General features: G+C 39.5%; 2 protein-coding genes across 2 annotated transcripts; both read left to right on the top strand.

Annotated features, from left to right (window-relative positions):
• Positions 1–69,983: 69,983 nt before the first annotated feature.
• Positions 69,984–70,739, top strand: LOC112639865. The gene is made up of 3 exons (XM_025415032.1): positions 69,984–70,091; positions 70,144–70,270; positions 70,321–70,739. Exons 1-3 carry the CDS (start codon positions 69,984–69,986, stop codon positions 70,737–70,739), a joined length of 654 nt encoding a protein of 217 aa, XP_025270817.1.
• Positions 70,740–70,847: 108 nt separating this feature from the next.
• Positions 70,848–71,333, top strand: LOC112639861. Its single transcript, XM_025415028.1, has one exon. The coding sequence runs from the start codon at positions 70,848–70,850 to the stop codon at positions 71,331–71,333; it is 486 nt and encodes a 161-aa protein (XP_025270813.1).
• The last annotated feature ends 756 nt before the right edge of the window (positions 71,334–72,089 follow it).

Genomic DNA, 72,089 nt, shown 5'->3' with positions numbered 1-72,089 from the left:
TTGCGTTTCGGCGAGGGGCAATCTCAAAATTGCTATACGCAATTCACAAACCGAAAACAGAAATTCGGGGAGGATTTTGCTATTTTCGGTTCAGAGTTAGAGAGGCTTGCCCGTTTGGCCTACCCCGAATGCTCATACGCGGTGCGAGATAAAATTGCTTGCGCACAATTTGTTTCGTCGCTTCTCGACGGATTCGTGAGGAGGACTCTCCAGTTGGAAGGCATAACTTCCCTGAAACTGGCCGTAGAAAGGGCGAAGGCCATAAAAATAATTCAGGGAGAGAATTTCGAGAGGAAAAGGGATTTCGAAAGGCGCTTTGAGAAAAGGAAGGGGGACGCGCGAACTTTTGAGAAGAAAAGTGAAAAAAACGGAAAGAAAAAGGGGAACGAGAGGAGGAACTGGAAAAAGTCTAACACGAAGGAATGTTGGCTTTGCGGGAAAACTGGACATTTCCGTGCAGAATGTCCTGAAAACGTGGGAAACACGGTTTAGTTGCTCTCGGCGGGGGGAGAACAACTGGGAGGAGCGAAACCCCGCTGTACATAAATCGTATAGGGTTAAATTCGGACTGTTTCAATTATAAAGGGAAATTAGATGATAACGAGAGTAATTTTAAGATAGATACGGGCTCCGATATTTCTATTCTTAATAGAAGGTTAGTTAGGAAAGGTAAGCAGAGATTTCCTGTAAAAAAGGGTACAATTAATTATCCTTCTGGGGAGGAGGTTCTCATCGATTTTAAAGTAAGAGCGACAGTAGCTCTGGGAAAATTCTCCAAAGAAATTTCTCTGTATGTGCTGGAGATGAAAGAGGACTGCTTACTAGGCGTAGATTTTCTGAAGGAGGCTGGTTTGGAAAATGTTTTTGGGGAAGCCTTCGGTTTTTCGGAGTTTGTGGAAAAGCAGAATCTAAATTGCTCACGGATCCTAAACATTTCCGAAAAAGTCCCTTTCATTTTGAAGGAACTTTACGTAAAGGATTCTGCAGACTTGGAAAAGTCTCAGAAAGACGTTTTCGCGAGACTTATTCGAATATGAAGACATATTTTTCGAAAAGATTGTTGCTGGAAATTGCGATATTTTGTCTCATGTTATTAACCTAAAAGATTCTTCTCCTATAAAGTAAGTTCCTCGTCGTATTCCCATACAGATGCGGAGTAAAGTCGATAAAATAATTGAGGAAATGAAGGATCAGGGAGTCATTGAGGAGTCACAAAGCCCTTGGACTTCTCCCGTTGTTTTGGTCAAAAAGAAAGATGGAACGATAAGATTTTGTGTGGATTTTCGGAAATTAAACGAAGTAACGAAAAAAGACTCCTATCCCTTGCCTAAAATAGACGAAGTGCTCGACCAACTTTCAGGTAACTCTTGGTTTTCCACTTTAGATCTTAAGAGCGGCTATTGGCAACTAAAAATTCATCCCGCGGACAGGGAAAAGACTGCTTTTTCTATCGGGCGCGGATTGTGGCAATTCACCGTAATGCCTTTCGGACTGTGCAACGCCCCCGCTACTTTCGAACGTTTAATGGAAAAAGTTTTGCAAGAGTTACTGTTTAAAATTTGTCTGGTCTATTTGGATGATATAATTATTTTCGGAAAGGACTTTCTTGAGATGACGGAAAATCTTAGACAAGTTTTTGCTCGGTTACGTTTCGTCAATTTGAAAGTAAACCCGAAGAAGTGTATTCTTTTCGCGAAGAAAGTAAAATACTTAGGGCACGTAGTTTCATCGGGAGGCGTTACCACAGATCCCGAAAAGATTTCCGCCGTGAGGGACTGGCTAATTCCACATACTAAGAAACAACTCCGAAGCTTTTTGGGGTTCTGTTTTTATTATCGAAAATTTGTCAAAGGATTTTCTTCTTTGGCTAAACCTTTGTATACCCTGACGGAGAATCAGGCTAAGTTTTCTTGGGATGAGCAGTGTCAGAATGATTTTTTTGGAATTAAAACGAAACTTATCTTCTTCCCCTACATTAGCTTTTCCAAAGGGAGAGGGAGAATTTATTTTGGATACCGATGCTTCAAATATTGGAATTGGTGCAGTCCTATCACAGAATCAGGAAGGGAAGGAAAGAATAATCACGTATTTTAGCCGCGTATTAAGTAAGACCGAAAGGAACTATTGTGTTACGCGCCGAGAACTTTTGGCGATAGTTGATTCTATTAAATTTTTCCGACATTACCTTCTAGGACGAAAATTTTTGATCCGAACACGTTTCTTTGAAATGGTTTCTGTCCTTCAGAGATTTAGAAGGGCAGTTAGTACGTTGATTGGAGAGACTCCAGCAATACGAATTCGAAATTATTTATCGGAAAGGCCGGATCCATAAAAACGCCGATGGACTTTCCAGACGGCATTGTGAATCTTCTGGCTGTGTGTATTGTTCCAAGGTCGAAAAGAAAAATTCGAGGGAGCTTCAAACATCCGTCGCTCGGATCCTTCTTACAGGAAACACTCTGCAGGATTGGGAAAGAGAGCAATCCGAAGACCCGAGCCTCTCTCTGATTTACCATGGAAAGGAAACAGGCATACGCCCACTCCGTTCGGAGATTCCCGAAGGAGATATTTCCGCCCGAGTTTATTGGTCCTATTGGGACGCAATAAGTTTGGAGAATGGAGTTCTCTATAAGAAATGGGAAGCGCCAAATCTCAGATCAAGCATCTTTCAGCTTATTGTTCCTCGTAAGCAGGTTGATCGAATTTTAGAAGCGACGCACGATTCTTCTTCTGGAGGACACTTCGGGGTCAATAAGACTTTGGATAAGATTCGCAAGCGGTTTTATTGGGCCACCTGTAAGCAGGATGTACAGGAATGGTGTAGAACCTGCAAAGTATGTGTGTCCAAGAAGGGCCCTTTAGGAAAAGGAAAGTCCCCGTTACAAATATATAACGTGGGAGCCCCTTTTGACGGACCGGACGGCGTTCACGGCAAGATCTGGGTCCTGGCCTTTAACGTGATGGCCGAAGACATGCGGCGCGTCTTCGAGGAATGCCTCAAGCGAGGTAGTTTCCCCCCGGAATGGAGGAGGGCAAAGCTTGTCCTCCTCCCGAAGGAGGGTAAGCCGGGGGACTCACCGTCGTCCTACCGACCCATCTGCCTGCTGGACGAGGCGGGTAAAATACTCGAAAGAATTGTCGCCAATCGCCTCGTCCGGCATTTGTCCCGGAGGGGTCCCGATTTAAGTGCGGATCAGTATGGCTTCCGAGGCGGTCGCTCGACTATAGACGCAATCTTGCGCGTGAGATCCGTCTCGGAGGCCACAATCGAGGATGGTGGGATGTTGTTGGCAGTCTCATTAGACATTAAGAACGCCTTCAACACCCTACCGTGGAAATGGATAGCGGCGGCCCTAGAACATCATGGGGTCCCGCGATATCCGTCCGCGGTGATAAGGGACTACTTCCGAGACAGGGTCCTGGAGTATGTGGACCGAGATGGGTCGGTGCAGGAGAGAGGCGTTAGTTGCGGGGTTCCACAGGGCTCAGTGTTGGGCCCGCTTCTGTGGAACCTCGCATATGACCACGTCCTCCGGTGTGCCCTCCCCCCCGGCAGCACCGTAGTCTGCTACGCAGACGATACGTTGGTGCTGGCCGGGGGAAAGAGCTGGGGGGAAGCCAACGCCACGGCGAATTTGGCTGTGGCATGCGTGATGCGCTCCATTTGCGCCCTGGGGCTGGAGGTGGCGGCCCAGAAGATCGAAGCGGTCTTTTTTCACGACGGATCGCACGGTCCGCCGCCTCCAGCTTTCATCCGAGTAGGTGAGGCTCGTGTCCAGCTGAGCGAAAGTATTAAATACTTAGGTCTACAGCTGGATGCGACCTGGTCCTTCGGCGACCACTTCCGCCGTCTGGCCCCGAGAGTGGAGAGGGTCTCAATGGCCCTCTGTCGACTCCTCCCAAACCTCGGGGGACCGGGCGGAAGGGTTCGCCGCGCATATGCCGCGGTGGTTAGTTCGATGGGCCTATATGGTGCCCCAGTTTGGGCGGAAGATGTTGCCGTTACCCGCCGCCTGCGCGATCTCCTGCGCAGAATGCAGAGGCGGGTGGCAATACGAGCGGCGAGGGGCTACCGAACGGTTAGCCACGCGGCGGCGACGGTCCTGTCCGGCATGCCCCCGTTCGACCTCGCGGCCCAAATGTACAATCAAATGTACAGGAGGGTACGCGAGGTCCGTGAGATGGGGGTGCCAATAACCGGCAGGGTCCGTCACATAATTAAGGACCAGGCTCGACGGTCGCTTCTCCAGCGGTGGCAGCAGTCACTGCTGGACCCGCAAACTGCGGGAAAACGAACCGTCGAGGCCATAGGACGAGGCCCCGTCTACCAGTTTGGGTGGACGGGGTTCGACGAGAGGGTATATCCTACCGGATGACACAGGTGCTCACCGGACATGGCTGTTTCGGTGAGTACCTGTGCAGGATAGGGAAGGAGCGCACCGAAAGGTGCCACCACTGCGCCTGTCCGCGCGATTCGGCGCAGCACACGCTGGAGATCTGTCCAGCGTGGGCGGCCGAGCGCGCGGACCTGATAGCCGAGGTCGGCCAGGACCTCACCCTCTCGGCCGTAATAACGGCCATGACCGAGAGGGTTGAGGCATGGAGGGCCGTGTCCTCCTGTGGCAAGGTTATGGCCCGGAAGGAGGACGCGGAAAGAGTCCAGCGAGGCGAGGGTGGCCGCCATAGAGCCACCCAACACCCGCCGCGAGACGGAGGAGCTATGCCTCCGCCCACGGGGGCTGCTCCCCCACGTAGGGGGAGGCGTCACAGCCCCCACCCTCCCATCCCACGTACTGGAGTGGGATGACCTCGCCTGGGGCGGGGGGTTGACACCACTGGTTGACCCCCTGCCCATTCGCCGAGGAGAGACGAGGGTGCCGCCAAAGGGAGCCGTTATTCAGCTCCCAAAGGCGGCACCCGCCACACCGGCGAGAGGCTCCCCTCAGAAGGTGTTACCACCAAAGGTACACCTTCGAGGGGACACATAGATGAACTCCGGACAAAACCCGTCCGGGGTTCGGGGGGCCAGGGTCCGAGCGGAAGACTCCGACCCTGGTCCCGCCCCCCGAGCACCACGAGGGGGCGCGGTTCCGAGGAGGTGCCCCTTGGAACCGCACATGGAAAAAGGCCGCCATCCAAAAGCGGCGCGTGCGGCACTCCCCACCTCTAGGGGGGCGACGGTCGGGTGGTAGGGGGAGGATGTCCGGACGAATGCCTACGGCAATTCCCGGTCCACCCCCATATACCCGAGAGACACCCGGTGGGGTTTTAGTGGGTATACCCGTTAAATAGGGGAGTCCCACATAACCCGCGGTTCCTTCCCCGAGGGCCGCGGGTATGCATTAAGCATTTCCCCACCGATATCAAAAAAAAAAAAAAAAAAAAGCCCCTTTTGAAAGACTTCAAATGGATGTGCTAGGTCCTCTTCCTACTACCACCCGAGGAAACAGATATCTTCTTGTCATCGTAGACTTTCACCAAATGGAGGCTTTCCTTCTGAAGAATATCAAGGCGCGGACAGTGGCGGAAGTCTTCGTCAACCAGATAGTTCCAGACATGGGATCCCTCGGGAAGTCCATACGGATTAAGGAAAGAACTTCGAATCTAAGTTGTTCGCGGAGTTGATGACTCTTCTTGGGATTAAAAAGACGAGGACGACTGCTTTACATCCTCAATCAGATGGACAGGTCGAGCGTCAACATTTAATCATCGTTAATTATTTGTCTAAATTTATTTCAGAAAACCAAAGAGACTGGGATAGTTGGATTCCCATGTTTTTATTAGCATATAGATCTTCTAAACATGAAACCACTGGTTTTACTCCTGCCGAGCTGTATTTGGGTCACGATCTTAGATTGCCCTTAGATCTACTTCTGGGAGGTCCACTTAGGGAGGGATCTCAATCCGAAGCTAACTTCGCTTCGAGCCTTAGAGGAAAATTAGATAGAATCCATTCCGAAGTTAGAGGGCGAATGGACATAAAATCTTCCCGAATGAAGAGCTGGTATGACCGCAATGCCAGACAAATTCTTTTTCAAGAGGGAGAGAAGGTGTGGTTCTTTAATCCTCGAAGAATTAAGGGAAGAGCTCCCAAACTTCAATCTAATTGGGAAGGCCCTTTTGTAGTAGTGAAGAAGTTAAGCGATGTGGTGTTCTGCATACAAAAATCCGTTAGGCATAAGAAGAAGATCGTCCATGCGGATAGATTACCTCCTTTTTCTGAGAGACGATAGGGTAGATTAGATAAGGAATAGCTTGGAGTCCGTAATAGAAATTAAGATAGGAATTAAGTTTCTTTTTTTCAGTTATTGCGTTTTCTTGTTGTTTTATTTAACAAGTGAAGTGTTTCCTGAATGGAAAAGGAAAAGAAAAGCTGACACAAGTCGTAAAATGGAGATTTAACAACGTGAACTCCCAAAGAGAAAACTGCCTCGCCCACGGTTTTTGAGCCGTGGTTTTCCCGTGGGCCGGAGGGCGAATGCCGAGGCAGGGACTTGGGGAGTCCTTTTGGGACGACGGGTCCACGGTAGATACCCCCCTTTTGTCCGAAGAAAGTCACAGGAGGAGAAGGATCGAAAAGGACTCGCGCTGGAAACAGGAAGATGGCTGAATGGGTGGCTGCCCTGGAGTCGGTTCTTGAGAGCCTGGCCAGCTCTCTGGAAGGAATCGGTTGGGAGCCTGCCCGGTGAATTGGGGCCTGATCGGAACGATGCTCGTCGTTGCTGAAGAGCAGGAAATCGTTCGGGGTTCCTGGAAGTCCACGATGGTCGTCGAGCCCCCCTTGCTGATTGTCGGGACGACAATCTTGAAGAAGAGGGGCAGTGTTACGTGCGCGCACGAGTCGTCACGGCCCTGCCGTTGTCCGGATCCCGTCGGCAAGAAGATTGTTTATAAACAACGACTGTCAGCTGAGTTCGGTTTCAGCTGTCCGGCTGCGCGGACGCGAATTTGTATCGAGCCGCTAATTTTGTATTAAACCGTTCTGTATTACCGTTTGTGTTGCCCTGTGTTGAGTATTAAAGCTCTTAGTTACTTTTAAAAGTGTCTATTTATTTCGCGCGACTCGCGAGCGGCCGATCTTTTCGTGCGCGGCTTCGATATTTATCGAAGTTCTCGCCGCGGGCGTAACAATATATACATATATTACAAATTATATACACATGTACATATATTGTACAAGACCGAACACGATCACCGGCAGAGAGACCACGCGTTTCACTTATCTATTGTAAGATTAGGTTAGATTAAGGTTCGTTTCATATGACGATCGCAACGCGAGCACCATTTGTCTTTGTTTAACTTTGAGTGTGTAATAAAAATTAAATTATTCCACAAATGTTGCAATTGCCAAATGAAACGTAATCTAAGTTAATTTAGGAAAAGGAAAATAATTGAATCGATAAAACACAGAACACTAAATTGGCAAGAGCTTTTTAATAGGTCAGTTTTCAATATAAGATCAATTACAATTTTCACGTTTCATATTGATATTTCTTATCAATTTTGCAAATATAAACACAATTAACGAATAATTAGATATATTAGGAAATAATGCAACCGTTGAATGATAATTACCCAGGTAGCAAGATGATGTCTAAAGACGTCTTAAAGATGTCTTAAAGACGTTTTTAGATGTCATCTTGCTACTTGGGTACCTATGGTTCAATTTAGTATAATAATTATTTAAAATATTTAAATCTCAATATTTTTAAATATTAATTATGCCAATTGTTATTTTTATCAACATTTTGAGTACAATTTTCAAAAGAAATGTCTAAATTTATTTATTTTATAAAATGTTTAAAAAAAATACTAAATTTATAGATTATTATTCTGGAAATTATATCAAAAATTTAAAAAATGTTGACAGCAATACCCGTATTTTTAAAGATTTTGAATAGAAAGTCATATAAACTATATAAGTATCATAAAATATTTGTTATTTTCTTTATCTAAATACATTAATTTTAATATTGACGTATTAATTAACAACATTAATAAATTGATAAGTAAATAACCTTAAAAAGACGATTAAATGACGTTATTTCTATGACGATAATATGTCATTAAAAATATCACGTCTGTATTACGTCATTATTTAGTCGACTGACGTTATATGACGAGAAATGACCTTAAAATGATGTCATAATGACGTCACGTTGCTACCTGGGACAAGATCAATTAACCAAATATTCAGTAGCAGTACCGCTAATCCAAGCAAATTCTGAAAAAATCGCAAAAGCATTTACCCAACGATTCATATGTCAATTTGGAAGTCCTAAAGCAATTCTAATAGACCAAGGAACAAATTTCATTAGTAATGTAATGAAAATATTTGCAAAATATTTTAAAATAAAACAATATCGTACAACGGCTTTCCATCCTCAATCTAATGATTCTTTAGAAAGAAGTCATCATGTATTAACTGAATATTTAAAACATTATATTACAAACGAATGCGACTGGGACAATTGGCTCGAACATGCCATGTTTTCATATAATACTAGCGTACACGAAGGAACAAAATTTACTCCTTTCGAACTAGTATATGGTAGAATAGCTCGTTTATCTTCGAATTAGAATCAAATGATTCTTTAGAAACATACAACGATTATGTAACCGAACTCGTTGACAAACTAACAGAATTAAGAAAACTAACCGTTTCAAATCTTACAAACGCGAAAAATCGATATAAACATTATTACGATAAGAAATTAAAAATACAAAATTACAAAATCGGCAACTTTGTATATTTATTAAAAATGACTAAGAAACATAAGTTTGACGACGAGTATACTGGACCATACAAAATCATAGAATTATTAGACAACAATAATATAAAAATTTTAATTGCGTAAAATAAGATGAAAATAACACACATAAATCGAACAAAACCTGCTCAAATTACAGACCTGGGATGACCAAGAACGAATACACTATAACGCTATTAACAGATAATCCTGGAATATTCTACGAAACCATTGGTGAATTACGCACGACTGAAATCTATTGGAAAATGATTACTTATATAGACATAACCGATATTTTTGGCATCTTAGAAAAAATTCAGAAGAAAATAGAATTAGCTATACAACAATGTGATATATTTCAGAAATATGCATAGCACAAAAACAACTCGTCCTACTACTTGCGAAATTACATAAAATCGTTCAATATCAAAACCACATTCGCGAACTTATCGGAGACCATCGAATAAAAAGAGCACCTTTTGAATTTATTGGACAAGTAAGTAAAATATTATTCGGGACAATGACAACCGAAGACACTTATCATATCAATTCTGCCATACAGCATGTAGAAAATAAAACTAATGATCTTGCTTCATTGATGATTAATCAAACATCTGCAACGCGAATTCATTTCGGAGAACTATACGAAGCTACTTCGAAGATACAAATGAGATTATCTAATCTTAGTCAGCATGTAAGGGACAATATCAGTAATATAAAAGAACAACTCATTCAAAACAATATCCACTGGCGATTTGAAGAAATAATCGAAAGTATTGATCATGCTTTAATAGAACACGAAATAAAGGAGGGGTGTCAATAAGGCCGTTTTTTGATCCACGTCAGAATCACTCCAAAGTGTGATATTTTCTTCCTGCCGATGTAGCTCACAACCTCCTAGAACCGTTTGCTGTCCGAGCAATTAGAGGCTGAGAATGGGCAACTTGAAATCTCAAAAATCAATGGGGTTTACAATATTCTCTGAATTCACAATGAGAAAGTGAACAGTCAATGATTCAGGAATTGGGAGTAGGCGCCGGAAAATCTTCAATTAGAAGATTATTCGTCATTAGATTGATGGCCATCTTCACCTGACTCATTGTCAGACCAGTCTGAAATGTTCTCAGCTGCATCTTGGATGTATTGTGCGTAGGATTGTGATGGTCGTTTTTGAAGTCTTTCAGAGTGTCTTAAATATCCCAAATACCAAAGGACGGATGCGACATGTGCACAACAACCAACGGTTCTAGCACCGACCTTGCATTGGCAGTACCAGGAAATGATGGGATTGATTCCTTGACTATATTCAATCCACAAGTTATACACCTTCGATGATGTGTGGCGCGATTGTATCTGGAGACGTAAGATATTTCTCTCTTGCCTATGGACGAACAGTTGATACATCCCATCTCCAGCTGTGTGCTCCTCTGCATAAGATTGCGCTTGTTTCAATTGATATGAGCCAATGATCAGATGAATCAACTCGTGTAAGGTCAATTGAGGGAAATCAGGGATTGAATCCGCAACTACGGGTTGCCACATCACCCTTTTCCTGGACCAACCTTCTCTTTCAACTCTTTCCTGGAGGAGGTTCGGCATTTGCGATAGACGCAACATACGCTCAGCAATGATTGTATCATTTGGATCGTCACTGATCCTCGGTGGTCTGAAAGCATTGCAAAGAGCGGATACAATGCGCACGTAATCTCCCACATACGGTATCTGAGAATTTGGGAATACATGATCTAATGCTTTCCACTTCTTAAGGAGACCGTTAACCGCCTCTATCACCCAGCGTATTTTAGTCACGAGGCGTGATTCATTGGCCTCAGATGTAGTATGTTGCGAACCTTCTCGGAGGAAATGGGGCATTTTAGTTATGAGACCTAGATCTCCCAACATCTCGAGGCAATCTCTGAAACCACGATCCACCACGAAAACATCGTTAGGTTGCAACCAAGATCGGAGCCTGCTCGCGTCAGATCGCATTATGCTGGTCAAAATGCTTGCATCATTATTTTTACCATCCGCGAAGTAAGGTCCAAAAACTTCTAAGATGTATCCTGTTGAACTTACAAGAATCATGGGTTTTACTAGTGAACGTCCTTTGTGGAGTGAAAAAGTTCGTCTCTGGAACTTGTAATTAGAACTTTTCTCTATATACATATACGTACCATCGGTTACAAGGATACAGACATCTTCTCCACCTGCGAAGAGCGTTTTAGCCATGGTTCTCGTATGCTTTGTGATAAAATCTTCTCGAGAGATATGATTTGTTCCCAAAAAATACGGGACAAACATTGAAAGGAAAGCAGTACGAGCTGCAGCTATCGCCCTACCTACTCTCCTCTTTTGAAGAGCGATTAAGGTAGACAAAACTGAAAGGGAAAGACCAGTACGTAGTTTCATTAAAAGCAAGGCAAGACAAGTCCGAGGAGAACGTCCAGATGTAGATCTAATATAACCAGAGATTGAAGCAAGAACGGAGTCGAATTGATCTTTCTTCAACCCGGTCAGATTATAATAATCGTCATCAGTAAGAGCAGGTGGATAATCAAAATTAAGTCCTTTCCGAGAAGCAACTGAACGTAAGTTTTGTAACAACCCACAAAGAGTTTTATCGTCTAGAATCGAATAGTTGACTTTACTTCGATATCATCTGTTGCTGTTTTACTGAGAAAATCATTTTCCAAGTGTCTCATACAACATCGAGCATTTGGCGGAATGAGTATACCTCTGTCTATGAATATTTGTGTTCTCGCCATAGGAGATATACGAGTCAGTTTCTTAGCCTTCTTACATACGATGCATCTCCCGGATGCTGTGCAGCCCTGGATGCTGACTCTTATCTTCACAGAGGAAGGAATGTTGCTTGATTCTGAGATGTTGGAGCGCTGAGGAGTATCATTTGTAGCAACAGATTCAGTACTGATAGTACGTGAAATGCTACTTGTACGATTGCTCATAATGCAATCGGATAATGGATATTAACGTAATAGTGACAAAAAAATAAGCAATGAAAAGTAATGAAAACGAGAAACTAAGCTACTGAAGATTAGCGCACACAGTTTATGCTCTGAAAGTGCGCTGATCCTTGATAAAGACGATTCATTTAAGCATAAGTGCGATGAAAATAATGCGGTGACACATACAATGCTTCCAGTTCAAAAACGCACTAAAAACAACTGTGTATCCAAGTCGATTGTTGAATGTGTTGAGAGGAACAAATGCCGGGAAGGAGACAGAACAACTAAGCTACTGGTCAGATGAAGAGTGCACAATACTATTTGTGCTCTAGGATTGTTTTTATCGTTGATTGAATGAGGTGAAGAACTAATGCGTTGGGTCCTGATTTCGTGAAGACAAACGAATGACGGGAAGAAAAACAAGAGAACAAAGCTACTGAAAATGTGGATAGTGCATAGTACTATTCTCGTTTTGGAAATACTTGAATTGTTAATTACAATGGAACAATTGATTATTTGTCGTACATACTATGCAGCAGAACACAATAATCTGAATAAAGATACCAATCTTAATAAATGCTTCGCGAAGCTGAGCATTGCATTCCATGAAAAAGAAGTCCGTTCCGGAAAATATTCTTTACATCTCCTCACTGAGGTTTGGAATTCAAATATTTTTTCGTAATATGTGATTTCGAATATACATTGCATTCGCAAAATAATCTAATCCCTTAAAATCAAGTTTGGGCTTACAGTAGTATCGTCTGATTCATCGCAAGGGATGCTATTGTATGATTGTTGAGTAATATGGCAATCTGTTCAAAATATCAGGCTTAATTTTATCTTGAATGCATGAAGGTCAGATGAGCTTTCTTTCGTATTTAAAGCAGCGCATACTCTAGTAGTTTTTGAGAAAATATAGTGATGAAAGCTCAACAATAGCATATTGAAATGAGACCGGCACTACAACCATGTGAAAGACTCCATTGATTTTTGAGATTTCAAGTTGCCCATTCTCAGTCTCTAATTGCTCGGACAGCAAACGGTTCTAGGAGGTTGTGAGCTACATCGGCAGGAAGAAAATACCACACTTTGGAGTGATTCTGACGTGGGCCAAAAAACGGCCTTATTGACCCCTCCTTTTTAAATATTTTAATAGATGGCATACTTTTTGGAAAATAAGAATTAATACATCTAAGAATGATATCCCCACAACAATTAATTCAAAATCTCAAACTCATAAGGGAATACCATATGTAAAATTTCCTATTTCAATCGACGAAAGAGAAATAGATAAATTAATAAAAATATCACATTTACAAGTCGCCTATGCTCTTCAGCAACGATTTCATGCTAATCGTTTAATTTATATTTTACACATACCATTGCTCACATCAGAAAAATATACTTTATACAAACCGATACCATTACCTGTAAAACAAGAATTTGATGCGACAAAATTTGCCATCATTGAACCTAACGTAGAATATATCGGGCTGAGCGAAAACGCTGATAATTTTTATCTATTTCAAAGAAAAGAGCTAGAAGAATGCATCGCACATGACGCAATATTTATCTGTCCAACAACCTTCCCTTTAAATAAATTACGAGAAACGCCTAATTGAAACGCCTAATAGAACTTCTTTTAAATCACCGAATAAAGCCGAATTATTGTAAAATAATGAAAGAATTAAAAAGTATTTATTGGAAAACTCTTACAATCACCGGATCCTGGATTTATTCGATTCCGACGGAAGAAACTATATCAATAAAATGTTCGAATTATGCAAAACAAGTTATGATCAGTAATTCTGGAATCATTACACTACAATGTGGCTGTAGAATTAATACGAGGACCATTGCTATAACATATCCATCTATACAAGAAACAAAAGTCTTGCAATATTATACACGTATCAGCAATTTCAGCATATTAAAATTATATCAATCTACATATGAAAAATATAATATCGAATTGAAAGAAGCTGCACATGAATTATGGCAATTTAATCATAGCCAAATAAAAGTTACGTTCGACGACATCATTAAGAAAGCTGAACAAATAAAAATTAGAAAAACGCAATGTTGGAGAACTACTGTTCATTATACTTTATTTTATGCTACTGGACTTCTTAGTACTTTCTTTATTATCGCTTATTTCTTCCTAGTAAGTCCTTGGTGCACGCGTATCATAGAACAATTGTGCAAAAGACAAGGGAATAGCTCACCCATGAGGAATCTACGACAAAGAGATATGCACTCTATAAATAATAGCGAAAAACTGCTCCACGTTCAGTCAAATACGGCCAGCGTCTATGAAAGTAGTTCCATAAACAACAGTAAGAATTTAAAGTAATTCATATGGATGAATTTCAATCACGGCAGAGACTTCTACGATTCATACAAGCCTCAATGGATGTGGCAGAAGGTATTTATGATGGAATATCTTTAATATACCTATATATTACCTATAATATACCTATAATATACCTATATATACCCTATATATTAAGATATCCCCCTATATTAAGATATCCCACATAAATTCAGATTTAGACACCACCGAGCCGACGGATCCCGAAGTCTACAATAGATCCGAGCAATCATCCAGGTAAAGAGAGCCTATCTACGATTATCCAAGGCCAACTCCTCGTCCCGTGCCTGCGTCGGACGATATCAGAGAAATATTAGATGATCTCGTGGCATACGAGCAACAGAGACTACACGATAACAATGCACGGATCACATCACCCTACGATATACTTGGCACGCCAACAACAATAACGACAACGAATATAACGGGTATTCCACTAACAACGACCACAGCAAGTGAATCAACTCGCACAGCCGCTTCACAATTTCCATCACTGCCAGCAGCATCAACCTCATTAATAACATCCGCGCCCGAATCACAAATTCCGAGGACACACCAGCATAGTACCGTAGGAATAGCAGCACCAATTCCCCAAAGTTCACCCCCTGTAACGCCCTTACAAAGTGTGCGACCTCTTCCATATTATCAAGATTTAAAGTCAGATGTGGCACAAGCGTATCATTTTATTTGTCAATCCGCGTGGTATATCCAAGTGCAACCACAATCTATTGTGATAGTTGTGCTAGCCGAACATATCTTTTGCGAACGACAAGTATCACCAGTGTGGCGACACTTACATATAATTTCTCGACACTTTCAAAATACGACATTACACTGCGGGCGATGTTACAATTTATTACTCCGTACTCGTAGAGCCATCGATTGTTTCCATTGCAGACAACGTATCATGGATAATATCCATCGTGTAAATCATTTAATAACACAAATTTTGTACGATGTAACAATTTTCCCATAACTACACACATAATACAGGGTGTTTCATTTTAATCCGACCACCTAAATTTCTCGGAACCTAAGCAAGATAGAGAAAAATGTTTTAGACAAAAGTTGTATGGTGTCAAGGGGGACATAAGATGGTGTCATTAGTTTGATCTTGAAGAGCCACCTGAAAGACACGCGAAGGTCAGCTCCAACTTTTTAAATGGGACACCCTATATGCTTTTGCATATTCTTGTAGCTCATCTCAAGAGCTTTCCAAAACACTATAATTAAGTTAGTTTTCATTAAGTACTTTCCAAGTTATGAGGCTTGAAATCATTTTTTAATTTTACATAAACCGTAAAATATCTTGTAAAATATTCATTTTTCGATTATTTTACCTTAATACTTTTATGTACAAAATAATGAGAAGAATCAATTGGTGTAAAGAAAACACATAGTTATTTTTAAGAAAAAATATGTAATTTGCAATTAACAATTACATATTTTTTCTTTGAAACAACTATGTGTTTTTTTTACACCAATTGATTTCTCTCATTATTTTGTACATAAAAGTATTAAAGCAAGATAATCGAAAAAAGAATATTTTACTAGATATTTTACGGTTTATACAAAATTAAGAAATGATTTCAAGCCTCATAACTCGAAAAGTACTCAATGAAGAAATACTTTATTATAGTGTTTTGGAAAGCTCTCGAGATAAGCTACACGAATATGTAATAAAAAATAGGGAGTTCCATTTAAGAAATTGAAGGTTACCTTTACATCATCTTCAAATGACTCTCCAAGGTCAAATCATTGCCACTATCTGATGACCCCTTTCAAGCCATATAACTTTTATCTGAAACATTTTTTTGATTTTTCATTATTTTCCGAAATATTTGAATGGATCACTTAAAATGGCCCACCCTGTATATATATATACAGGGTGTATCAGAGCAACCGTATCAGGCTGGTATTTCGAAAAATACGCATTTACTTGAAAAATGTTCCGAACAAAAGTTGTAGGACTTTAAGGGGCGCATTACATAGCATGGTTAGTGTGACCTAGGATAGTGTTGTTAAGGACACGGAAAAATCAATTAAAAGTTTTTAAATGGAAATCCCTATTTTTGATTGTATATTCTTATAGCTGATCTCGAGAGCTTTCCAAAACACTATAATAAAGTATTTCTTCATTGAGTACTTTTCGAGTTATGAGGCTTGAAATCATTTCTTAATTTTACATGAACCGTAAAATATCTTGTGAAATATTCATTTTTCGATTATCTTACCTTAATAATTTTATGTACACAATAATGAGAGAAATCAATTGATGTAAAGAAAAAACATAGTTCTTTTTAAGAAAAAAATATGTAATTTGCAATTAACAATTACATTTTTTTTTTAAACAGCTATGTGTTTTTTACACCAATTGATTCCTCTCATTATTTTGTACATAAAATTATTAAGGTAAGATAATCGAAAAATGAATATTTCACAAGATATTTTACGGTTTATGTAAAATTAAGAAATGATTTTAAGCCTCATAACTCGAAAAGTACTCAATGAAGAAATACTTTATTATAGTGTTTTGGAAAGCTCTCGAGGTCAGCTATAAGAATATATAATCAAAAATAGGGGTTTCCATTTAAAAACTTTTAATTGATTTTTCCGTGTCCTTAACAACACTATCCAAGATCACACTAACCATGCTATGTAATGCGCCCCTTAAAGTCCTACAACTTTTGTTCGGAACATTTTTCAAGTAAATGCGTATTTTTCGAAATACCAGCCTGATACGGTCGCTCTGATACACCCTGGATATACAGGGTGGGCCATTTTAAGTGATCCACCCCAATAACTTTTTTATATTTGAATGTACAACAAAATGTTTCAAATAAAAGTTGCTTGACTTCGAGGGGGACAGAAGATGGGTGGCAAAAATTTGACCTTGGATAGTCATTTAAAGGTCACATAAAGATTACCTTCAATTTCTTAAATGGAACCCCCTATTTTTCATTGCATATTCTTGTAGCTTATCTCGAGAGCTTACCAAAACACTATAATTAAGTACCTTTTTATTAAGTACTTTTTGAGTTATAAGGCTTGAAATAATTTCTTAATTTTACATAAACCATAAAATATCTAGTAAACCATTTATTTTTCGATTATCTTACTTTCATACTTTTATGTACAAAATAATGAGAGGAATCAATTGGTGTAAAGAAAACACATAGCTGTTTCTGAGAAAAAATATGTAATTTGCAATTAACAATTCCATATTTTTTCTTAAAAACAACTGTATGTTTTCTTTACACCAATTGATTCCTCTCATTATTTTGTACATAAAAGTATGAAAGTAAGATAATCGAAAAATAAAAAAAAGGGTGACTTTTTATTTTTCTCGAAAAATATTTATTTATTCATCAATATCTATTTTGTTGATGATCGGCATATCGGTTGGTTCATGCCATGCAAATTTTTCGGGTGTTTTGGGCATGGATATTGCACCACGATAATGCGCCAGCTCACACGTCATTGCTTGTTCGTGATTTTTTGGCCAAAGTCAACACCGTAACCATGCCTCAGCCACCGTATTCACCGGACTTGGCCCCCTGCGACTTTTTCTTGTTCCCAAAACTGAAAAGACCCATGAAAGGACGGAGATTTGCCACGATTGAGGAGATAAAGACCGCATCGCTGGAAGAGCTCGAGACCATACAAAAAGCGCATATCAAAAGTGCTTCGAGGATTGGAAAAAGCGCTGGCACAAGTGTATAATATCTGAGGGGGATTACTTTGAAGGGGACAAAATAGATATTGATGAATAAATAAATATTTTTCGAGAAAAATAAAAAGTCATCTTTTTTTTTTAACACACCTCGTACATCTTACATTAATAAGATTACCAGAATTATTCATTATTCAAAAGCATAAGAAGTAACATTTTAAATTCGGGGACTGAATTTCTCCAACGGGGGAGATGTCACGTCCGGCGATCCATAGATCCCTAGATCTTTTGATCTAGCAGAAATTTTTTCTTTTCTCACTCCTCCATCCAATAAGTTACAAGCACAAACTAACAAGAGAGACTATAACACTAAGAGAGACACACTTATACGTCACTTATAATAAAATGCTAATTTGAGAGAGATATACACATGAATCATCTATACGAGCGACACAGACTTATATGTAATACTTAGGAAAGACAAAGACCGATATAAGGAAGTCCTTTTAAATATAAGCTTCTTTTATTATACAACTATATAAAAATATAATGTAAAATATGTCTAAAAGATTAAAGAGAATCTATTTATGTAAAAATCATGATAAATGATCAATATTTTAAATAATTAAATAATTATTGTAATTCTTTGAAAAAGGGTCATTCCCCTCAATTTATTATAATGTATGTAAGACACGACCTTGCAAGCAATGCATTCGGGGAATTAGTTAACGTATTCCTAGAAAAACTTTCTCTTAAAGACCATCCAAGAAATTCGCAAAAATAAGTTTTATAACTAAAGAATTTGTTCTTAAAACTCTGTCATAAATTACCCCTACTGTTCAATTTCAAAGATGTATAAAAACCCTTCCAACAACGGAAGAGTAGCTCAGTTCAACCTCATTCTTGTTCTCAAGCTTAGCTCAGTTTATTCTCATTCTCGTTCTCAAACCTCATTCTCATAGATTCACTCAGATTCTCGTTCTCAAACCTCATTTTCATAGATTCACTCAGATTCTTACTCGTACTGTAAAACGCTAGACCAAGTCAAGTCAGAATAAAGAATTCAAATTTTAAATAAAAGTATATTTCTTTAATCGTCGTCAGTAAAGAAAACTCAACTCAAAGCAGTTAATTATCCTGGGGTTTTACTGCCTTAACTACAAGAAGAAGAACCCACAACTAAGACGTTCTGTCGAACTCGCAAAACTGTTGGAAAATCCTGCCTCACGGAACCAACTAATCGACGTTACCAGAACGTCATAACGAGCTATCTCGACTCGTTGCAGAGTACAATACGCGAAAACGTCGCACTATCGGTATGAGACCTATCGACGTCACTCCGACGATCAAAAAACTTTTATATACGGTGTATAGCAAAAATTGCAGCTACGGCAAAATTTAAAGTAGGCGATTCGGTACGCGTGAGCAAATACAAGATCATCTTTGAAAAAGATTTCACACCTAATTGGACGACCGAAGTTTTTAAGATTATCAAGGTGCAGAAAACTAGTCCCGCGACATTCATACTCGAAGATTCGCGGGGAAATCCCGTCGCTGGAAGATTCTACAAATACGAGTTAAAACGCCAATCCCGACGTATATCTCGTAGAAAAAATTTTGCGGGAAAAGGGTGATGACATATAAGTGAAATGGTTGGGAATGGATAAATCATACAACTCTTGGATACATAAAAATAATGTATTGTAAACATTTATTGAAACATATAAAATATGTGTATAAAATATATAAAATTGTAAAAAAAAATGTATTAAAATATAAATAAATAAATATATATATATATATTGTGACGTGGCCGTCCCGTCGCGTCTATCCGCCCCGGCAATTTTGACGGGGCGCGAGCCGAGTGGCCGCGCCAAAGGTCAAGAGAGAGAGAGAGAGCTACCGTACTCCCCGGAGAGACGAGCGAATTAGTATAATTGTGTATACGATTAATTGTTTTTTTTTGTATTTTTTTTGTAAATTGCGTCGAGTCTGAGGCACCTCACCACCGAACACCGAAGACCAGGGGAGAGCAGCATCGCCTCCCCACGACAGCTAAGAACGACAGCCGAGGGACCTTCATAAGAGCGGAGGATCCTGTCCCGGAAAGCCCGGCATCGTGAATCCGGACAGGGGAGAGCGGCATGGCCTCCCCTCGACAGCCGGGAACGACAGCCGCTGCGACAGCCATCCTCCTGGAGAGGATACGTCCGGGAAGGACCTCACCCGGGCCACATAAGGGCCCGCGACAGCGTTCAAGTTTGGCGCTATTTCGCGCGGGGCGCGATAATGCTTCGCGTGGCGCGCGAGGCGCCAGGACCTCGCGCGTGTCGGCCGCTAATTGGCCGGGGGTCCGCGCATCCCCCTGCGCGGCCAACGACCCTGCTATCGACCCTGGATCACGAGATCCAGGGAGGACTCTGTCGCGGCCGCTCGACTGAACCGGTCAAGAAGATTGTTCTGTGTGCTTTTGAGACGAGACAGACCGTGAAGGACGAGACCGAGGATCATCCCCGCAGCCGGGGGAAGCCTTCGTCGGTGAGATTGCCCACGTAATTTTGTACTCCGCGAGCGTGATTGTGTCCGCTCGCCGGCCGTTCTATCGCCGTCGCCATTACGGCATTTATCGCGACCGCTCGAGCCTTCTGCCGAGTCGGTCGAATTTTGTGGATTTCGGGCGACCGGAGATAAGCGACCGAGGAAGCGCGGACACGGGCGACGGAAGTGCGTATCGTAGGGTAATTCTCGTCTCTCTCCGGGTGTCAGGGTGCGTAATACGCGTAGCATTCGACCGTTGGATATCGACCGCGTGCGTCGTAAATCGCGAGAAATGCGTAGTTCGCACGGGCTGTCGTTTGGTTGTCGAAGCCGCGTCTCGCACCTCTGAAAAATGTCTCAGCGAGTCTGTGGAACGTAGTTGGTCGTGAGTAATGAGTCTTCGTGTAATCTAATTGTCGTTCGTGAATATTGCGTGAAACTGCGTATTATTGTCGCGTCCATTGTGTGCGTGTGAGTTGTTCGTCTCGAAAAGAGAAACGTAATTCCTCGAAATTGTCGCGGTGTGCGGGTATCGCACGATTCTAAGTATCGATATCGGAGGTCAGGAAACTCCTGGCGAAGTTTGCGGCTATCGAAGGAGGCGCGGTGCGGGACTGTCGCCCGGCCTTCCTTATTGCCTTGAGACCGAGAAGATACTTACTTCTCACGCCGTCGAGGGTATCGGGGGTGTGACACGACATTGTCGCATCGCCCCGATTGCCAGAAATATTTAAGTTGCGAGCGTCGCCGAAAAAGGCGGAAAAATCTCCGACCGCCACCGGCCCTCGAACTTCGCCGGTATCGTCCGCCAATCGTATGCGAGATCTCTCCTCGCGGAACTAATATCTTTTCGCTTATTGCGTAACTAATCGGCCGTCTTATTTCTGGGTTGTCGACTTCGAGTACGCTCGGAGGAAATTGCGAGATACGCAGCTCATTAGTAAGATCTCCGCGAGGCTGTCGAAGCTGCGAAGGATAGGCAGGTATTATCGCACTCACTCTCTCTCGCGTACGATACGACCGTTATCGAGAATTCGAATTATCAAGATTCTGTATAGAAATTATTGTTCTCAGGAGTTTCGACTTCAAGAAGCTTCCGTAATAGACGCTCTTTGTTAGACCGCCTTAGAATATCGCGCATTTTTCTAGCGTTTCGAGAATTATTGTCAGTTCATGTCTAGTACGTTATTTCTGTTTCCATTCTGTATCGATTTTTACTTCTTTTTGTTAAACACTCCTCTTATTATTTTCTCTCTTAATAAATCTGTTATTTATTTTTATTAAATCTCGCGTTCTTTATTTGGCTGGTGATCATCTGTGATTTCTGTGTCCGTCTTTGTCTGTCAATTTAGTAAGCTCGCCCAATCAATTAACTTTTTCTTTCAAACCCCGCCCCTCTACCGTTAGGCGAGCTAGCCAGCCCGTGGCGAAGCGGGCTGTCGTATTCTTTCGCGCTTTTCGAAGAATTTGTGAAAACTGGTACGTGAGAGACCGTACCTGGCGCCCAGTTCTGAAGTAACGAGACGGCCTTCGCTCCGCCGCGGCTCGCGCGTGGACACCCTCCATCCCCGTCCCGCCGATCGCGAGTACATAAAACCTTTGTGTTTTTGACGGCGCTTCCGCTCCCCCGCGAGAATAAAAATTAGAATTGAAAAAGCGTCGCAATATACAGGGTGAGTCATTTTAATCAATACACTCGAATATCTCGAAAATAGCACTCTTCAGAAAGAAATGTTTCAAACAAAAATTGTAGGGTGTGAAGGGAGACATAAGATGGTAGCATTGGTTTGACCTTGGAAAGTCATTTGAAGGTCACATAAAAGTCACTTTCAATTTCTTAAATTGAACCCACTATTTTTCATTACATATTCTTGTAGCTTATCTCGAGAGCTTTCCAAAACACTACAGACAAATGTTTTTTCATTAAATACTTTTTGAGTTATAAGGCTTCAAAGTTTGCAGTACTTCGATATAAAATGCAAAATATCTCGTAAAATATTTAGTTTTCGGTAGTCTTACCCTAATACTTTTATAAACTATTGGTGCAAAGAAAACGTATGATTGTTTATAATAAAAAATGTGTAATTTGCAATGCACTTTTTGTTATAAACAATCATGCGTTTTCTTTGTACCAATAGTTTTGTCTCATTATCCTGTGCATAAAAGTATTAGGGTAAGACTACCGAAAACTAAATATTTTACGAGATATTTTGCATTTTATATCGAAGTACAGCAAACTTTGAAGCCTTATAACTCAAAAAGTACTTAATGAAAAAATATTTGTCTGTAGTGTTTTGGAAAGCTCTCGAGATAAGATACAAGAATATGTAATGAAAAATAGTGGGTTCAATTTAAGAAATTGAAGGTGACTTTTATGTGACCTTCAAATGACTTTCCAAGGTCAAACCAATGCTACCATCTTATGTCCCCCTTCACACCCTACAATTTTTGTTTGAAACATTTCTTTCTGAAGAGTGCTGTTTTCGAGATATTTGAGTGTATTGATTAAAATGACTCACCCTGTATATATACAGCGTGTGTCAAAAGTTCCGGGACGGCTGGATAATTTGAAAAATACGCATCACAGAGGAAAATGACCTAGACAAAAGTTGTAGGATTTTTCCCGGGCAATCCGACGGTGACCTTAGATTTGACCTTGGATAGTCATTTGAAGGTCACATAAAGATTACCTTCAATTTCTTAAATGGAACCCCCTATTTTTCATTGCATATTCTTGTAGCTTATCTCGAGAGCTTTCCAAAACACTATAATTAAGTACCTTTTTATTAAGTACTTTTTGAGTTATAAGGCTTGAAATAATTTCTTAATTTTACATAAACCATAAAATATCTAGTAAACTATTCATTTTTCGATTATCTTACCTTCATACTTTTATGTACAAAATAATGAGAGGAATCAATTGGTATAAAGAAAACACATAGTTGTTTCTAAGAAAAAATATGTAATTTGCAATTAACAATTCCATATTTTTTCTTAAAAACAACTGTATGTTTTCTTTACACCAATTGATTCCTCTCATTATTTTGTACATAAAAGTATCAAGGTAAGATAATCGAAAAATGAATGGTTTACTAGATATTTTATGGTTTATGTAAAATTAAGAAATTATTTCAAGCCTTATAACTCAAAAAGTACTTTATAAAAAGGTACTTAATTATAGTGTTTTGGAAAGCTCTCGAGATGAGCTACAAGAATATGCAATGAAAAATAGGGGGTTCCATTTAAGAAATTGAAGGTAATCTTTATGTGACCTTCAAATGACTATCCAAGGTCAAATCTAAGGTCACCGTCGGATTGCCCGGGAAAAATCCTACAACTTTTGTCTAGGTCATTTTCCTCTGTGATGCGTATTTTTCAAATTATCCAGCCGTCCCGGAACTTTTGACACACGCTGTATATACAGGGTGACCCATTTTAACTTAGGCAACCAAATAACTCGAAAAATAAGCACACTACGAAAAAATGGTTAGAATCAAAATTTCGTCATTTCGAGGAGGACGTACAATGACGTTAAAATCAGCCCCCCCACCCCTCCCCCTGTGCGGTGAGGGGGGGCAAGTTTGAAATCTTAAATGGAACCCCCTATTTTTCATTGCATATTCTTGTAGCTTATCTCGAGAGCTTTCCAAAACACTATAATTAAGTACCTTTTTATTAAGTACTTTTTGAGTTATAAGGCTTGAAATAATTTCTTAATTTTACATAAACCATAAAATATCTAGTAAACCATTCATTTTTCGATTATCTTACCTTCATACTTTTATGTACAAAATAATGAGAGGAATCAATTGGTGTAAAGAAAACACATAGTTGTTTCTAAGAAAAAATATGTAATTTGCAATTAACAATTCCATATTTTTTCTTAAAAACAACTGTATGTTTTCTTTACATCAATTGATTCCTCTCATTATTTTGTACATAAAAGTATCAAGGTAAGATAATCGAAAAATGAATGGTTTACTAGATATTTTATGGTTTATGTAAAATTAAGAAATTATTTCAAGCCTTATAACTCAAAAAGTACTTAATAAAAAGGTACTTAATTATAGTGTTTTGGAAAGCTCTCGAGATAAGCTACAAGAATATGCAATGAAAAATAGGGGGTTCCATTTAAGATTTCAAACTTGCCCCCCCTCACCGCCCAGGGGGAGGGGTGGGGGGGCTGATTTTAACGTCATTGTACGTCCCCCTCGAAATAACGAAATTTTGGTTCTAACCATTTTTTCGTAGTGTGCTTATTTTTCGAGTTATTTGGCTGCCTAAGTTAAAATGGGTCACCCTGTATATATACATATATACATATATACATTTTTTTCCCCACCCTGTATATATACATATATACAGGGTGGGGAAAAAGTGTGGAAGCAAACAATTATTTCCGAAACTATTCATTTTTCGACAAAATGTCTTAGACATAATTTTTATGGTATGAAAAGATGTATTATGTGGCATAGACGGTATGACCTTGAAATGACCCTTACGAGCTGCATACAAATAACGTAAAAAATTTCAAATGGAACTCGTCAGTTTTTGTTACAGATTCTTGTAGCTGATGTCGAAACGTTTACAAAACACTGCATATGAGCCCCATTCCCTTAAAAACACTCCCAGTTACGAAACAATTGTAATACAAACAATTTGTATGCACATTGCTTACTGATTTCGCATCATGACGTTCAGTTGCGTCCACTAATAACATGTAATTGTACCTGTTGTCATATGATACACTGTCTATAAGTATTCATAGAATTTTTTTGATTTCTTGATGATCGCTACCTTATTTATTATTATCATTTATTTTATCCTTAAAAAAGTAGTGTCAATTGGCATACAAGTTTCGGATATTGTGTTTTGAAAATTTGCTATTTTTGTCGTTTTCTATCATAGGAATTGTTACTGATTTTCATTTCTGTAATTTCAAATGTTATTTTCACGATGGCCCGATTAACAGAACGAGAGCGAATATCGCTGTTGATGATGCATGGTTGGGGTGAGAATGAAAAAACTCACGATGAAGTTACAGTTTTGTTTAATGAAACTTTTCGAATCGGACAACCGGGCATAGTAAGATCTACCGTTGCTAAGACAATTCAACGATTTAATGAAACAGGTTCCGTAAAGGATAAGCCAAAAGTAGGAAATACGAATTATCACAATTGTTTCGTAACTGGGAGTGTTTTTAAGGGAATGGGGCTCATATGCAGTGTTTTATAAACGTTTCGACATCAGCTACAAGAATCTGTAACAAAAACTGAAGAGTTCCATTTGAAATTTTTTACATTATTTGTATGCAGCTCGTAAGGATCATTTCAAGGTCATGCCGTCTATGCCACATAATATATCTTTTCATACCATAAAAATTATGTCTAAGACATTTTGTCGAAAAATGAATAGTTTCGGAAATAATTGTTTGCTTCCATACTTTTTCCCCACCCTGTATATATATACAGGGTTTGTCAAAAGTGTGGAAACCCCTAAATAACTTTTGTAAAAATGAAAATATCAAAAAACGGTAAAACACGTATTTTGATATGTTATAGCCTCACAGACTATAACCTATTTAAATATTAGTACCTATATATAATTAAATTAAGTGTCAGCATGAAATATTGTTGAGAAATGCGGCAGCCTGATAGAATCGCTGCCTCAGCAATCCAAGCGTAAGAACGTTCACCCGGAAGCGCGAAAACGCTAACGAAGGAATTCAACTTTGAACTTCCTTCGTTAGCACTTGGACTTTGGACGACCCAGAAAAACCTCCATGACCATACATGGTCATGTCGCCGGGCGATCCCCTCCAAAAATCCCCAAAATTAAGGGAATAAAAGCCGTCCACCGCGGATCCGCGGCGGACAGTCATAAACAGTGAATCTATAGTCAGAATAGTGCGCGAAGACTAACCGTTGATAAGACATAGTGCGAATCCGAGGGCTAGCCGCCAAACCGAGCTACGAAGCTCCCGACATAATAACTAATCACGAAGGAATCCAGGAAAGGACGACATTAAGGCTTGAGAAAACCGACTAAAGATAAGGGATAAATAAGTATATTCTGTTTAATAAATTTCTATTGCTAAACAATTGGAGCGATCATTTTCCTCTCCCGGCTACCCCACACCCTGTGCCGCGCCGGGCACAACATTATTGGTGGCAGCGGTGGGATATAGCCGAGATTAAGGACTGTCGAAAACTCCTTAACTCCTGCAACAGGAAAGAAAACACAGAATTAATAAATCAAATAAAGTCACTGCTAAACTAAAGCGGATAGACTTAAACACGGCAACACGTAACATATACGGACGACAGTGATAAAAAGAAATCACGGCCAAGCAGCTGAAAGGAAACACCAGCGCCCAAGGACCAGCGTCGATCCACGGTCAAGGCAACGCAACGCGGACGGACAACGCATCGCCGACGGACAACGCACCAACGCGGGACAACAACGATCCAGCAGCGTCAGCAGTCGAGCGAAACGAATAGCAACCCGATACGTGACCATGCGAGCCATTGTACTACTAATGTAAGTCAAAATTTACAATTAAATGTCGGAGCCAACAAAGCGAGTTAGGTTTCACCCGCGATTTCTAAGCGAGCCAACGCGATTAGAGAATAGGTCAGGACTTGTACCACCGATACAAGTAGCGGAAGAAGCTCTCCGCGACATACGAGATAGCGTGCGAAAAAATTTAGAAAATTATTATCCGAGTTCTGAGTCACCTGAAGCGCGTAATATCGATACTTCCGAACAAAACGGATCACGCGTTAATCAAGTAACATTCAGAAGAAATTATTCGCCATTATCCGTCGACCTTAGTATTCTAAATCCGGGAAGAAATATGAACCACGAAGCTGTCGAAAGAGAAATCGAGCGCATGCGAGCGCAACAAGCCGAACAAGGTGCCGCCGCGACCCATGAGGATGCCGGCGTCCACCCGGCCGAGGGCACAAGTAATATCTTGTCAGCCGAATTCATCCAAAACTTTCGCGAAATGCAGGCAGAAATAATAAACCTACGCGAACAAATGCACAATATGCTTACTAATCGAGGAAATATAAATGAAACACGAGTAAATTCAGAAGACGTCCCCCTCGATATAACATACGGCCGCACTGAAAGAGATATAAGAAATAGGCGTAGCGCCGCCCCGCACTACTTACCATTAAAAGATGCGCGAATAATGATTCCCGAGTTTGACGGAACATCGCGACATAAATTACAAGAATTTCTGAACGCTTGTACATACGCGGTACAAAACATTAATCCCGCGGATGAAGAGTCATTGATGCAAGCAATTTTGTATACTAAGCTAAAAGGAAAAGCCATGCAAGATTTTGAAACGCGAGACGTACAAACCTTCGAAGAATTGAAGCAACAACTCGAAGCTTGCTATCAGGCGAAGCAAAGCACGACGCACTTACAGATCGAGTTCAACTCTTTGAAACAAAAATCAAGTGAAAGTGCTTACGCTTTCGGACAGCGTGTTGATTTAATAGCTATGAAATTATACGAATCTATGGTGGAAGGAGAGGAACGATCCTCTACCTTTAAAAGGGCAATCCAAGAAACGATTAAAAAACAAGCTTTAATAAATTATCAAATTGGACTGCGAGAAGAATTAAAGACTCTCGTACGTTCACAAAGGTATACCACGCTCCAGGAAGCTATAAACGGCGCGAGCATGGAAGAAAAACTTATTGGACCAACAGGCACCCGAGCTTATGGTTTCGCAAATAAAAATAAAAATGACAATAAACCAACGCGAGCAAATAGAGATCCAAATATTCAATGCTTTAAATGCGGAAAAAATGGACATTACGGACGCGACTGTCGAAATAGCAAATTTACGTTACCAAAACCAGAAAAAAATTCGCGAGTAAATACCGTGAATAAATTTTGCAAGCATTGTAAAAGGTCAGGACACACCCGTGAGGAATGTTGGAATTTGAACGGACATCCTAAAGTAACTAACACTAAAAACCGTGATTCCAAGCCAATTAATAAAATAAAACATAAGGAAAGCATGCGTGAGCAAAAAACTCCGCATAGACAGAGGAAAAAGAGTACTGACTCCTCAAGCGATAGCGAAGGAGAAGAGGAGGAAGCGAGAAAGAAACAACCGCGACCTGCCTCAGAATATCGCATAACACATGTTAAAAATACGCACACGTCAGCCAAAGATGAGCTGCTGCAAGTATCATTACCGATCCGTGAAGCAAAGGGCGAAACGATAAATATGCTGTACGATTCCGGATCAACAATTTCTCTAATTAAATTAAAAAATTTGAAGGACGATATACCTATATATGAAAAGAAAATTGCGCTCACAGGAATCAGTGGACATAGGATATATACACTAGGGAAGATGTACGCGACAATTATAATCAACAAGCGTATCATCAAGCATGCATTTTATGTCGTAAGGGATGACATAGCAATAGAGCATGAAGGAATTTTAGGAATAGATTTTCTTAAAAAACAAACGGCAATCTGCGATTATGAACGAAATCAAATAAAAATAAAGGATAGCATATTAAAATTGCATCCATGCAAAAAAATAACTCTGAAACCACGTAGCGAAACAATTATCAAAGCAGCTGTAAACCAGAATCAAATAGGAATAGTCCGTACAAGCGAAACAGCGCCAGGAGTATATATCGGAAGCTGCCTGGTAGAACCAAACAATTTTGCATGTCCCGTAAGTATAATGAACACAACGGACAATACTATTGAATTGGCAACCCCCATAGTTACATTGGAGGACATGGAGGAAAATATAAAAGAGATAAACACCATAGAGACGGGAAGAAAAATGAAAAATACTATATCCCGTAAGCAGCAAATTTGACAGTTATTGAGAACACAGCATCTAAACGCAGAAGAGAGACAGACACTCTTTAAAATCTGCGAGGAATACAGTGACGTTTTCCACTTAGAGGGAGAATCACTGACATGCACCGCGACGGTAGAGCATGAAATAAACACACGTGCTGATACCGCACCGGTGAACGTGAGACCATATCGCTTGCCAGAAAAACATAAGACAGAGGTCAATCAGCAAATAAATGAAATGTTGAAAAATGAAATCATTCGGACTAGCACAAGTCAATGGAATGCACCACTGCTAGTAGTACCGAAAAAGATGGACGCATCTGGAAAACCGAAGCTCCGAGTGGTAATAGATTTCCGGAAGCTAAATGAGCTAACGATAGGCGATTCATTTCCTTTACCAAACATAACTGACATTCTGGATCAGCTAGGAAATGCGAAATATTTTACTACATTAGATTTAGCATCGGGATATCATCAAATTCCGATGACTGAACGGGATAAAATGAAAACAGCTTTTTCCACTCCCTACGGTCATTACGAATTTAATCGAATGCCGTTCGGATTAAAAAATGCGCCAGCAACATTTCAAAGATTAATGAATTCCGTCCTAACAGGAATACAAGGACTCAGGTGTTTAGTTTATCTTGACGATATCGTGATATACGGATCGAGTCTAGACGATCATAACAAGCGACTTAAAGAAGTGCTGCAACGACTGCGAAAATTTAATTTAAAGCTACAGCCGGATAAATGCGAATTTTTTCGCAAAGAAGTAATTTACTTGGGACATATTATTTCTGAAAACGGAATAGCTCCAGACCCTTCGAAATTAACAGCAATAAGAGAATTTCCGACGCCGAAAAAAATCAAGGATATTCAATCCTTTATAGGACTAGCAGGATACTATAGGAAATTTATTGAAAATTTCTCGCGAATCGCTAAGCCACTCACAAAATTAACAAAAAAGACAGAGAAATTCGAGTGGACAATGGAACAGCAAGCAGCATTCGAAACGTTAAAAGAAAAATTGATGACTGCACCAGTGCTGAAATATCCTGATTTTGCGGAAGAATTCATTGTGACCACCGATGCATCCGACTATGCGATCGGAGCAGTGTTATCACAAGGTGAAGTAGGCAACGACCGACCGATTGCTTACGCCAGCAGAATATTGGCAAAGGCGGAACAAAATTATAATACTACAGAAAAGGAATTATTAGCAATCGTATGGGCTGTTAAACATTTTAGACCATACGTATATGGAACGAAATTTAAAATTGTAACCGATCACAAACCACTAATATGGTTATTTAATGTAAACGACCCCGGATCTAGATTGATCCGATGGAGATTGAAACTTGAAGAATATGATTATGAAATAATCCATAAAGCCGGACGAGCGAACGCAAACGCCGACGCGCTAAGTCGCAACGCGATACCCAGAACATCCATAGAAAAGGATAAAGAAATTCTGAAGATAAAAGAGGAAGAAGAAGAAGGAAATACTGATAATATAAAAATATATACAGAGGAAGAAAAGCAACAAATATTATCAGAATATCATGATGCACCTGTAGGAGGGCATCAGGGAATCGAACGAACAATTAAAAGAATCCGATTAAAACACAATTGGAAAGGTTTAACGAAAGATGTTGAACAATACATCGCAAAATGCGAATCTTGTCAAAAGAATAAATTATCGAGGAAAAACAAAGTCCCTTTAATAATTACTGACACGCCAAGTAAACCATTCGAAAAATGTGCATTAGATATAGTCGGACCATTAACCGTCACTAATAATGGAAATAAATATTTATTGACTTTCCAAGACAATTTAACGAAATTTAGCAAAGCAATTCCGATTCCGAACCAAGAAGCAAACACCATTAGTAAGGAATTTGTTACAAAAATAATACTCGAGCACGGGATACCGGAAAAAATTTTAACAGATCAAGGAACAAATTTCCTTAGCGAAATATTTAAGAATACTTGTAAACTATTGAAAATAAATAAAATACAAACAACCGCGTATCACCCGGAAAGTAACGGCGCGTTAGAACGATCGCATCGAACATTAACAGAGTATCTAAGACATTATATAAATGAGGACCAAACTGATTGGGACGAATGGATACCGTTCGCAATGTTCACATACAACACAACACCGCACACCGCTACAGGGTATACACCTTTCGAGTTAATATACGGACATCAAGCAGAAATTCCGACAGCGCTAACTAAACCGCCTAAACCGACGTACAATTACGATGATTACGCGCAAGAATTGAAAGAAAGACTACGTGCAACTAATCAGCTTGCGAAAGAACATTTAAAAGAAGAAAAATTTAAAGCAAAAAAGCAGTATGATAAAAATACAAGGGAAGCACATTTTAAGATAGGCGACAAAGTATTGATTTACGACGAAACTCTGCGACGAGGAAGATCAAAGAAATTAGAATCGTTATAGACTGGGCCATATACGATCTTAGAGAAAAATTCGGACGTGAATTACACCGTAAAAAAAGGAAGAAAAACCGTGCGCATGCACATAAATAAATTAAAATTATTTATAGAAAATTAAAGGAAAAAATGAATAAAACTTACCGAGAAGGAGGCTGCAGCACACCGCTACGGCCTGCGCGGCGCTCACAGGCCAGCCGCCAAAAACTGCGACGGTCCAGCTGCCGCTGGAAACGTAAACGGGCCCACAGCCCAGGAAGATCCATCGGTTCACAGGGCACCTTTAAACGGACCTGTCGAGTACCGGTGAATAAATCCACCCGCACCGATAAACCGTATGGTCCCCGTGAATATACACGGTCACACGCCCGACCGAAGGGTTCGGGAAGTAACACCCTTTCATCAGCAGGCACTCGCGACGTCAGTTCGATAAACTCTAACAGGCACTCCTCGTTAATAAACTTTTCCAAAATCGTATACATGATAAGGAAAAAAGAGGGAAGCAAAAAAAAAAAAAAAATAACCTTTCACGTTGGAATATAACAAGAAAGTGACAGCAGAGAATAAGCTAACCACGGAGTTAGTCGAGAAAAGTAATAGATAAGAAAGAAGAAAACGCAAGGAAGACATAATATAATACCTAAAATATATAATTACAGAACACTGACGCTGAGAATCAACCCCGTCCGTACCAAGAAAGACGAAACCCGTCTTCCGTTCGAAATGGCGGAATTTGATAACACGCCAGGAATATATTATGAAAAAATTGGAAACCTGCATCAAACCAACCGAATGTGGAAGCTAGTTATTAAATTAGATATAACTGAGCTAAATGATAGAACATGGCAAGTAAACCAATACATCGAACAAACAAGCAAAATGTGCACCGAGGCCAATTTCGAAAGAAGCATCCAACGAACTTGCGAGAATCTTAAAAAAATAATTAATAATGATGCTAATACCTTAGCTAAAATAATAAAATTGATAAATACTTTATATAAGGCTCGAACGAATAAACGTAGAGGTCTAATCGACGGAATAGGTGCGATAACGAAAACTTTATTCGGAATTATGGATGCGAACGATAGAAAATTAATAAACGAACAGATACAGTTGTTACAAAATAATCAGCAAACATTGGAACACGCAACGAAAAATCAAATCAAAGTCCTAAACACCACTATAATTCATTTAAATAAATTAGAGAATATATTAGATTATAACGGTAAATTAATGAACCACTACATTAGGGAATACACTACGCGCGAGGAAATAGACGAACATTTCACCATAATCATAGCAATGATTAACGATTTAATTAGGGATGCAAAAGACATTTTAGAATATCTTACATATGTACGTAAGGGCACAATACATCCTTTGTTAACGCCGATAAATGAAATTATTCTACATTTAAAAGAAGCGATAGTACAGTTACCGCAAGGAGCATATTTTCCATTTCAAATAAAAAACGACGAATGGCTAACGATCGAAAATTATATAAAAGTAAGCGCGTATTGCGAGAAAACAAGCATATACACAATCTTAAAATTTCCATTAATTACACAACCAATATTTGACATCTTAAATGTAATTCCGTTACCGACACCTAACTACGAAAATAATTTTATACATACGGAAGTAGCTAATAAGTTGATTGCTATAAATAAAGAAACACATACCTATCTAATTCTAAAAAAACAAGATTTAAACGAGTGTACAAATAATAATAATTTATATATATGCGAAAAGAATCAACCGATCTATTATGTTAACGAAAATACACCGTGCGAAGCGAAAATTTATGTACAAGGACAAAATTATCGAAATCAATGTAATATAGGTCATAAGAAAGCGACTCACACAATAGGGATCACATTACAACAACCGCACTCTTGGTTATATTCGACTGCATTCGAGCAGCATATTACAATAAAATGTAGTGATCACCCCGAATATAAAAAGATAATAAAAAACACAGGTCGAATTACGTTATATGATAACTGTAAACTAACTACTACAGACATGACGATACAGACAGAAACGATCACGTATAATACAAATATAGAAACATTTTTACCAGAATTTAATATAACGATCAAAGAAATTAACGACACACAAAATCGCGATTACGAATTTAAAAGAATTATAAATAATCCATTAGAATTAAAAGGACTAAGCAAAAAACTAAAAGAAATTAACGACAACTTAAATAATAACGACAGCAATTTTTTCAAACAAAAACAATTCATTTATACAACAGCTTCTAGTGGAATAACTATTTTAATAATTATAGCATTAGTAGCTTGGATAATTATCCAACATAGGAAAAGAAAACCTAAACAACCAGCTGTTATTACCTTAGTAGACGAAATTGACAAATCATATAGAATGCCTAAACCAATATTAAAAAGAAATAGAAGCACACGATTTTAAAAACAAAAAAGGTATAAGCTAGATATAAGAAACGATTGTAATCAACATTGTAAAACGGGAAAAATATTATATTATATTCAATTTGTATTATAGAAAAACTTCGTTAAATCTCCATTTTTCTTTTTTAACGGGGGAGGGATGTTATAGCCTCACAGACTATAACCTATTTAAATATTAGTACCTATATATAATTAAATTAAGTGTCAGCATGAAATATTGTTGAGAAATGCGGCAGCCTGATAGAATCGCTGCCTCAGCAATCCAAGCGTAAGAACGTTCACCCGGAAGCGCGAAAACGCTAACGAAGGAATTCAACTTTGAACTTCCTTCGTTAGCACTTGGACTTTGGACGACCCAGAAAAACCTCCATGACCATACATGGTCATGTCGCCGGGCGATCCCCTCCAAAAATCCCCAAAATTAAGGGAATAAAAGCCGTCCACCGCGGATCCGCGGCGGACAGTCATAAACAGTGAATCTATAGTCAGAATAGTGCGCGAAGACTAACCGTTGATAAGACATAGTGCGAATCCGAGGGCTAGCCGCCAAACCGAGCTACGAAGCTCCCGACATAATAACTAATCACGAAGGAATCCAGGAAAGGACGACATTAAGGCTTGAGAAAACCGACTAAAGATAAGGGATAAATAAATATATTCTGTTTAATAAATTTCTATTGCTAAACAATTGGAGCGATCATTTTCCTCTCCCGGCTACCCCACACCCTGTGCCGCGCCGGGCACAACAGATATTTCAAAAAAGCTACCCTATGGCATGGATACCGATCATCCACCACCCTCTGGTACGCGGGGGTAAGAGGGGGATGAAAATTTTAAATTGGACTAGGGGTCGAGTGGGGGGCTCATTTGAAAGGTCATTTCATAATAAACACACCCTTAAAATTTTAAGTCGCCACGACCCCCCCATTAAAAATGGCGGCCGTTCAAATTTCGAAATTTCATGCACTTAGTGTTATCCAGGATCAACTACGTGGAAGTGGCATGAATTTGATCCCTTGTGTGTGTGTGTGTGTGCGTAAGTGTGTGTGTGTGCGCGCGCGCGCGCGGCTAAACAAGTGTGAATGTGTACATTGTGATAATAGATTGCAGAACAGACTTGAAAACTGTCATCTCTCTTTAATGATTCAAAACCTTTTACTCCGTGTTTTAAAATAAATTTTACTCAGTGTGTTAAAGTAAATGCTGAAAGTGGTTGCCATTTACTTCCTGACAATATGTCAATCTTTGATAGAATGCAGAAATGGCTCTACGATTCGTTTCAAAAAGTATCAAATCTATTTCATCCCTTATTCGCTGTATCAATTCTTGGATGCTTTCAGGTTTTGTTTTGTACACTTCGGTCACCAGATCTAACTCCTCTTGATTATTATCTATGGAGATACCTGAAAAGTAAGGTGTACGAAACAAAACCTGAAAGCATCCAAGAATTGATACAGCGAATAAGGGATGGAATAGATTTGATACCTTTTGAAACAAATCGTGGAGCCATTTCTGCATTCTATCAAAGATTGGCATATTGTCAGGAAGTAAATGGCAACCACTTTCAGCATTTACTTTAACACACTGAGTAAAATTTATTTCACGCACGCACACACACAAGGGATCAAATTCATGCCACTTCCACGCAGTTGATTCTGGATAACACTAAGTGCATGAAATTTCGAAATTTGAACGGCCGCCATTTTTAATGGGGGGATCGTAGCGACTTAAAATTTTAAGGGTGTGTTTATTATGAAAAGACCTTTCAAATGAGCCTCCACTCGACCCCTAGTCCAATTTAAAATTTTCAACCCCCCTCTTACCCCCGCGTACCAGAGAGTGGGGGATAATCGGTATCCATGTCATAGGGTAGCTTTTTTGAAATATCAAAATACGTGTTTTACCGTTTTTTGATATTTTCATTTTTACAAAAGTTATTTAGGGGTTTCCACACTTTTGACAAACCCTGTATAAATATAAAGATATAAAAATATATAAAAATATATACATGGTTATGTGCAATATATATATATATATATATATATATATATATATATACAATTAATAAACAAAATATACATTTATTTACAACGATATCCGATAATGTACCCACGGTAGCGTATCGGTGATATCGGTACAATATATCGCTTGTCGTCGTACGGATTCAGAGCAATTTTCGTCTCGCGGATCGTGTATACTTGATGCAGTTTAGATCGTATACATGACTGCTGACGCGTCATTTCAATATCTTCGTTCAAGCACCGCGTGTAATCGTCAAACGTTATCATTCTCGCAACAACGTTCCTCTTGACGCCTTTAACTTTCTTCGTGTCCTTTTTCCCATTCACTCGTAACGCGTACATCTTTGCTCTGAGTCCGATGAATTCGGTCATTGTGACACCGTTGTTTTCATCCTTCATCAGACCTAGTACCTTTTTATTTACAAGCGGTAACCGTACGCATTATCCACCGCATAATCGCTCGTATCAAATCTGCTGACGTCGCGCTTCATATTCTCATACACATCCGCACACTTAATGTGATATATGAGACTGTCCGTATCGGTGTACATTACCCAGCATTTGTCGCGATATATTTGGCGTCATATACGTGATGAAATTCGTACAAACATGTCTTGGATATGTCGAGTATACATATACCCACGTAAATTGGTTGGTAGAATTTCATCTCGAATTTACGCAATTCCACAGCGATTAAATTTTCCGAAAAAACGCTTCTGCTGTGGAAATTTGGTTTCGCGATCATTGCCTCTGCACCCGTCCCACTTTGTTAATAATTTTACATCGACACGATTGCGCACATGTTTCATCGTTTTACCAAACACCGCATTGTTCATTAATTTATATAAATTTTTTTCGAAACCATTTTTAGCCAATGTTCTCAAATGTGTATTTAATTTTATGTAATTTCGAAGCTATGGACATTGAAAAAACTGTAAAATTCGATGTATTTGTGTGATGCGAAGACCGTGCCGCGTACACTGCTGCAGGTTGCGGTATCACGTAACGCTTCTTATCGTATAGCGTTGCAAGCAGTTTGAATTCCCGCTTGCCAGGTAGTTTGTCGGGCAAAACGGTAGATCAGTGTGTGCATCGTGAAAATGTTGCGGGTATTCGAGGTTTATTTCGAGGATATAGCCTGTAGGCGAATCTAGCGCGATAGATGATACGTCAAAATTGGACACGTCGTCGACTCATCGAAAATTGGCATAGGGCAACGGTTGACACATTGCCCATCCGTACAAATTATTTCCATCAAAGTACATCAAGTACAATGACGGTTTCGATGGATCATACGACTCCACGTACTTGTTATTAGCGGGAGCATATCTACCTGAACATTGACTTAGACCGCTGCGTATACCACGTTCGATAAACATAACCATGTCGATGTCGGTAAACAACTCAAACGTAATTTTCGTATATTTCAACATGGCATCCCACGTGTATCCGGGGAAAGTATAGTAATACGCGGGGTCGAGTCCATAACTTTCGATATTTATCTCGAAGGTTTTCGAAAATGTCAGCTAATAACAAGACATTGATTTTGAGGTACAAGTCGCTATATTCGCCTAGCGTCCGAATGGAGAATCGCGTCCAGACGTTCTCGGCGTGCACGTAATCGCTCTCGGACAGTGTCATCGGTCAAGGAACTGTAAAACGATTCGCGCGGTGGTAAACACATATCATGCAACCTGTCAACAGAATCGATGTATTCGTATGGAAATACACCTTTTCGCGTTAACAACTTGAAATTTTCGGTAGATAAATTTTGAAATTCCGATTTTAAAATTTTGAGTTTGTCTTTGTCTAAAAATGATGCCAATTGGTCGAGACTCGATGCGAGAAATTTAAAGGAATCGTAATCGATGAAACGTAATTTTACTTGATTTTTTGATTCTTCTTCCTTAAGATCAACATTTTTGGTAAACGAAATATATTTTCTTTGGTTATTGGAAGTAACTCGATTCTCGAACGCTGTTTCTTCGATAATAAAATGAGAATCGTAATCGGATAAATTATTGGAATGCAAAAAGATTCTTTATAATTTAAATTACAATTTGAGTGTGCTGGACCTCTGTACTGTCCGGTCAGATGGCAATGATCGCAAACGCGTTTATCGTCTTGTGCGAATGATTTTTCGCCTATATGACATTGAGTGGCGTTATGGAATTTCTCCCACTCCTCGAACGTTAAATTTACCATGGGGACATTTGTTTTTAAAATATTTTTTACACGAATTGTTAAATTTTTGAGGTCTTCGACGAACCATGCCATACAATTGGCGCTACAACACGAATGATATGCTGATAATGATCGTCGTATGAGCAATGTATACAGGGTGTCCCATTTTAAGTGTCGACCCCAAATATCTCTCTCATTTTTGATTTTAAAAAAAAATGGTTCAGACATTTTGTATGGCTTCGAGAGGACCATAAGATGGTACCATTGATTTGACCTTGAATAGTTTCACTTGAAGGTCATGTGAAGGTTACCTCAATTTTTTTTAATGACACTCCTTATTTTTTATTACATATTCTTATAGCTGACCTTGAGAGCTTTTCAAAACACTATAATCAAATGTTTTTTTGTGAAGTACTTTTCGAGTTATAAAGCTCCAAATTTACAAAATTTTGATAAAAATACAAAATATTTCGTAAAACATTCACTTTCCGATAGTCTTATCTTATATGATCCAGCCAGTCAAGGCAAGATCCGAGCATGATTCAGCCAGTCAAGGCAAGATCCGAACATGATCCAGCCAGTCAAAGCAAGATCTTCTTTTGTGTAATTACTTTAAGTGTTCAAAAACTTGGCCATTTACTTGTATGCATAGCTCTAGTCTGTAGTGAAAGTCGTCCATAACTTTTTCAAGAACACCTACATTAATATTTCTGCAACCCTGTCTGATTCAGTTTTTCATATTTTCAACGGTTGTAGGCTTTTGCGAATAAACTATATCTCTAATGTATCCCCAGAAATGAAAATCTAGAGGCGTCAAGTCGGGTGATTTTGGGGGCCATTCTTGAACTCAGCTGTCCATACCAATCCACCTATTCGGGAATCTATTGTTTAAATATTGTGTAATGGCTCGAGATCTATGAGCCGGTGCTCCATCTTGTTGGATCCACATTCGTCTGAGTAAATCATTGTCGACATGTCTCAAGAGGTTGGGCAGGTCATCTTGAAGAAATCTTAGATAGATTGCCGCATTGAGATTTTCTTAAAAAAAATATGGACCAACAATAACATCTCGCAGAATGCCTGCCCAAACGTTAATGGACCACTGCCGTTGGAACTCTTGGCTTCTCTGTCAATGTGGATTAGCATCTGAATAATAATGCAGTTATGTCTATTAACACCTCCTCTATTACAAAACGTGGCTACATCAGAAAAAAGCGTATTAGCAATGGGGATTTTGTTGGATTTGATCTCGAGCCCAGTTACAAAAACATACACGGCATTGGTAGTCCCTCTCTTCCAATTGCTGAGTTAGATGAATGTAATATGGGTGAAACTTGTTGAGCTTGAGCACACGATTGGCTGTTGATTTAGATATACCTTGTTGCCTCTCAATTTGTCTCATAAAGATTTGAGAATTCAAAGCAACGACACCTATAACAGTCAATGATATGACTTCATCATTGGCCCGATTTTCGCCGGTTTCTTCTAAGAAAACCCTGTTCAGCTCTGTCGCAGAGTCTTTTTATTACTTTCCTATCAGGATGGCGTCTGTCTGGAAATCTTTCAGCATAAAGAGCTTTCTGCTGCCGAGTAATTATTCCTGGCCTCACCCAAAATGCGAATCATGTCCACAATTTCATTTGGTGTGTTGTGCCCGGCGCGGCACGGGATGTGGGGTAGCCGGGAGAAAGACTATGGGATCCTTAGTTGCCGTTTTTAAAATCTTTATTTTAAATATACAATCTTTCTCTTAAATATATTATTATTTTTTAATAATTGTATATTAATCAGTTTCTTTCGAGCCCTCTCTTCGTCGTCCTTTCCTGAATCGCTTCGTTCTTATCTTTTAGAGTGTTTAGCAATTTCGTCGGTGATTCGTCGCGCAGTATAGCGGTTAGTCCTCGGTTTCGCACTATTAACGATTGTTTTGTGATTAACGACTGTCCGCCGTGGATTCGCGGTGGACGGCTTTTACTCCCTCGGTTTTGGGGGTGTTTTGGAGGGGATCGCCTAGCGACATGATCATGTATGGTCATGGAGATTCTTCGTGGCGTCCAAAGTCCAAGTACAAGCGAAGGAGGTTCAAAGTCGAATCCCTTCGTTAGCATTTTCGGCGAGCGTTCTCACGTATGGTTCGCTGAGATGGCGGTTTTGCGCGGTTCGCGAATATTCTATTAATATTATCAATGAAATAATAAGTTATAGTCTTTCGGACTATAACAGGTGAATAAGAAATCATAATTATAAAAAAAGCGCCAAAATACCAAAAATTCTTGTCTTATCAAAAAAAAGCAAATGGATAATAATATGCGTCTGTCTGAGACTTCGCCAAAATACCGAAAGTTGCTCAAGAAAGAAATTTGAAACAAGCCTCTTATATTTGTTTCATTAAAAGAATTGACAATTGCACTGTCACAATTGTTACAGTTCATTGATTATCAAGCAATACAGGATCTCGCCTTGACTGGCTGGATCATGTAAGATAAGACTATCGAAAAGTGAATGTTTTACGAAATTTTTTTGGTATTTTTATCAAAATTTTGTAAATTTGGAGCTTTATAACTCAAAAAGTACTTCATGAAAAAACATTTGATTATAGTGTTTTGGAAAGCTCTCGAGGTCAGCTACAAGAATATGTAATAAAAAATAAGGAGTGCCATTTTAAAAAATTGAAGTAACCTTCACGTGACTCTTCAAGGTCAAATGATACCATCTTATGGCCCCCTCGAAACCATACAAAACATGTTTGAACCATTTTTCTCTCAAATCAAAAATGAGAGAGATATTTAGGGTGAAAACTTAAAATGGGACACCCTGTATAGTAAGCTAAACTAAATACTTGATGATGTTGATACAATTTTTCTTCCTCCGTCTTGGCCAGGACACTTTCCAGGTCGGCGTACACGATGAATGGAAGCCGTTCCTTCCGATTAAAGTTATTGAACGATAGCCACTTGTCCTTATCGCTCGATAACCGGATAGCGCAATCGTTCATCTTCCCGCAGTCGACCGTATGCGACTGCAATTTGTCATCCGAACCAAAATAGTGTAGGCATCTGTTAAAGAAAAAAATTTTAATTAACATTAGAACAATTTTTATATAAATTATAAATTATTTAAATAATATAAATTAAACTTATCGGTCGCAGATATAGCTTTGACCATTGCGTTTGCTCAATTGCGAGCTCACGAGCCTGGATAAATTCTTGATCCAAGCGAAGTGTCTCACGCTGTCGTCTTCAATGTACATCAAGTTGACATGCTTGTCTCGCTTCTGCTGCGAAAAACGTATCGGTACAATGCTGTTCTTGTCTTCGATGCTGTACACTTTTATAGAAATGTCATTTGCATGTTCATAATGTTTTATTTGATTCACAGTCACTGGAAACTCAATGTCCCGGAGATTCAGCACTGTCGCGTAATGTGGGTACGATGATTTTCGTTCCACATTTCTTTCGGCGGGGTATAGAGCGGCGACCACTGCCCACGCGAAACATGTATCGTCCTTTGATTGCACGTTAATCACCGCTTTTTTCATCATAATCTCTCCGCGGCAATTTAATGTAACATCCTGCGCGCAAAGGATTATATTTGTTAATATTTACAGTTAAATTAAGTATTCGCGACAATGCTCACCCGCTGTCGCGTTTCCTGAAACTTCTTCAGAGATGCTAGGGTGGACTCGATGACGCGCCGTTCATACCACTCGCGTAAATCGGATGTGCGAAAGAGTTCATAGTTTCTCGTGTTTATACTTTTATTCGCGTGTTTATCACCCGACACAAATTCACCGTTAAATATAGTATTCACTTTCACATTATAATGTTTCTTCATAACGTCCTGCACATGTTCTATCACAATGTCTTTGGCATCATCGAGAAATTGGCGCAATTCGATGTAATTATAGTTTATCACCGCATCAATCGATACACGACTCTCGAACGCTGTATCAATTTCGTGCAACACAAGTCCATTTTGATGTGCACTACATCCGGCACCCGCGTTTATGAAACGTCCATGTACCGAATTTTTCAACCCTTCGAGGCGCGCGATTCGAGCAATCAGCGATTGTCGATTTCCAATCGATAATCGCTGTCGTTTAATTTGACTTTGCTCTTCCAACGACTCGATGTACTCGTCGCATAGTTGCTTCCACACAATGTAATCTTTCAGCGAATCAATCGATGTGGATTGCTCTCGCAAAATTTGCTCATCCATATTGTAACATGCACGCTTGCAAAATTTCCAATGACTGTTCTGATGCACTTTAGCTACTGGTGGGGTGTGCCTCTCTATCATGATTTATATACCGTCTCGTGCATTGTTTTATCGTCGAACATTCTAGAATAATTTTATCTTAAAAAAAATTCCCCTGAGTAGCGTGTGCAATTTAACCTTGAAAATTTCGCGTTTTGTCACGTACATTTGAAAAATCTAACGTGATTGCATCAGGGGCAGCCGTATATCGGCGCTCGATTTTAGCGCATTCAGCTAAATCTTTGTCTAGGTATGATACACATTTTAACCTTGGCGGTTATTTTTTTCGCGTTTTGTCACGTACATTTGAAAAATCTAACGTGATTGCATCAGTAGCAGCCGTACATCGGTGCTCGATTTTAGCAAATTCGGTTAAATCTTTGTTTTGGGGATGATGTCATCCCAGCCGTACATCGGCGCGACAAAATTTTAGAGGAAATTAAAATGTCGCGTCAGCAATAATCCCCTCTACATCGCAATTTACGATACTATTTGAATTAATAATAATCCTAATACGATTGCAGTATTGCATCAATCGCGCATGTGAAAGGTTCACTGCTGAAGAAATTGATATGAATTTTTACGTTCCGATTCGAAACAGTGAAATTCCGTCGTGTAAGAAGCAGAAATGCGACACGTAAGATTTGATTATTTAAAAAATTTGTTATATTAATTAAATTATCAATATATTTATCTAATTATTTATATTTTATAGTATTCAACCTCGTCGTGCAGCTCGCATACTTGAAAGAAGATACGCTCTAACCCCAACGTCATACAAGTATTTGGACATTGAAATGAGCGTTAGAGCTGTATCGTACGTAAAACTGATTCTCGGTGATAATCGAGGGAATCAAATAGTGTTGCCTTTTTCAACGTGGAATTTGTTGATTCAGAAGCAAGCAGACATTGAACAATTTCTACAAGAGACTGCTCACCCATTAAGGATTGGAGATTTAACGATCGAAATGTATCAATCAAAAATTGTAAAACTCGCATTTTGCGGCAATTCTTTGTACATGAAATCACAAACATTATTACTTTTATTTAATTTTGAAAATTGTATCGATCATATGCACAATTGGTTATGCGAGAATACATATCTCGTGAATGAAAAATATAAACAATTTGAAACTGTATTACAACGTAGTAATATTACTACTGTATGCAATGCTGTAAAAACGATAGTGATGTCTTTAACAGCGAATCACTAATCGATTGTGAATTATTAACATATGCTGTAAATGATATTCTTTACGATGTGTGCAATAAATAATTATTTTTATTCCATCTGTGATTTTAATTCTTTCCTTCAATACAAATAAGAATAGTTGACAATTTTTCTCAACATGCTCCGCCAAAGATATAGAGAAATGCTGAGGTAGATGAGACGTGATGCTCTAGTTGAGACAAAAGATATTAAAAGATTTATAAGAGGAGTCTGCGGCATTAGAATATTATTTCTTTCATTGTTCTTTGCGTTTCGTTAAGTCTTGTGTGTTTCGTTAGTGCAATGGTTAAAGATGACGTTATCATCAACGATGATGATTATTGGATGGAGAGAGAGAGAGAAAGGAGAAAGAAATGGAGGAAGAATCATCCGATAAGGAACCTGATTTCCGTTTTCGGATTAGTCAAGATGAAGAATTACTTCAATATGAGCGGGAACAACTTTCAAAGAAAAATCTGGAAACTTCAATTGTTCAGTTTATAAGACATCAAGAGCTCGGCTTGGAAAAACCCCGCACAAATTCATTAAGGACATTTCTCCTAACTCGAGAAATATGTATGCGAGAATTTGTAAAAAACCATGGATGTAAATGTTTCAATATATAACCTAATCATTCTAAAGTAAAATGTATTGGAAACAAATTGTGTGAAGAACTGGAATTAATAGAAGATTTTGAAAAACTGGAAGAAGATGAATATGAAAATATGCTACGGCAGAAATTGGAAACGTTGAAGGTAAAACATTTTTGTCAATGTGTAATAAATTTAAAACATTTACAATTATTATGTTTAATTTTAGAGTTTACGCGATGATATGAATGGCCGACGAAAGGATAAACAAATACATGAATCTAAACCTGTATCAAAATATAAATTGTGCGTATTGTATAATGATGAATGGAAAATATATGGATAACATTGTATCTTTCAATTTATAATATATCAAAAAGTAAATAAATTATTAAAAACTATTCAAATGTGCCTTTCTGTTACAGGAGCGGTCTCCCCCTGGCCCGGCGCACCGTCCTCCCCTCCCATATATTAAAATTTTTTATATTATTTATGACGTTGCCGTCCTGTCGCGCGTCCATCCGCCCCGATACTTTTAACGAGGCGCGAGCCGAGCGGCCGCGCCAGAATCTACATCGAGAGAACACTATTGAGCTCCTCGGAGAGACGAGCCATATTATTATTTTTGTTGCGTTTATTAATTTTATTGGTCATTTCTTTTTGTATCGAGCGAATTGCGGGCAACCCGCCGGAGAAGATTCGGAGAGTGAGGAGCGCATCGAGGGTTCTTACGTCACGGCTGACGACATGGCGCTTCTCGACAGCCAGCGGGGGACGAAATAGCGCCGGAAAGGTCGAGGGACCAGATGTCAAAGAGGCAACATCACCCCCTTTTCGAGACGACAGAGCGAAGGTCGAATCGGCGCTACTTCCCCCCCCCCCCGTAGGGGCGAGAACGACAGTTAAGCCTCCACCGGGCCATTGAAAATGGGCCCGCGCCAGCGAAATTTTAATTTGAGGTCATTGCGCGCCAGGCGCCGAAATACCTCGCATTTCGCGAGGCGCCAGGATCTCTCGCGTGCCGCGATATGATTGGCCGCGGGGCTGCGCACCCCTCTGCGCGGTCATTGACGCCGCTATCGACCCGGGATGGAAAGATCCAGGGATCATTCTGGTGCGGGCGCTCGATTAAGTGAGTCATAGTTTGTCGTCGTTGTCGTCTTGTTTAAAAGTCTTTGCCATCGCCGCTGTTGAGGCACTTGTGAAGGACGAGACCGAGGATCATCCCTTTCGAGGAGGAGCGAGATATCGGTGAGGTTGCCCATCTTTTTGATTGTGAGCCACATACGCGATTACATCCGCCGGCCGGCCGTTTTGCCGCCGTCGCCATTTTCGTGTTTCGCGATCGTTCAGGCTCGATACCGAATCATCGATATTTTGTGAATTTTCGGGCGATCGGGGGCAAGCGATCGAGGAAAAGCGGACAATCGTATTGTAGGCATTAATTGATAAGGCAACGTTCGTCTCTCTCCGGGTTTCGAAGTATTCATTACGCGTAGCTATTGACCGCCGAATATCGACCGCGTGCGCGAAGGATCGCGAAAGCGTATACCGCCCATGTTGTCGTATCGCCGTCGTTGCCGCGTGGAATATTCCCGTAAATTGTCTCAGGGTGATTTTTGTGTCTGATTTCGTGGATGTCATCATCGATTGTTAAGTATGCGTGAGAGCGTTTATTGTATTTTATCGTATGGTGCGCGTTAGAGTATTTGTGTCTTTGTCGCGCTTATTACGCCGTCGAATAGAGCGTAATAAATGGTATTAGAGTATTTGCGTCTTTGTCGCGCTTATTACGCCGTCGAATATAGAGCGTAATACATGATAATTTGTGTCTGTCGAATTTGTCGCGGTGCGAAATAATCGCAAAAGTACGACCGAGAGTGAAATCTGAGCTGCTTGCGCGGAAAAAAGAGGCGAAACACCGGCTGAGAAAAATCTCCGGCCGCCGTCGGCTATCGAATATTGAACATATCGCTCGCCTGTCGCATACGAAATCTGTCTTCGCAAAACTATCAATTATTTTCGATCTCTGGTTAATTAGGCTATCGAACTATTAAGTTGTCGTTTAGAATTGCGAACTAGGAAATTGCGAGAAAAAGTCCGTAGCGATAAGTCGTCGATCTGGTTGTCGAAATTAAGAAACGTTTTGACTGAATATTATCCGCGAATATTTCTGTGCCGAAAATCCTTTGTCTTCTGAGAAGTATCGTTCAGCCCAGCGAACTTCGGCCATAAAAACGGGCTCGGATAAACAACAGAATTGTCTTAGCGCTCTCGTTTTGGTTGTCGATTTCGAGCGGACATTTGCTTTAAATAACGTCTTATTATTCGTGACAAGATATTAATTTGGTTGTGTATTTCGCTTTCGTATTTTCTTGAATTTATTGTGAACTGCCGTTTTCAAACTGATCTGTTATTCAAGTTTATTTTTACATTTTTCTTTTATATTATTTCTCTACTAATAAATCTGTTATATTTCTCTTTTTGTTAAAATCGCGTAATTTATTTAAGTGTTAGTCTCTCGTGATTGTCGATATCTGTCGTTGCGTCTGTCGCCGTTTGAATTAGTGGAGTCTCGCATAATCAATTGACTTTCTTCCAAAACCCCTCCCTTTTACCGTTAGGTGAGCTAGTCGGCCCGTGGCGAAGCAGGTTATTATTTTTCGCGTTCTTTGACGTTTCGTGGAAAACTGATGCGTGAAAGACCGCATCTGGCGCCCAACCTATCGAGTTATCGAAACGGCCTCCGCTCCGCCGCGACTCGCGCGAGAACGCCCTCCATCCCTGTTCCTCAGAGCGCGAGTACATTAATTTCGCTATTTTTTTTGACGGCGTTTTCGCTCCCCCGCGCACGCTCCCCTCCAACACCTCGAGGAGTATGTCGATTAATTTGAATTGAAGAAACGTCGCATATTATATTTCTATATTTTATATTTTTTAATTTAAAAATTTTTAATTTTAAATTTTACATTTAAAATTTTATATTTTTATTCTTGCTATTATAATTCTTATTATTATAATATATTCACACACACACACACACACACACACACACACACACACACACACACACACACACACAACACACAACACAACAAATGTATTAATACACTATAATAAATTGTATATTTTATATTTGTAAAAAAATCTAATTATTTACATGCCTCTCCTTGCGTTCCCATCCCTTGCGTCTCTCTTGCGCTAGTTGTAAATATCGTTCTCTCTCGCACGTGTTGTCTTAGAATAAGTATAATAATCTCTCTCTCACGGTGATACAGAAAAAAATGTATAACAGATTTTAAAATAAATGTATATTTATAATTGGAAAAAAACTAATTATTTACGCACCTCTCCTTGCGACTCTCTTGCGCTAGTTGTAAGCCTCTCTCACACACGTTGTTATTCTCGATATTATCGTTCTCTTTTGCACGCATCGTTTTTGCGCTATCGTTCTCTCTCTCGCACGCGTTGTTCACAATATTATCGTTCTCTCTCTCTCTTTTCATATGCTCGTCGCTCACTCACTTACCTTTGCGTCGTCCTTCTCACGCCGTCTTACATTGCATCGTCCTTGTCCCACAATGACGTCATCCTTGTCACACCTTGACGACATCCTTGTCGCACACGTAGCACTATCCTTTTCCTACACACAGCGCTATCCTTCTCACACCATCGTCTTCTTTCCGCGGATCCCCCTTCTCTGCGCGGACTGCCTCGTCCATCGGTTGCGTCGTGGATCCCCCTTCATTGCGCGGACCCTCTCGTCCATCGGTCGCGTCGCGGATCCCCCTTCACTGCGCATGACATCATCCACCGCACGCCACAATTCCTCTTTCCCAGCACGTGACGTCACTCCTCCCGCACCGCGGTTCCCCTCGCACCCCCCCCCCTGAGAAGACCTAAGTTAGTATTCTCCTTGTATACCTACTTTTATTATACTACATTATTATACAAATAAATACGATTTAATTACTTGTATGTGCTAAATAATCTTGTAAAGTTCACATTTTATTTTTAAATCTATTTTTAAATCTTGTTGGGATTACTGTGGTTGCTATTACAAGTCAACACGAACAGATTTAGGAAATTAAAAATAATAGCTCCAATAAGACAATCGCAAAAAAAAATTTTTTTTTTCGTACAAAGATGGATAACACTTTATATCCGAAGAACTACTGGATCAATAATAACGACTCTTTATCAGATTTGGTTTTACTATTAATAATTTACGAGATATTTAATATTTTATATATTCTGACATAAAATATAAATTATAAAATATTGTAAATTGGTGAATAGCTTTTGGAGAATTTTACTTTAATAATACTTTAATATTACTTTTATAGTTATGTATATAAAATAACTAGAGGAATTTTATTATATTTCAAAAAATAAATATAATTATATTTTAAAAAATAGCTGTGATTCTCACATAACTTTGAAAAATTTTTCCTAATGTAGATGTTATCATTATTTGTTATCCTCCAGCTCATGTAATTTATGTCTAAAATATTTCTTTGAAAAACACTTTTCGTGATAATTACTCGATAAGATTTTTAAAAAATCACTCTCTACACACACACACACACACACACACACACACACACACACACACACACACACACATAATAGTATATATATTTATTTAAAAACGCATTTACTGTATAAAAATAAAAACCTCTATTATTTATAAAAATAAATGTAATTTAAGTAGTTCACAAGAAAGAGTAGATACTAATATCAGATACGATTTTAGGACTTACAGATATGATTCTACTAATGATCTGGATGATACGAATTCAACTTTTGAGGAAAGTGATGATTCGGATATTTATGATAATACTTATAATATCGACCATGAAAATATTGATAATGATCTTAACAATGTCATTAACGATGATGACCGAAATGAATCATTATTAACTTTTTTCATCGCATGCCACGTTCAGTTACAGATTTAATGCATTGGAAAGCGTCAGAACTAGTGTTTTTCTTATTATTCTATTCCTGTTTTCGAAAATATAATGCGCGCATGCATATTTGTCCATTGCATCGTTAAAAAAATAAAAAAAAATTAAACAAATTAAAAGATTTAAAAAATTAAAAAATTAAACAAATTTTTCTCATTCAAATAAAATAAACAAAGTTAAAGGCTCCTCTAAATTAACAAATCAATAATAAATAGTAAAAAGCAGTAAAGAGCCAACGCAGTTGTAGGGCGTGGATAAAATAATTTCCAAGACAGCAAATCAATTTTAATGATCCTTTCGCTTTATTCCAAACGTTTCGGACTCAATTCGAGCCTTCTTCAGTGATTCTAATAAACACAAAGAAATGATAAATAAATCAACTGAGGAAAAAATAAAGACACAATATCAATAAATGCAAAAGAGAGGAAAAAGCATAGTCACATGTATGCATGATCTATAAGAGCGACGCGACTTCGTCAAGGCTGGTCCATCCGAGAAAACACGATGCAAAAAGCTCTCTCAGCGGTACAAAGCGCGAAGAGCGATGCATTAACAAAATAAAACCAAAACTAGTCACAAATCTTAAAAAAGAGAAATTCATTAACACTAATTAAAGGCAACTCACTCACTCGGACAAGAGACAGACCAGCAGAAACGAAACAATCGACAAGCTCAAAATCGAATAGGCCGATAATTCGAACGGCAACGGTAATAGTGTCATATTGTGGTCGGCAATAACAAGAGGACAAAGCCAGTCAAACCGAAAAACAACCCGTTAAATCTTGGGCATGTTTTCAACTATCGATAGGCACGAAGTATTTAATTTTAAAAACAAAAAGAGGTAAAGCTCTCTGTAAATTCAAAATTAAAGTGGTCAAATAGGCGTAGAGAGCTAAAGATCAAATTAATAATGTAGGTAAATAATCAGAAAATATATATTAATCATTCACAATACAAGCTCAAAAACACAAAACCGATATAATATATATAAGAATTAAAGGTGTGTGCGGACGTTTCGACTTATTTTTAAATCATCTTCAGCGCAATTTTAGTAACAAAGTTAGAGCATTTTATAAAACGGTTCGTAGAGAAAGAAAGCGGTGATTATTAAATACAGAAAGAATATAAGCTAATATTTATTAATTTTAAAAAATTTTTCAAAAAGGAGATACAACTCCGATCGCAACGGTTGTTCATATTCAATAGTACACAGCTTACAAATCTTAAAGGAGATGTACCTCCAGACGCAACGGTTGTTCATGGTAAAACGTAAACGGCTTCCAATTGTTTCCATAAGTGAAACCACTCTCGTTTAGGTTGATTGGCCCAAAGTTGAGTTTGGTTCATTAGAGAATCTAAATACCGTATAAAAATAAGAATAAAAGTAAAGAGAACTAACGGAAACATTTCCGTTAGTTCATTTATCGTTTTCGATACTACGTCAAAGATCTCGATGTCAGGCTTTCTTACACCGGAATAAATAATTTGCGCAAATTTATTAAAGTCGGCAAGGACTGTTTACTGAATGATTCGCGTAGTAATATTGTATATAAAATCAATTGCACAGATTGCAACGCCTCTTATGTAGAACAAACAGGTCGCTTGTTAAGGACGAGAATCAAGGAACATAGAAGGAATTTTACGTCCGTCATTGCAGAACATAGAGCGCTTAATCACACCTTTGATTTTGATGATGTCGAGATTCTGATATGTTCTTCACATATGGAACGTTAAAATATGTGATCTTATTACCACCTTTCCAATTTTCTCATTCAAATTCTTTTTTATTAATAGGAATTTTTTATTAATAGGAATATAAATAGGAAAAGCAACATATGTTTGATTATCAAAATTCATATAAATACAAGTTGTCATAAGAGTATTCACCTTAACAGCATATAAATTATTGGTTATATAACATTTATATAAAAATTGTGTAGTAGAATAATCAAATCGATTGCCTGCAGTGTTAAATACATCGTGTTTTTTAATTTCATTAATAATTGCATAATGTTGATGACAACAATTACAAGTAAGCTGATTACAATTTAAAAGCTTAACAAAACAGTAAATGGAACCTAATTTCTCTTCATTGTTTTGATAATATCGTACTATAGATGATTCACTTTGCTAGAATTCTATTATACATTTTAGATACGTACAGTTTGTTATTGTAAAGAAGTCTGAAATACTGATATATTGTAAAATTATCATATGTTATTTCACTATTGTATTATCAAATGCATTTCGAATAATATCTGTAATTGGTTGTATTTTGTATTTACCAACACTATAACAATATGGATATATCTGTTGTATAATCCTAACTTGTTTCTTTTTTCTCATACAAAAATTTTTAATGTTAATATTTTGCAATAATTCTAATATTCTAATCATTTTGATGAATTGATTTTGTGAATTAGCTAATTGTGTATCGATGTGACGTGTACCATGAATTAATTTTAATAATTGACCATTTAAATCTTCATATTCGTAGCATGTATAAATCCATAAGGATCCTAATTTTTTTACACAATTCCCTAAATGTAACAATACATGAATATTTATTGAACAAAATTGAATTCCGTACATATCTTGAAATTCACGAACAAATCGTCGTAATAAATCTTGAGCTACTTGTATCATAAAGTTTGTAATTACATCAGAACTTAAAAGCTTTATAGCTACAACTAATCGTAAATAATGTTCGAAATAATCTGCGCGCATTATATTTTCGAAAACAGGAATAGAATATTAAAAAAAAAACACTTTAGTTCTGACACTTTCCAATGCATTAAATCTGTAACTGAACGTGGCATGCGATGAATAAATTTCGGAAGTTTAATAATTATTAGTCGCCTATTAATAATATATATAACAGCATAAAAAAGAAAATGGGGTACCCGAGTATTTTTGATCAAAAAATAACGTCATCAGTTTTTTCATTACACCACCATCAACACAGTGCATACGATCAATTGCCATTACATTAATAAAATCTGACATTATTTTTAAAATGACTGTATGATCTTTCACTCCCATAAAGGGTGTGTCTGATTTTGCTTTATTAGCGAATTCAATAGATTGTTGAGATGTTCTTAGAGTTAATTCATTTTCAAATGGATAAACATGTACATGACTTCGAGGACCAATTTCAATGTGTTCACCTTTACATAAGCATGAATAACAACCGTAATCGCCATTAAATTGAATAAAATTCAAACAATCACGTTTTGCAGGAAGATCGCAAGTTCCCATTAATATTATACCTTTCACAATAATAATGTTGTTATCAGGTAATGTAATTTGAATACCATCAGCAATTTCATGAAATGTTTTCATAAACTTATGAACAACTTATAACACAAAAATGTGTTCATCTGCGGTTATTTATCATTATACCATGTGACATTGCCGTCCTGTCGCGCGTCCATCCGCCTCAATAATTTTACCGGGGCGCGGGCCGAGCGGCCGCGCCAGAAGCCACTTTGCGAGAACATTATTGGACTCCCCGGAGAGATGAGCGAACTTATCTTATATTACGCATTTGTTAATTTTATTTGTCATTCTTTTTGTATAGAGCGAATTTCGGGCAACTCGCCGGAGAAGATCCGGAGGGCGAGAGGCGCATCGAAGAATTTCTAAAGGCGATCTGCGACCAGGTGACAGCAAACGGCGGAAGAAATAGAGCTCGAAAAATCGAGCCGCAGGACGCCGAGGGATAACATCACCTTTCATTTAATAATGGAGAAGGAGGTCCGACTTGAGCCACCCTCTGAGAGGAGAGAGAGAGAGAGAGCAACAGCAGAACCTCTACCGGGCCATGAAGAATGGGCCCGCGACAGCAATTTCAATTTGAGGCCGTTTCGCGCCAAGCGCCTCGCATCTTGCGAGGCGCTCTTGCCAGGATCTCTCGCGTGCCGCGATTTGATTGGCCGCGGGGCTGCGCACCCCTCTACGCGGTTATTGACGCAGCTATCGACCCTGGATAGAGAGATCCAGGGATCACTCTGGTGCGGGCGCTCGATTAAACTAATCGCAGTAAAAGTAGTCCATTGTCGTTGTATTGTACCGTCTGTCGCCGTAGTGAGGAAGGAAAGGACGACGCCGAGGACCATCCCCAGCGAGGAGGAACGAGATATCGGTGAGGTTGCCCATCCTTTTCTTTGTGAGCCACATACACGATTCGGTCCGCCGGCCGGCCGTTCTGTTGTCGTCGCCATTTTCGTGTTTCGCGACCGTTCAGACTCTGTGCCGTCGATATTTTGTGAAATTTCGAGCAATCGGAGGCAAGCGACCGAGGAAAAGCGGACAATCGTATTGTAGGCATTAATTGATAAGGCAACGTTCGTCTCTCTTCGGGTTTCGAATGTTCGGGGTGTTCAATACGCGTAGCTATCGACCGCGTGCGCGAAGAATCGCGAAAAGCATACACCGCCCGTGCTGTCGTATCGCTGTCATTGCCGCGTGGAATATTCCCGCAAAGTATCTCGGGGCGATTTTTGTGTCTGATTGCGTGGATGTCGTCGTCTATTGTTAAGTGTGCGTGTGAGCGCCTATTGTATTATATCGTATTGTGTGCGTTAGAGTATTTGCGTCTTCGTCGCGCTTATTACGCCGGTGAATAGAGCGTAGTAAGTAATAATTTGCGTTTGTCGAATGTGTCGCGGTGCGAAATAATCGCAAAAGTACGACCGAGAGTGAAATCTGAGCTGCTTGCGCGGAAGAAAGAGGCGAAACGTCGGGAGAGAAAGATCTCCGGCCGCCGTCGGCTATCGAATATCGAACATATCGCTCGCATACGAGATCCGTCTTCGCAAAGTTATTAATTATTTTCGATCTATGGTTAATTATGCTGTCGAACTATTGGGCTGTCGATTAGAATTGCGAACTGGGAAATAGTGAGGAAAAGTCCGTAACGATAAGACGTCGATTTGGCTGCCGAAATTACGATACGTTTTAGTGAATATTATTCGCGAATATTTCTATGTCGGAAAATCCACTGTATTCTGAGAAGTATCGTTCAGTCCGGCGAACTCCGGCCATAAAAACTGGCTCGGAGAAACAACAGGAATGCCTTAGCGCTCTCTTTTCGGTTGTCGATTTCGAGCAAAAAAATGCATTTTCTTACATGAGACTTTATTTATAATATTCACGAATATATGTCAGAAAATAAAATGCATTTTTTATTCATTTGAAAGTAATTTTAATAGAATAATGAGAATGTTACGATTAAAATAAGATCAAACACGATATAAGCGACATAAATTTAGTTAAATATATAATTATAAAACTTGTATTATCAGACTAATTAAAAATTACCCGATTTACGCCGTGTTTGATATCATTTTAATCGCAAAAATCTCATGAATTCATTGAAATTATTTTCAAACCGATGGAATTAAAAATAAAAGTTTCTATTTTTATTTTATAAGATGTTTACATTTTCGTGAATTGCAAATGAATAGAGGAAGCGAAGAAATCGATTGTAAAAGACTTCGGAACTCTTTGATGATAGATCATCTCGCTCGCTCTCTACTCATAGTCTTGTTTTCTCTGTTACACTTGACAATCGTGAGAGACAGCTCGAAAAGATAAGCGGATCCAAGAATCGAGAGCGAGCGAGACAATAATAGGAGCGAGCGAGACAATAATAGATGCGAGCGAGACAATAATAAAAGCGAGGGAGACAATAATAGATACGAGCGAGAGAAAAATAATAGTGTGAAAGAAAGATCCGATTCTCGAGCTCGAATCCTCGTTTCTCGTGCTATTTCTATCTCATTCGCTCTTATTGTTATTTCGCTCGTTTTTATTACCTCGCTTCCTCATGTAATTCTTGCATTTTATACATACATACATCCATACATACACCCACACTCACACCACCCATCCACACATACACACAATACAACATACACACACACACACACACACACGCACGCGCACACACACACACATATGCGTACAGATTATATATTTTACCAGATTTTACCGGTTTGCATGTGCGCTCTAGTTATTAATTAAAAAATACTTTTTAAAAAATATTTATCCCAGAGGCGATTCATTCGTGGACTGGTAGTTTTTAGAAATATTTCATACCTGATGCGGTTTGCATGTGCGCTCTGGTTATTAAAATATTTATTTCAGAGGCGATCTATTCGTGAGCTGATAATTTTAAAAAATCCAGAGGCGATCTAATTCGTGTGCTGGTTGTTTTTAGAAATATTTCATACCAGATGCGGTTTGCATGTGCGCTCTGGTTATTAAAATATTTATATTAAATAAAATTCAGAGGCGATCTATTTGTGAGCTGATTATTAAAAAAATCCAGAGGCGATCTAATTCGTGTGCTGATTGTTTTTAGAAATATTTCATACCAGATGCGGTTTGCATGTGCGCTCTAGTTATTAAAATATTTATTTCAGAGGTGATCTATTCGTGAGCTGATAATTAAAAAAAATCCAGAGGCGATCTAATTCGTGTGCTGGTTTAAGAAAAACCCAGAGGTGATTTAATTCTGATGCTGGCTATTCGAAAAGTATTCCAGAGACGATTTAATTCGTGTGCTGGGTATTCAAAAAAAATCTAAAGTCGATTTAATTTGTATGTTGATTATTCAAAAAAAAAATCGAGAAGCGATCTTAATTTGTGTGCTGGTTACTGTTCAAAAATGGTTTATCAGTTACGATTTGCATGTGCATTCTGGAAGCGAAATTTAAACAAAATTTAATTCAGAGATTATAAAGACACTGCTTCAACTAAAAAGCATATTTGATAAGAATAAAAAATCCAGATAAAATAAATCATTGAACCGATTTTAATATTAAAAGTAATCATTCGATTTCTCTCAGTGTGTAGTCCTACGCGTAGAGTTTTGAAGATACCTAATTACCGAGATCTCTAACATTCGGTACAGCTCTATGATGCCGTTTATTCTTGATTTATCAATATTAATCTTCATTTAATGTTGATTATTGTAGCAATAAAGTAATTTTCACGAAAAAGCACCCTTACATGCCATTCCTAAAAGTCATTGCTTAGAATTCATAGTATTACGCAACTCGTCACCAATTTACGTTTTCTAATAAGCAACCCGGTCGTAAGCGTAATTTGTAGTTATGCCTTACCCGAACGAAGAAGCTGCATTAATGATGTCAGTTTTGGGTAGAGCTGGAAGTTTTCGAGCAGCTGAAATAATGTGGCGAAATGAATATCCCGATCATACACCACATTCGCGCAAAGTTTTCAGTCGTTTACAACGTCGAATAATTGTAAAAGGTATCGTTCAGCCGGACCATAATAAGGAAAGGCAAATTCATCGACCAGTTCGTTCAGTAAGAGCACCTGATGTAATTGCATCTGCCTTTGTAACCCCGAATGATTCTTTAAAGCGACGAACAAGAGATAGTGGAATAAGTCGAAGCATGATCAGTCGAATTTTTCGTGAAAATTCATTCCATCCATATGGAATGTCACTTCACCAGGCCATGACATTGAACGATCATAGACAAAGACTGATATTCTGTAATTGGATTACTCAACAATTACCTAATTTCCATAGAAGTATCTTATTTTCTGATGAATGCACCTTTAAAAGTGACGGCGAAATAAACACACATAATTTTCGTTATTAGGCACAAGAGAATCCACATTGGTATCGAGAAATGGATCATCAACGTATCTGGAAAGTCAATGTTTGGTGCGGAATTGTTGATACGCATATCGTGGGACCATTTTTCTTTCAAGAGAATTTAAACCGTTTTTTATACGCCGATTTACTCGAAAATGAACTTCCACGTTTACTTGAAGATATTCCACTCCAATTACGTCTAAATATGTGGTTTCAACAGGATGGATGTCCCGCCCACACGTCTGTCATTGCTCGTCATCAACTGAACCGCATATTTCGCGGCCGATGGATAGGTAAACATGGTCCACATAATTGGCCACCACGATCACCGGACCTTACAATTTTAGATTATTATTTGTGGGGATGAATAAAAGACCTTGTATACCGCGAACGACCTACGACTGCAAAAGATATGAAAAACAGAATTCGACAAGCCATTCAGTCTCTAGATACTGACGAAATTCGTCGGGCGACGGATGATTTCCAAAGTAGGGTAACAGCCTGTATAAATGCACGTGGTGGACATTTCGAACATCGAGACTGAACAACATGCGTATGCACAAAGGTGACGGCAAGGGGAACCACCTTATGAAAGCACCCCGACAAAGGTGACGGCAAGGGGAACCACCTTATGAAAACACCCCGACAAAGGTGACGGCAAGGGGAACCACCTTAAAAAAGCACCCCGACAAAGGTGACGGCAAGGGGAACCACCTTAAAAAAGCACCCCGACAAAGGTGACGGCAAGGGGAACCACCTTATGAAAGCACCCCGATAAGGTGTAAGTCCGATCTTGTGACCTCCACGTAGTACACCTTGGGTAACGCTAATACAGGCGGCACCGATTATTTCGTTTTTACATTTTAAAAATTTTACTTTGACCTTCATTTATGCCCAAGGTCGATCTGAAGGTCGAATTCAAGATCACCATCAGATAGATCCCTCGAAATCATGCAAATTTTGTCTGAGCCATTTTTTTGTACAAGCACATCCCTACGTTTTAAAAGGGTGGGACGGGTGCTTTGGAATAACTCAACCTCCACGTGACCTCTAAGGATATTTTTGACCTTGACTTGATAACGTATTCGAACGTGAAATTTTCCGCTCTTTTCATTTCTAAAGTCAAAAATAAGGGTATTCATTTAAAAAACGCTACTTTGACCTTCATTTATGCCCAAGGTCGATCTTAAGGTCGAATTCAAGGTCACCATCAGATAGATCCCTCGAAATCATGCAAATTTCGTCTGAGCCATTTTTTTGTACAAGCACATCCCTACGTTTTAAAAGGGTGGGACGGGTGGTCTGAAACACCCGGTATATAAAGAGACATAGCTAAACGAGAGCAATGATATTAGAATTATGTTTAAATATGTACGCAGTAAAGACAGATCTATGCTCTAAATTACTTGTGCGAGACGATAGAGTGAAAATGCAACATATTTTTTGTTTCAATAAATACAATTAACACAATATAAAGAAAAGTTTTCATATTGCTCTTTCCAAAATATGCATGTCTTTTTATATTAGATAAGATTGTCGGTAACATAACTATAAGTGTCGGTAATGTACCGACACTTTTAGTTATGTTAAAATGAGGACGCCTACTCGTCGGAGTTCGGCTGCGACTCCGACATCCCCTTAAGCTCGCGTAATTTATTTGAGTGTTAGCCTCTCGTGGTTGTCGATATCCGTTTTTGTGTCTGTCGCATATTGGATTATTGAAGTCTCACATAATCAATTGGCTTTCTCTAAAACCCCTCCCCTCTACCATTAGGCGAGCTAGTCGGCCCGTGGCGAAGCAGGCTATCATTTTTCGCGTTCTTTGACGTTTCGTAGAAAACTGATGCGTGAAAGACCGCATCTGGCGCATCTCAACTTACCGATATATCGAAACGGCCTCCGCTCCGCCGCGGCTCGCCCCAGAACGCCCTCCCTATTCCTCAGAGCCCGAGTATATTAATTTTGCTATTTTTTTTGACGGCGTTTTCGCTCCTCCGCGCACGCTCCCCTCCAACACCACGAGGAGTGTTGCGAATAATTTAAATTGAAGAAACGTCGCAAAAATTTGGCGCCCAACGTGGGGCCACGTCGCCAACAAAACAAAAATCTAGCATCTCAAAAAAGGGCACGTGTTGAGAAGGAGAAAGTTCGGGGAGCTTATGCGAGATATATTATTTGTCGAGTCATTTCAAAGTCACTCTTCTTTTGTCGTATGTTCGTTTCTTTTGTAATTAATGCTTTCGTTCGAAAATTTCTTTTGCCGACCTTTACGTATTTGTTGTCGACCTTCGATTGAACAATAACGGCCTTATCTTGTGTTATTGAGCTGTCGACGTGTATTATCGCGGTGATCAGACCACATCTTGCTGAGTTCGAGCTTATTTATTTTGTTTCGGGTTTTTCTCTCTGTATCGTATGAGTCAAGGAGGACCCAGAGGACGACTGGATCTTCGTGTTAAGTCGCGAACAATTATTGGAAGAATTACAGCGGCGTAAACTTTCAACGGAAGAAAGTTATTCAATTCAGATCGCGCGTTTGCTGCGTCGCGTACGCAATGATCGAAAATTTAATACGGACAAAATGTCGGAAGGAACTTTTAGCAGTCCCCACGGATGCGATGGCTCGACCTGATAGCCCGATGGATCAGGCGAGATTCCGCGTACCCTTTGGCTCTCGCGATACTCCGCGCTCGAGAGAACGAGATTTTTCGCGCGAAAACACTGGGAATTCCGCGATGACGGCATATAATGTCATGCGAAAGTGGAATTTAAAATTCTCGGGTACACGAGGGGAAGATGCGGAAACCTTTTTACTTCGAATTGAGGAAAGTCGCGAGTTAGTTCCCGTATCCGACGAAGACATTTTGCATTGCTTGCCGTTCTTTCTAACCGGTATAGCACTTTATTGGTTCCGTAGTAAACGCGATCGGCTGTCGAATTGGAACGCTTTTAAAAATGCGTGGAGAACACGATTCGGGGACCCAGATTTTCAATTTGCTCTTCGCGAAGAAATTATGCGAAGAACTCAAGGGGAACATGAGTCTGTCGCTGATTTTTTGTCTTCGAGCTATATTCGATCGGTTGTCGCCACCTTGGACTGAATCGGAGCAAGTAAGCAGCGCCTTTCGGAATTTATTACCGCGCTTACAACAGTCCATCCGTCGAAATGAGGTGGGAAACTTAGACGCTTTAGAAGATTTGGCGACTCGCGTAGAAGCTAATTATTTGCTGTCGCAACGTTATCGGGCACCTCCGACTCCGGAGAAGTCATTGTTTCCGGATCTCGCGTACCATACACCGCATAATACGAAACAGCCCTTGCGAGGCTGGGAAACTCTTGCCGCGTTGAGTACATCTGAGGCGGAATCAGAGTCAAAGTTAAATTCGCGAAAGGAGAGGAGAAACAAAAATCGCGCAGCTCGAGCCGCGACCGGGACGGAGGCCATACAAGAGGCTTCGTCGTCATCAAGGGCGACAGCCGTAGATTCGACAGCTTCGCGTAATTCCACGCGAAAATGTTAGAATTGTGAGAGTGTCGGTCACATCTCGCGAAATTGTAAAGCCGCTCCGCGAATGCACTGTTATCGTTGCGGTCGAGCGGAAGTAACGTTACGAACGTGTCCCGACTGTTCGGGAAAAGAGTAAGGGAGTCGAATAATGGGGGGGGACCTGACTCCTATTCAACCCCAACCCCCTTTTCGTGTCATTAATTGTTCTCGTGAATTTTCGTTCAGTGCTTTTGGTTGTCGTGACATTCCGTCAATGTTATTTATTCGTGTTAATTTATTAGGAAATGAGATTAGCGCTCTGGTGGATTGTGGTTCGACTCTCACTTTTTCAGGATCTAATGTTGTCCCATTGGTGAATAGTTTGAAGATAAAATTTCGAAAATCGGATGACCGACGAGTAGTTACGGCAACCGGCCAAACGACACGCATTAGGGGGGAGATGGATCTTCCTTTCACGTTACATGATAGGACTAATTCTTTAAGAGCGTATGCTTTGCCGTCGTTAGCAATGCATACTAGGACTTGATTTTTTGAGCTTATTTGGTATGATAGTAAATTTTTCACGCCAAGATTTTTTGAGCTTATTTGGTATGATAGTAAATTTTTCACGCCAAGAATGGTACTTTGAAGATGAACCAGCCAAGGTGTATCGTTTCGAGAATCAGCCAATAAATTCAGTTTGTCATGTAAATTTAGTTGAGAATTCTGTTAGTCGCGAATCAAGTGATTCTTCCGTGTCCGGAAGCGCCTATGTAGCGGAACCGAAGCCGGATAACAGCCCGCAAGAAAGTAGTCTGGCGATCGCCAAAACAACCCGTGCTCGCAAAACCAAACGAGTTTGGCTGTCGAAATCTAATCCGTTTGTTTGCTGCGGTTTAAATGAGCTGTCGTCGCGCGAAAGTCAAAAATTAGCTAAATTCTTGAAGGATCATATAGTAGGCGATCCGGATAAACCGGGAGCGATCAATTTAACCGAACACAAAATTGATGTCGGCGGGCATACTCCAATTGAACAACGGTATTATCCCGTTTCGCCAAAAATTCAGGAAGCGATCTACGCGGAAGTCGATAAAATGTTAGCGGCAGGAATTATCGAACCATCTAAAAGCGAATGGTCTAGCCCGATCGTAATGATAAAGAAACCTAATGGCAGCTATCGATTTTGTCTAGATTTTAGGAAATTAAACAGCGTTTCGAAAAAGGATGCGTATCCGCTACCTTATATGAACGCAATTCTCGATAAATTACGATCCGCGAATTATATTTCAACTATTGATCTAAGCCAAGCATATTTCCAGATCCGCTTGAAAGAAATAGTCGAGAATTAACGGCATTTACGGTACTGGGAAAAGGGTTGTTTCATTTCACCCGCATGCCGTATGGTCTTACCGGTGCCCCCGCGACCTTTGATCGATTACTTGATTGGCTTATAGGCCCCGAAATGGAACTGCATGCTTTCGCTTACTTAGATGATATCGTTGTCGTAACGCGTACTCTTGAAGAACATCTGACTTGGCTAAAACACGTATTAGATCGAATTAGAGAGGCGGACCTTACGATAAATCCTGAAAAGAGTGAATTCTGTCGGTCTCAGGTAAAATATCTTGGATTTCTAATCCAGAAGGGCTTATAAAGTAGACCCTGACAAGACCGCGCCGATTGTCGAATATCCGCTACCGAAAAGTATCAAACAGTTACGATGTTTTATAGGGATGGCGTTTTGGTATCGCCGATTTATATCGCAGTGTGCTACGCGTTTAGAACCGCTAACTTGTCTCCTCCGGAAGAATTTCTCTTGGGAGTGGGGGGATGAACAAAAATCTGCATTTGAATCGGTTAAATCGTGCATTACGTCGCCGCCTACGCTGTCGTGTCCGAACTTCGAGCTACCGTTTACTCTACAAATGGATGTGAGTTCGGTTAGTCTAGGAGCGGTATTAACACAAGAATCGGAGGGCGTGGAACATGTAATCGCGTTCGCGAATAGAGCGCTGTCGGAAGCCGAAAAGAAATACTCTACGACCGAGCAGGAATATTTGGCTGTCGTCTGATCGATTAAAAAGTTCAGACCGTATCTCGAGGGATATAATTTTAAAGTCATTACGGATCATAGTAGCTTACGATGGCTACATAATTTAATGAATCCTACTGGTCGATTAGCGCGATGGGCTTTAGAATTATTAGAGTACGATTACACGATCGAGCATCGGAAAGGAGCATTACATCATGTTCCTGACGCATTATCGCGTATGTATGAGACTACCGAGAAATTATGTGCTGTCGCAATTACCGGAGACGCTTGGTACGACGCATTCGAGACATGGAGAACGAGCCGCGTAAAAATTCCGGTTGGAAAATTAAAAACGACCAACTTTATTTCCGAAAGCCGAATGCAAGTATCGCAAGTTGTCGACGATCTCGAGCAGTGGAAGCTAGTACTTCCTAAGTAGCGCGCGCGAACGTTATTAGAGAGGCTCACGATGTTCCGCAATCAGGTCATTTAGGAATCGAGAAGACTTATCAGCGAGTAGCGACGCGTTATTTCTGGCTGCGTATGGTTAAGGAGATCGCCAATTATGTTCGATATTGTGACGTCTGTCAGAGGACGAAGGTAGAACAAAATGTGCCGATGGGTTTAATGGCACGCCGAGCTGTCGAAACTCCGTGGACGGTAGTAGCAACGGATATTATGGGTCCTTTTCGGCCGAGTAAAAGCGGTAACGCGTACATTTTGGTAATACAAGATCTATTTACCAAATGGATGGAATATAGCCCACTTCGAAAAGCGACGGGCAAAAAGATCTGCGAGCTCTTAAACGAGTTGATCGTGAATCGTTGGGGCGCGCCGCGAATATTCTTGACAGATAACGGCACTGAATTTATCAATCGCGAATTGCAGGCATTTGCAGAAGAGCATGGCATAGTTCATACCACCGTGCCTCCGTACCATCCTCAGGTGAATCTGGTAGAACGCGTTAATAGAGTACTTAAAACGATCATCGCGAATGGGATATGCACTTGGCTGAGTTCAGATTCGCATATAATACGGCGTACCATACTTCTTTGCAAGCTACTCCGGCGTTCTTAAATTTTGGCAGAGAACCTCAGCCGGTTAACACCGTGCGTGGGAGGAACGAACCAGCTGTCGAAATCGCGGAAACAAATCCCGAGAGTTGGAAAGAGCGCATGGAAAGAATACAGGCTTTGCGAAATTGGGTGGTAGAAAACTTGGAGGCTGCGCATAATAAACAGGCGCATTACTATAATTTGCGAAGACGAAATCATCGTTTTGCGATTGGCGAGCAAGTTCTGAAGCGGCAGCATGTGTTGTCATCAGCCGCTCAGAATATTTCGACAAAATTAGCGACTAAGTATCACGGTCCGTTTAGTATCGCGAAAATGTTGTCGCCGGTAGTGTATGAATTGCATAATAGCGCTCAGAGATCGATAGGCAAAGTACATATTAAGGACTTAAAATCGTATAATGCTCCACCGGACCCTCCAGACGTTTAAAATTGGATATTTGCGTTTGAGCAACACCACTTTTAGTGAATCAGATCGCGAACGTCGCACGGGACGACCCGCGACAAACGAGACCGCGGGCCCCAGTGAGAGACGACATCGCGAATCAAATTCGTGAAAGGCAGATGACAGATCGCACCTCGTTTGGATTAGTGAAACGTTTCGGTAATTTTTTTTTATGTTACAATTTGTGTTCGTGTCTTCCTCGGCTCCGGGGACTTTGGTCGCCCGAACGTGTGCGAGCAGATGAAGATAACGTCCGATTAGTGGCCATGGGTGACCGAAGCCGATATGTTCTCTCCTGGCATAGGGGGGTGTGACGTTGCCGTCCTGTCGCGCGTCCATCCGCCCCGATAATTTTAACGGGGCGCGGGCCGAGCGGCCGCGCCAGAAGCGAGAGACTTTGCGAGAACATTATCGGACTCCCCGGAGAGACGAGCGAACTTATCTTATATTACGCATTTGTTAATTTTATTTGTCTTTTTATATTGAGTGAATTTCGGGCAACTCGCCGGAGAAGATCCGGAGGGCGAGAGGTGCATCGAGGAATTTCTGAAGGCGACCTGCGACCTGGCGACAGCAAACGGCGGAAGAAATAGAGCCCGAAAAATCGAGCCGCAGGACGCCGAGGGGTAACATCACCTTTTATTTAATAATGGAGAAGGAGGTCCGACCTGAGCCACCCTCTGAGAGGAGAGAGAGAGAGAGAGAGAGCAACAGCAGAACCTCTACCGGGCCATGAAGAATGGGCCCGCGACAGCAATTTCAATTTGAGGCCGTTTCGCGCCAAGCGCCAAAATACCTCGCATCATGCGAGGCGCTCTTGCCAGGATCTCTCGTGTGCCGCGATTTGATTGGCCGCGGGGCTGCGCACCCCTCTACGCGGTTATTGATGCAGCTATCGACCCTGGATAGAGAGATCCAGGGATCACTCTGGTGCGGGCGCTCGATTAAACTAATCGCAGTAAAAGTAGTCCATTGTCGTTGTATTGTACCGTCTGTCGCCATAGTGAGGAAGGAAAGGACGACGCCGAGGACCATCCCCAGCGAGGAGGAACGAGGTATCGGTGAGGTTGCTCATCTTTTTCTTTGTGAACCACATACGCGATTCGGTCCGCCGGCCGTTCTGCCGTCGTCGCCATTTTCGTGTTTCGCGACCGTTCAGACTCTGTGCCGAGCCGTCGATATTTTGTGAAATTTCGAGTAATCGGAGGCAAGCGACCGAGGAAAAGCGGACAATCGTATTGTAGGCATTAATTGATAAGGCAACGTTCGTTTCTCTTCGGGTTTCGAGTGTTCGGGGTGTTCAATACGCGTAGCTATCGACCGCGTGCGCGAAGAATCGCGAAAAGCATACACCGCCCGTGCTGTCGTATCACTGTCATTGCCGCGTGGAATATTCCCGCAAAGTATCTCGGGGCGATTTTTGTGTCTGATTGCGTGGATGTCGTCATCTGTTGTTAAGTGTGCGTGTGAGCGTCTATTGTATTATATCATATTGTGTGCGTTAGAGTATTTGCGTCTTCGTCGCGCTTATTACGCCGGTGAATAGAGCGTAGTAAGTAATAATTTGCGTTTGTTGAATGTGTCGCGGTGCGAAATAATCGCAAAAGTACGACCGAGAGTGAAATCTGAGCTGCTTGCGCGGAAGAAAGAGGCGAAACGTCGGGAGAGAAAGATCTCCGGCCGCCGTCGGCTATCGAATATCGAACATATCGCTCGCATACGAGATCCGTCTTCGCAAAGTTATTAATTATTTTCGATCTATGGTTAATTATGCTGTCGAACTATTGGGCTGTCGATTAGAATTGCGAACTGGGAAATAGTGAGGAAAAGTCCGTAACGATAAGACGTCGATTTGGCTGCCGAAATTACGATACGTTTTAGTGAATATTATTCGCGAATATTTCTATGTCGGAAAATCCACTGTATTCTGAGAAGTATCGTTGAGTCCGGCGAACTCCGGCCATAAAAACGGGCTCGGAGAAACAACAGGATTGCCTTAGCGCTCTCTTTTCGGTTGTCGATTTCGAGCGAACATTTGATTTGAATAACTTCGTATTATTTGTGCCATGATTGATTGGATTTTATATTTCGTTTTTTTTCATCGTGTTAAATTTATTGTGAACATTCGTTGCTACTTTATTTTGTTATTCAACTTTATATTTCTTTTATATTATTTTCTTAATAATAAACTTGTTATATTTCTTTGTTATGCTCGCGTAATTTATTTGAGTGTTAGCCTGTCGTGGTTGTCGATATCCGTTTTTGTGTCTGTCGCATATTGGATTATTGAAGTCTCACATAATCAATTAGCTTTCTCTAAAACCCCTCCCCTCTACCATTAGGCGAGCTAGTCGGCCCGTGGCGAGGCAGGCTATCATTTTTCGCGTTCTTTGACGTTTTGTGGAAAACTGATGCGTGAAAGACCGCATCTGGCGCCCAACTTACCAAGATATCGAAACAGCCTCCGCTCCGCCGCGGCTCGCGTGAGAACGTCCTCCCTATTCCTCAGAGCCCGAGTATATTAATTTTGCTATTTTTTTTGACGGCGTTTTCGCTCCCCCGCGCACGCTCCCCTCCAACACCTCGAGGAGTGTTGCGAATAATTTAAATTGAAGAAACGTCGCAACCAATATCCGACAAGTAAAGTATTCTCTCTTCTTTTTCTATCTTCAAAAGCCAATTTATTAATAGTAAGATATACTGGCCAAAGACTTATTTTTGATGATTTACAAACTGATATGCCGTCAGTATACCATGTGAAAGAAATATTGTTACGATCACGAAGAAATCCATTGTTAAACCATTCTTGATATAACTGTCTATCATAAATATTCGTTATACTTCCAAGAAATTGCATTGGACGTTCAAATCGACTTTGAAGTTTATCATAAAATGAAGGCCTTGCATACATTTCTCTTAACTGATTTATGCAAGATAGCTCGATAAAATAGGCGTTATTTTTTTGACGACACAATGGACGAATATCATTCATTGATCTTAATTCTCGATTACAAATTGTATAATAATAATAATGTCTAACAGCATCAGCCTCACTTAAACGAAAAAATTTTTTAAATTTATATAAACTGTTTTTTCTTAAATTTCGAAAAGGGCAATGAAATTTGATAACTGTAATAATGTCGACAGTAGATGACATCGTAAGATTATGATGTAAAAGAAGAGATAAAATTAGGGACATACTATCACCGACAGTTATTTCAGCGCCATGATATAATGGTTCATTTCGGTCATCATCGTTAATGACGTTGTTAAGATCATTATCAATATTTTCATGGTCGATATTATAAGTATTATCATAAATATCCGAATCATCACTTTCCTCAAAAGTTGAATTCGTATCATCCAGATCATTAGTAGAATCATAAGTCCTAAAATCGTATCTGATATTAGTATCTACTCTTTCTTGTGAACTACTTAAATTACATTTATTTTTATAAATAATAAAGGTTTTTATTTTTATACAGTAAATGCGTTTTTAAATAAATATATATACTATAGTGTGTGTGTGTGTGTGTGTGTGTGTGTGTGTGTGTGTGTGTGTGTGTGTGTGTGTGTGTGTAGACATCACATATTCTAAGTTTTTATCTTATTTGTTACTTATTATTTTATTATTATAATAAATTTGCATACCCATATTCGTTTTCAATTTCATTATTTTCAGAAAATTGTACTCTCTCATGTACGTCTTCTATTTCGTATTGATTGCTGAATATTGAAAAATATTTCTGATTAGTTAGAATTTCCTCTTTGTTTTATAAAATATTTTTATAAATATTTATCAAGATTATTAATAAGTTGTCAAATAAAATAACTACTTTCGATTATTTAATGCAAATTGAGCATTTTCCTGGTCGGGTAGAATATCAAAATTTCTATTTCCCAGAATAACCTTTAATCGAACGTCTTGCTGTTTCTTGCAAACTTGTTCAAGTGATTTGTGCGACATCATTTATTCAGAATCATTCATTCAATCAATCATTTATTTAGAATTTACAATATGATCAAAAATTAAATTTTTGTCTTTCGGAAGAAAAACTAAATACCGAAATTATCTCTTTTTAGAAAGCGAGACGAGAAGGTTGGATGAAAATAATATACCTGATATCGATATTAATCTTGCAATGATAGAAAAAGAAAAAAAGAAAATCTATCATGTATCAGGTAACTTCTAGTTTCGCAATCAAAAAAGAGACACTCGACAGTTGTCGTCATTTCCCTCATTATATTTAATAGTTTTTCCGAATAGTTCGTCCATTAATAAAGTATTAATGGAACATTAATAAATACGTGTACTTTAAATAAGTGTGTGATTAAGTATGATTATGCCGAAGCACAAGAAATTTGCATTAATTTGGTGGCTGGAAACCAAAGAAAAAGATGTAATTAATGTATCGATTGTTTCCAAAAAATCCAGACACGTTAATGAAATAGTGAAATTAACGTGGAAAGATTATAAAACTCAGAAAAAAACAAAGGCTGAGGCAAAAATTCTTCCATAAGCGGTAAGTTACATTTTTCTGTGTGTGTTAAGAATAACTATTTTTTTATATCAACAAAATAAAAAAATATTACTAAGTGTTGATTTTTATCATAGATAACGAAGATAAACTGCATAAGTTAATTGTAACTACTAGTGGTACCATTCATGATTTATCCCAAAAAATTTTCTCCACCGATATAATAGAAGAGAAGAATGCTGGAAAAATATGTAAAAAAGTAACAGAAAATATAAGAAAATCCAACAAGAGGCAAATTGAAGAAAAGATAGCAAATGGTCCGCACATTTTATCGAATATAACAATTATACCTAACATGCATTCATCATTATCATTCAGCACTATCATCATCACAGTCTCTTCCTCGCAATTTACATCCTCAATCAACATCAATTTTTTCAAATGAAGCCAACAACATCATCATTTTCATGCTTTTCAACTCCATATCATAAAAATCAATCATCTAATAATTTACAAGATACAACACACAGACATTCACTTCAATTAAAGAAAAGACAAATGCAGTACACTTAAATCAAGAATCATCAAACGTATATCAAAACAGTACATTGAATAAATATCAAGATAGTGCATCATCATCCTCACAATCCTCTTCTCACAATCAGTTTTCACTAATAAATAAATCAGATACAACATCATCATTTTCTTGCTCTTCATCGACTATTATTTCATCAACAAAAACCAAAACGCATATATCAAAACAACACAGATTCATCATCAGATTCATCATCAGATTCTGATTCATCTTCACAAAATTCACGAGAAAGTGAACAGAATAATGTTGGAAAAGGAATATGTTAAGGATTGTAACGCTAGATGGAGGTGCAGAGCGCGAAAAAAAAAAATAAGGAGAGATGGCAAGATAGCGAGAGTGCATGTGCACGCGAGAACAATGTTACGCAAAAATATATGTGAGTGTTAAATAAATTTGATTGTGAAGTAAGACAGCAGTTATTAAGCGTCCTATAACAAATTGGCGCCCAACGTGGGGCAACGAACCGAATCCGAGAAAGAGAGTTTGTATCGAAATTAGGTGAAAAGGAACAAAAATCGAGAAGTCGAGCACGTAGCGAGCGTCGCAGCTACGAAAGAAAGACACGAAAACGACGTATAAAACGAACAATAGTGAACGTATTACAATCGTTCGGTAACAAATATTGTAACGAGTGTAGTGCACATGTACATATCGCATCGATGATATTCGCATAGAGGAACGAGTATATTGGATACTCACGCGTCGAAAGAGACAAAAGGATACGGCGTGGCGGTAGACGACGCGCAATCGAAGCATAACCTCAAAAAAAACGAGAATTAGGCATTGGCGTGGGACGACACGCACATTCAATTGCATAACCTCAACAACAGAAGAATCGACGCAGCATTGGACGGCGCGTAGAACTTCGATGATACAAGATAACGGTAAATATCAGATAAGTGAGTCGCTCATCCTCTCCTTCGCTCATCCTCTCATCTTTCTCTTATTCAAATAAATAAAGAAAAATGGAATCTAAGCAGTTGAGAATAAAACGCGGTCAATTGAAAGCGCAACTTACTCGTATTCAGACATTTTTCAGAACAACAGATGAGCCAACAGTAGCTGAAGCACGAGTACGATTAGAAAAATTAAAAGAATTATTGGGATAAATTTGAAGAACTTCAGAGTTCTCTCGAGAGCATACAGGAAAACTTAACCGAGGAGGAGGAGTTGCAGGAAGCTCAAAGCGACAGTGAGGCTGAACGTGCAGCGTTCGAAGTAATGTATTACGACGTGGCGGCGAAGACTCACGGTATAATAGACAGAGCCAATAGGACACGAGAACATTAGAATTGAATCAAGGTAACAATCGTCAGAACGAAAGGAATTATGTAAGAAGAACCAAGCCCAAGCTGCCGGAAATAAAACTCCCTGAATTTCGCGGAGAATACACGAAATGGATGTTTTTCAAGAATAATTTCGAATCGACAATTCATAACGATAAGGATCTCTCGCCGGTGCAAAAGTATCAATATCTGATATGGGTGCTTCAAGGTGAAGCTCGACAAGTAATTCAAGGTTTTAAAATTTCAGATGAAAACTATGAGAGTGCATGGAAATGGCTCAAGGATACCTATGACAATGAGATGATCATAATCGAGACACATCTCGACGAATTGTTAAAATTTCCGAATATCACGAAGGAAAATAAAGCTGAATCAATCCGACAATTTATTTGGCATATTCAGACACACGTCAAATCGCTTGAAGCGTTGCAATAGCCCGTATTTGAATGGGAGACAATCATAATACATCTGGCAAAGAAAAAACTCGATTTCACAGAGCAGCGAGATTGGCAGAACATTGTTAAAGGTAAAACACCCCATAATATGCCAGGACTAGACGAATTTATCAAGTTTTTGACGGAATGTTGTCACATGCTCAGAGTCTTGAACAACTCGAAGGAGAAGCCTGCAGCGCAAAGGCAACAGCAGCAAAAAAAGAGTGAGAAAAAGATTTCTCTTGCTTCGACATCATCGAGTTGTAAGATTTGCAACGGAGATCATCCAGTATACAAATGCGATGAGTTGCTCAAAACCGCAACATCGGAAAGATTTAAATTGGTTAGAGAGAAGCAACTCTGCGTAAATTGTCTCAACCCAGGGCATTATGCAAAAAATTGCAAAGCATCATCGTGTAAAAAATGTCAAGGCAAGCACAACACTATTCTACACAGAGAAACGAAAACATCGTCGCATGAGAACGAAAATACGGAAACGTCAGTAGTGACAATTTGCTCAGAGAATTTATCGACAAAAGCCATACCCACAGAAGTTTCGAGAGATGAGGAGAAAGTAGGAGTATACTACACTTAAAGACCAGCGTCCCGTGTGGTACTATCAACAGCTCGAGTATATGTACAAGATGAAGAGGGCAACCAACAGATTTGCAGGGCATTACTTGATCCCGGATCACAATCAAATCTAATAACAGATAAAATGATACGAAAACTTAAGTTGTCATGCCGATCAGAAGACCGAGATATCTGCGGCGTCAGTCAGTCGAGAACAAGAATACGAAAGGTCGCGCAAGTAAGGCTTGCGTCGATGCACAATGACTTTGCGACAATATTCGAGTGTCTCGTCTTACCATCGATAACAGAAGATTTATCGCAAAAAAGGATCGAAATGAATAGCATCACGTTACCGAAGAATATTTCTCTGGCAGACCCTATTTTCCAGGAATCAGGATCGATTGATCTATTGATTGGCGCAGAATTATATTGGAAAATACTTCTAGGCGCACCGTGAAATCGTATAAACGGGCAACCTGCGTTGCAAAATACAAAGCTTGGCTGGATAGTAGGAGGTTCTCTAAACGACGATGAAGCTAATTCTTCGTCGTCTTGTCTGCACGTGTCGGATCAAATATTGAGTGAACAAGTCGAGCGGTTTTGGAAACAAGAAACGATTCCTGTCAATATACGAAAGAAGACATAGAATGCGAGACAAAGTTTATCGAAACTACAAGACGAGACGAGATAGGAAGGTTTCTTGTTTGTTTGTCAGTACGCATGAGCGTGAAATTAGGCAATTCGAAAGATTCGGCATATCGGCAATTTATTGCGCTAG

Source organism: Camponotus floridanus, unplaced genomic scaffold (assembly GCF_003227725.1).
Source record: "Camponotus floridanus strain SB8 unplaced genomic scaffold, Cflo_v7.5 scaffold114, whole genome shotgun sequence".
Classification (NCBI taxonomy): Eukaryota; Metazoa; Arthropoda; class Insecta; order Hymenoptera; family Formicidae; genus Camponotus; species Camponotus floridanus.
This window is presented reverse-complemented; position numbering and strand designations above follow the sequence as displayed.

Coding starts and splice junctions, on each gene's coding strand:
- LOC112639865 (XM_025415032.1), top strand. CDS start 69,984: ATGGAATCTAAGCAGTTGAGAATAAAACGCGGTCAATTGAAAGCGCAA. Junction 70,092..70,143: donor CAACAGTAGCTGAAGCACGA/GTACGATTAGAA, acceptor GAAGAACTTCAG/AGTTCTCTCGAGAGCATACA. Junction 70,271..70,320: donor CGTGGCGGCGAAGACTCACG/GTATAATAGACA, acceptor AATTGAATCAAG/GTAACAATCGTCAGAACGAA.
- LOC112639861 (XM_025415028.1), top strand. CDS start 70,848: ATGCCAGGACTAGACGAATTTATCAAGTTTTTGACGGAATGTTGTCAC.